Consider the following 72,089-nt stretch of genomic DNA (forward strand, 5'->3'; position numbering starts at 1 on the left):
TATCACTATATATATATATCACTATATTGATAGGACAGCGGGCTGAGAGTCAGAAAGACCTGAGTTCAAATTAGCCTTCAATATTTATTAGCTGAGTGATTTTAGCTAAATCACTATTTTCCTCAGACCACAAAATGGGGTTATTAATAGCACTTACCTTCCCCAGCTGACATAAGATGAAATAATGTTTGCAAAAGAGTTTAGCAAACTTCCTAAAACATAGTAAAAGCTATATAGATGCTGGCCGTTGGCTATTATTAAATAAAAAGACTTAATTTTGCTCTTTGCCAAAAGTTTACCCCTTTTAGTTCTTCTCTCAAAATAAAAATATTGAGGAGAAGGGTACAGTTGAAAAGAGGGAGACCTCCAAAGATGGGACCATAGCAAGTGTATTGTTTTAACTTTAAAGCAATGTGTTTGGTTATGAGCTAGGAAAGTTTGAATGAACTAAAGAAATGTGATATAAGCAGAGACAAGTGTATAATTTATACATTAATAATGGTATCATAAAGGCAAACAATTTTGTAAAACACAAAAATTCTTAATGCAATGACTAACTACAATCCCAGAGCACCAAAGGTGAGCAATGTTACCTACCTCTTGGTAGGAAAATGATGGTTTCAAGAAACAAAATGAGGCATACATTTTAAACATGTGAGAATTTATTTTGCTTGACTAGACATTTGCTATAAAGGCAATTTTTCTTTTATTTTTTTTCTCAATGGAGTTGGGAGGGCAAAAAAGGGGAGATAATGGAAGAAAAAATATTTATTAATTGAAAAAATAAAATTTTTAAAATAAATTAAATGAGGGATTAGACAAGATGATGTCTAAATTATCTTCTAGTGCTGAAATCTGTAATCCCTTTTAACTATAACTGCTTTTGTGTTTTCTCAGAAGAAATAATTCAATTTTGAGTTCAAATTATACCACTTCCTTAGCCATGTAACCTTAAGCAATTGTTATAATATCTACCTTTATATGGTTTCTGTGAAGATCAAATAAGGTAACATATGTAAAATACTTTGTAAGTTTTAAACAGTTCTCTAAAAGCTAGATTCCATTATCAACATGATAACTGCTATGGTTTGCTCCAGGCACTAGAAGCTAGGAAACAGAATGAAACATCTGAGAATACCCTACAAACCGATTGATTTCACATGATAAATTTTTGCTCTTTCCTACATTAGTATTTGGAGAAAACAGGTAATAGCAGATAATATGTATTTGCACTAATTCTGTAAATCATTATAACAAATATAACAGGGTCCTAGCCAATGGAACCCCTTCCTCGGGGCATATATAGCTTATTTCTATCTGCCGATAGCCCTTCTGAGAAAGGCTAGATAGTGTGTTTTTCACTTAATCCCCATTTCAATCCACATACCAGATGAAAGAACCCTTATCCACAATTTACAGCAAACACCAATATTATAGTTCCAGTCACCTTACTATATTAGCACCTACCTCCCAGGTTGGTTGAAAGGATGAAATAAGATAATATTTATAAAGTGATTATTAACACAGTATATATAGATAGATAAGATGATAGATAGATAGATAGATATTCCTAATAAATGCTTGTGTCTTTCTCTTTGAAGAAAAAGAACCTTTGGATGGATTGCTGAGCTAGAACTGAGAATGCTTACAAAAAGCACTAAGTGACCAGAGTATTTCTTGGTCAGCTTCTGCGTGGCTGCATTTAGGTGAAGAGGCAAAGACTGCTAAGGACAGAATGAGAAGGAGAAAGCTTCCAGTCTTTATATCTCCAATGGGATTGCTACCATGTAGCCTATAGATTGTTTCTCTTTCTGCTGTAAATAAGTCAAACTTCATTTGTTATGCTTCACTTTATTGTGTTTTGCAAATATTGTTTCTTTTTTTTTCACAAATTGGTTTGTAACAATCCTGTCTAAGCAAGTCTAGTAACACCATTTCTCCAACTACATGTGTTTATATCATGTCTCTTTCATGTTTCATTCATTCTCATGATTTCAAGCTTTTCCATGATCATTATTTCTGTTTTGGTGATCTGTGACCAGTGGTCACTGATGTTACTGTAGTGGTTGTTTTGGAGCTCTACAACCCACATCTATATAAGGTAGCAAACTTAATCAATAAATGCGTGTTGAGATTATTCTACCAACTACCCTTCCTCATTTTTCTCCCTGTCCTCCAGCATTCCTGTTCCCTGAGGCACAGCAATATTGGAATTAGGCCAGTTAATAACCCAACAATGGCCTTTAAGTAAGTGTTCAAGTAAAAGGAAGAGCTAACTTCCTTTGCAACAATGTAGCAAACTTTATTGTTGCCTTATTTTAGGAAACTGCCACAGCCACCACCCCCTTCAGCAATCCTCACTTTGATTAGTCAGCAACCATCAACACTGAGGCAAAACCCTCCACCGGCAAAAAGATTACAAGGCTCATATCATACTTAGAATTTTTAGCAGTAAAGTTTTTAATTAAGGTATGACGTTGTTTTTTGACATAATAGTCTTATACACTTAATAGACTGTAGGATAATATAACTTTTAAATGTATTGGGAAACCAAAAAAATCATGTAACATTTATTATAATATTCACTTTATTGCATTGCACTAAAACCAAACCTACAATGTTTCCAAAATATTCCTGTAGTCTCCCTGCTTGTAGATGAAAAAGCATTGAAAATGATGATAGCCTGGTGAGCCTCAAAAGGTCAGAAGAGTAAGTGCCAGAAGTCTAAAAAGCTGGAATCCATCCTGGGATTTGCAGAAGGCAGAGCATGAGTGGGGAAACATCCTCCATCTCTGAAGGACGCCCTGTTTGATCCATCCCTGTAGTAAAAGAGATGCAAACTCATCCATAGTCTATGACACATTTATACTGGGTCAAATGCATTGAAGCAAGTGCTATAGAAGCCTATTCTTCCCAGGAACTGAGGTGATAAATGGGGGATAGAAGCACTTCTCCCCTTACTACTACTATCATCCAGCTTAGATGAAAATATTGTACAACTTATTTTCTTACTATATCTTCAAAGTAAATATTCTTTTGTAAAAGATAAGTGATATTAAGTGGTTAAATGAAACTGGGACCCTAGTCACTGGAGGTTCCTAGTGGGGAGAACAAACCAAAAGGGAGGCTTGAACAGATGGCCTAAGAGAAAGATACTCCAACTCCTCGGGAGTACCATTAGAAACCAAAGTGGGAGATGTAGCCTTGTTTGTGAACAGTATTCATCTGTAAGAGTGAGGGCTGGATAAGGAAGTCTAAAACTACATGCATATTAATTTTCTTGAGCTTCACAACACTCCTATAAAATAGTGCCTTATGTATAATTGTCTCCATCCCACAGAAAAGGAAATTGAGTTTTAGAGCGATTAAGAGACTTGTTCATGGTCGCACATAAGACTTGACTTGATAAGACTTGACTCCATATCTAACCCTCCTATCTGCTACAGCATACTCCAAAAAATAAATAAATAAAGAGTTCTTTTTTATAAAGATCTTCAAACATTTCACCTCACACTTATACACATTCTGCCAATCAAAGCTGGAAAAAATCATGATTGGTCTGCTACAAATGCTACATAAATTCAAATGGGCTCTCACTGTTGCAAAGCAATTCCTTTACATCTCCCTAATTAAGTCACTATTTCACTTACCTCAACAATTTTTCCAAAACTTTTCATCCCTCCTTAAATCTTTAAATATTTTCCCCTCTCCCATTCCTCTCAGCTTAGAGCTTTACCTTACATTTTACTGAAATTTTTCAGCAAAAAGTAATGGAAATTCATTGTAAACTCCTTCTACTCATCTTTCATCACCCAAATGTCTTCTGCCCCATTTCTTCTTTTATCCCTGACAAGAGGTGACCCTTCTTGTTAATGTAAACTCCTCTATATGCATAAGTAATCCATTTCTATCCCATCTTCTCTAAGAGATTGATACACTTTTATTCACACCCATAAACTTATCTTCATTTTCTCTTTTCCTTACCTCCTATCTAAGAATATGGCCATATCTCCACCAAAAAATAGAACCCAAAAATATAACAAAAATCATTCTCATGATTCCTTTGCTTTCATGCTCTTAACTCTATAGTTGCTTTCATGCTCTTAACTCTATAGTTGCTTTCATGCTCTTAACTCTATAGTTGCTTTCATACTCAACTCTATAGTCTGGCTTCCAGTCTCATTTTTCAACTAAACTATTCTCTTCAAAGTTATAAATGATCTATTTGCCAAATCTAAGGGCTTTTGTTCATTTCTCATCTTTCTGGCCTCTTACATATACTTCTGAAACAAAAATTATGCACCTTCTTCTTCTACCTGACTGCTCTAAATTTCCTTTACTAGATATCATCCACATCACAACCAATAAATGAGGGTTTCCCATGGACCTTTACTCTGAATTTTCTTCCTTTTTTTCTACCCTCTATCTCACTTGAAAATTTCAGCAGCTCCCATGGTTTTAATTATCATCTCTATACTGATGATTCTCAAGTCTATTTATTTTTTCCCTTGCCTACAGACTTTTGCACCTCCAATTGTCCAATTTAAAATATCTCAAACTGGAGATGCCCGTAGACATCCAAAACTTAACATGCCCAAAACTGAACTTATTATCTTTCTCCAAAAACTCCCCCTCCCACTCCAAAATTCCCAATACCATCAAGGATACCACTTTCCTAGGGTCAGATAGGTGGTGCAGTGGACTATTACCAGAAGTCAGGAAAGAACTGAGTTCAAATCTGACCTCAGATACTAATAATCTGTTTGATTCTGGGTAAGTCACTTCATCCTGTTTACCTCAATTTCCTCATCTATAAAATGAGTTGGAGAAGGAAATTGCAAACCACTCCAGTATCTTTGTCAGGAAAAATTCCAAATAGGGTCATGAAGAATTGGGTACAACTGAATAATAACAAACTACTATCCTCCTCCAAGTCACCCAGACTTTCAATCCAAGGATCATCCTCAAATTCTCTACTCTCTTTCACCCCTATATCCAAACTCTGAGTTTTGTCAATTTTAGCTTTATAACATCTCTTATGTATGCCCTCTTCTCTCTCTCTAATACCATCACAACTCTAGTTTAGAACTTCACACCTGAACTATTACAATAGGCTGATGAGTGTTCCTCCCACTTCAAGTCTCTCTTCCATTCATTTGTTAAATTAAGTTTCCTAAAGCACAAGCTGACCATATTACATACATACTTCATTCTCTCTACTGTACAATGACTCTGGTCTTGTTTTTTCCCACATAAGATCCTCCATTTCCACACTCAAGGCACTTTCACTGGCTATTTCCAAGGCCTGAATATTCTCCCTCCTCATCTCTATCTCTGGATTTTTTGATTTCCTTCAAATCACAACTAAAATCTCATCTTCCCCTGTTTCCCCTTAATGTTAGTGCCTTTCCTCTATTGATTATCTCCAATTTATCCTGTTTATATCTTCTCTATACTTAATTGTATGCATGTTTTCTTCTTCATTGGACTACCAGCTCCTTGTGTGTGAGACTTTCTTTTTTATCACCAGGATTTAGCACAATGCCTGGCACATAATAGGTGTTTAATAAATAGTTATTTATTAATGCATATACCCACAAATTTCCTCTCTGACAAAGTAATCTTAATTGGCAGGTCAGCTAAGAGCTGGCTAACAATGCCTCGGGGTATCAACACATTTCCACAGCTCGAAATCAGAAAGCATATTTGAAGCAACCTCTCTATAATTTAGGGGAGGATGAGGTTCAAGACTGATGAATAATAAATTTTATGGTCTATCTAACAGACTAGGCCCCATCCTCTTTACTATGAATGAATGTTGGGAGAGTTTTTGTTGTTTTTGTACCAAGGAATTTCTTTTTTCTTGGAACTAAGTATGATTTGAAGGTACCTCAATTGGTATTTTCACTGATTTCTGTGTCATTTTCACCTTCTCCCCCCTCACTGGCTAAGTACCACTCCCAAAGGGCCATCGAGCAGAACTTTTTATTCTTTATTCAGGCTCAGGGAATTTTACACAAAGGATCTCTTTTACAACAGCTATCCTCTAGTTCTGTTTGTCTGTATTTGGGCTGATTCTGTGGTGGAGAGTGTTAGGGAATTTGTTTGGGAATGAGTTTCTTATTTTAAAAATTCAAAGTAGTAACCACATAGGAATGATAGAATGGAGCTTAATGATTGGGAGGAAAAACCACATGGCTCCTCCATCTCTTGGTTGGCCATGTTAAAGAAACCACAGAAATAGTGGACTGCAACACCCTTCATTTTCTAAACTATCAACACATATTTATTAAGTTCCTGTTATGTGCAAAGTACCATGAGTTAGAAGGGGGAAGGGAGACCATATACACAAAAGTAAAAACACTGTCTCTGTCCTCAACTTTACAGTAGAAGTAAGGAGATGATGCATGTACATATAAAAATGTGTGTATGTGTATATATACACCATTATGTGCATAGATGTGCTGAATGTAGAGATTGCATATATGGGTGTGGGTAGATATATGTGTACACACACATGTAAATACACATACACATATATACACACAGAGAGAGAAACCAATATAGTGAATCATACATAGTATCCCACATTTAAAAGGCATTAGTCTCTGTCTCCCTCTCAGCAGTCATGGCTATGTCCCAATCCCTAGGAGTCACAGATTAATTGAATGCTTTGTGAGGTTAATGTTTGGCCAAGCTTGCATTTATCAATCCATCCTACCCATATATCAATAGCAAACATTCATACAAGAACTACCTGAATTCTTCCTTCTAAATATGGATCTCTATCCTTGCACTCTATTTTTTTCCCTTTCTGTGTTTGCCTATCATTATATTATATATATATATATATATATATATATATATATATATATATATGTGTGTGTGTCCATCTTTAAGTGTGGAAATCTCTGGATTAGTTCTTTTTATTTCCCTTTACTACTGTACTGTAGCTGAAAAGTAGATCCTTCCCCTCCCTACTTCCCCAGTTCCTTTTGTCCCACTTAGCATCTATCTAGCTTTAACTAATATTGATCTTCCTCAAAAGTACATGCTTTTCTAGGCAGCTAAATGGTGTGGTACATAAAGGGTCAAGTCTAGAGTCAAGAATTCTTGCATTCAAAGTCAGCCTCATTTATTTACTAGCTATGTGATTTTGGTTTCCTCAATTGTAAAATAGGAGGCAATAATAATACCTTCCTCCCAAGGTTATTGTGAGAATCAAATGTGATAAAACTTGCAAAAATACTTTGCATGGCGCCTGGTACATCGTAGACAATATAAATGTTAGTTAGTAGTAGTAATAATAATAGTAATAGTAGCAGTGGTGATAGTGATAGTGGTGGTGGTAGTAGTAATAGTTGTTGTTATCTAGTATATTTTATATACTTCCCACTGAAATAGCAATCTTGTTTCTGGTAGACCCTTAACTATATCCCTAGTAACAACTTCAGAGATCATCTAGTTTAGCCTTTTTTGTATCAAGGAACTCATTGACAGTCTGATGAAACTTATGAGTCCCTTCTTGGAGGAATATTTTAGATACAAAGGATTATAAAATATATATCAACTGAAATAATTACAATTTTTAAGTTAACAAATTCCAGTATAAGAACCCCTTCCTTTCTACTACAATATATAGCTGGACAGGAATTCTATATTAACTGTCAAAATATGATGGAACAAATGTTTGCAACAAATAGTATCTAATCATACCTGAATTATAGGAATTGAATGAAAAAAAAAACCAACCGCTAATTGGAATCATGAAAGATCTCCCAGGAAGAATGGGATTGGAACTAAGATTTGAAAAATGGTTAAAAATGAGATGGCAGTATCAATTGGGGAATGGCTGAACAAATTGTGGTATGTGATTATTATGATAGAATACTATTTATACAATAAGAAGTGATGAACAGGATGTTCTCAGAAAAACCTCAGAAAGACTTACATGAACTGATGCTAAGTAAAATATACTATTTACAAAGTAACAGCAATATTATATGATGATCATCTGTGAATGACTTTTCTCAGCAATTCAATGATCCAAGACAACTCTGAAGGACTTAACAATGAAAAATACTATCTATCCCTAGAGAAAGAACTAATGGTTTCTGAATACATGTTGAAACATCCTTTTTTTCTATTTTATTGAAGTATACTTTTTAAATTTTATTTTTCTTAAGGTGTTTTTTATCTGTGCTTTCATTTACAACATGACTGTTATGGAAATATTTTGCATCATTATACATATGTAACATATATTGAATTGCATGCCTTTTCAATGAAAGGTAGTAGGAAGGGAGAAAATTTGGAACTCAAAGTTTCAAAAACGAATGTTAAAAAAATATATTTTTACATATAACTGGGGAAAAATAAAATTCTAAATATTTAAATTAGATTAAAAATTAGATAGGTGATTCAGTGGATAATGTCAGGACTACATTCAAGAAAATTCATCTTCCTGAGTTCACATCTTGCCTCAGATGTTACCAGCTATATGACCCTGAGCAAGTCATTTAGCCCTATTTGCTTCTGTTTTCTCATCTGGAGAATGAGTTAAAGAAGGAAATGGCAAACTACTTCAATACCCTTGCCAAGAAAGCCCCAAACGGGATTATTAAGAGTTAAAAAAAAAAACAACTGAACAGAATAGAACCTATCCCTGCTGAGAATGATAGTCAATGATAATCAAACATTTACTGAACACCCATTATGTACTGAGTGAGCACTCTACTCAATACTGAAGATAGAAAGAGAGATAATACATGGTTCTTGTTCTCCCAGAGGAAATGTTTTTTTATTTTCTTTTAGAATAAAGTGAAGATGAGGATTCAAAACCATTTCACTCGAGGAATGGTTGAGAAAAGTGAGAATGTTCATGCTGATGAAGAGAAAGCATGGGAAATGTGATTACTTTCTTTCTATATCTGAAAAGCGCTTTTGGGGGAAAAAAGAATTAGATTTATTTTGCATAACTTCAGAGGGCATAATTAGAAAATGGATTTCAGCTCAATAAAAAGACTATTGTAACAATCAGAACAGACCTTGAAAAGTAGTAAAGTCTGAGTCACTTGAAATATTCTAATAGAGACTGACTGAATGACTGATTGACTGGAGGATCAAACAAAATAGGGTAGAGATTCCTGCCTTAAGCAAAAAGTTGGACTAAGTAGATGCAGCACAGCACAGAAAGGGCATGCATCTGGCATCAGAGAACTTTGGTTCAAATCTTTGTTCTAACTATTCACTTGTGTGATCTTGAGAAAATCACTTACCATGCTGGGGTCTCTCATCTAGGCAGCTCCTTTGCAGTTCTAAACCTATGAACCAATGATGTGCTTGCTGCTGGAGTTACTGCTTAGATTCTCAGGTATACAGCTAGGGAGGAGATTGAGAAGAAATTAAAGAAAAAAAGCATCTAAGACTGCTATACTCCACAGTTAGGAATCTTTAGAAATATACCCATGTAGATACACATGGCTAACTCCAGAAGCAAGCAAGATACATAGATATGGTCTCTAACTCCCAGAAACAAAGAGTCTCCCACAGTAGAAAATTTTAATATGTTAACAACTATTAAACTAAGATAACACAAATAAAATGTAAAGAAGATGGACAGGAAAAAAAGACCAAAAGTTTCTTTCTTTTATATATATATATATAAATATGCAAGTAGAGAGGAGCTTGGCTGTCAGGTTTACCTAAATTATTCACCACAAGTGGAAAACACTTTTATCTTTCAGAAAAGCAAATAATAAAAGCAAAGAAACCCAGAGATGGACAACAAAGGGAAAAGAGTAATGTTGCTTGTATCTCTACAGAGAGATACAAAACCCAGGGCTTCTACTCTTTTTGGCTTAGGGTGAGCTGATCAGCATTCCATACCCATTCTGTTGAGATACAAAAAGCACCTATTTTAAAAATCTGCAACTGCTGGCCAGGGGAAGATAAAATTACTCACCTTGAGTATGTTATTTATTTCATCTTGTTATTTGTAACCTTTCACAATTTACAGAGCTGTAGATCCTTCCCCTCCCACCAGTAAGGAATTATAAGATCATTAGTAAGTCATAGAAATAAGGCATCCTAAGATGCCTTTCTTGATGGTGCAGGTCAGGCCAATTCATTCATTAAATAGGAAATCCATATGTTTTGTGAGGAGTAGCATGAGACAGAAGGGAATCATAAGGGCACCATATTAAATATCAGCTGCTAAGCTTTGAGGCTATCAAAAAAAAAAAAAAAAAAACAGAAGCTGAGGCTCAATGAAATAGTTCAGTGCCCAGCAAGGCCAGAGACAGAGATAAGGGAGGGACAATGGTGGTCCTTAGGAACAGAATAGCCGTGGTCTTGAATGGACTCTAACACTTTCCATTTCCTCCCCATGTCTACTCCCATATCTCCAATTGCATTTTCAGGATTCACACTTGATATTCTACTATCCCCTCTGCACAGACAAAATCAACCTAGGGAAATAATTTAAAATCCTATCAAACAAGGGGGAAATTACAATGAAAAGCACTAACAATTTTCAAGGAGGAAGGAAAGAAGGAGAGGAGAGGAAGAGACAGGAAAAGAGGGAAGGAGTAGGGAGAGAGAGAAGGGGAAGGATGGAGAAGGGAAGAGAGGGGAGGAGAAAGGAGGAAAGGGAAGTACTTGCAGAAGCAACCACACCTTCCCTAGAAGCCCTGGAAGCAGGGTTCTACTTCTGGGTTCAGGGTCCTAGCTATTTCCATCAGAGTCTGAGGGGAAATGGATGTCAAGGACATGGTTCAGGTTTGACTCCCTTGACACATGCTGCTTCAAATCTTTCCTTCCTGTGCCCTGCTGCTTCAACTGGTATGGCTTACTTCCTCATTCAGTGGCAGGCTGTAAGAATTTCATATAACAAAATAAATACTTGCAGATAGTTTCATATATGCACTACAAAATATGTCTCATGTAATGTATAACATATGAAACTTATAATAACATTGTATATAGTAATATAGGTTACAAGTAGAAACCCAACACATACAAATATCACAATGCATACTTAATAAGGAACATGTAATAAATTTCAAAAAATTATTCATCAACAGTACATTCAAAAATTGCTGACTAGCAACTCAACTTTGAGTTCATATCAATGCAATGTAATATTGTAATTGTCTGTTGACTAGGTACTAATCCCTGTTATTCTTGAACTTCTAAAGGATTGTTCAGTATTATCAGCAGCTATAATTTCCATGCCCGAAGGCAAAGTTTCACTTTCCCCACCCCAGTTCCGGCTCGGCTTGTAAAACTTTGTTATGTAAGTCTGTATAATATGTCATCACAACCACCTGTGTTAACATTCTTCCCTTTCCCACTAGACAGCATACTCCATGAAAACAAAGTTTTCATATCTCCTTCTCTACTCAGCAAATGGTCTATACCAAGTACTTTATAAATATTTAATTAGATGTCCACACACCACAGCTCTGTCTCTAATCCTGGTCAGCTGCTTCATATCTAGATGCATATTCTAGGCATCTTTATGCAAAAGTATAGTAAAATCTGCATACATTCATCACTGTTATCAGAGAAACAACTAAAAACCCTGGGCTAGCAACTTTGATGTACAAAAGACTGCAAGAATATTATTATTGATAATGTAATTGAATGATCAATTAACTACATGGTTTTTTTCCATACACACAAAACCAGATACTAATAATCCTCTTTGGTTTTGAACAAAACCCAAAACTATGTCACTATATCCTGGTTTCTCTACTCATAAAACGAAGATAATTATAAATGAAAAGCTGACAAGATCCTTGCAATAATTATAAAACTGAAATAATGGAAAATATCCAAATGTAAATGTTAACATGAATTATTACATTTTCTCTAAAGTCTAAGTCTGTTTATCTTTTTGCTCCTTCAGTTACAATTACAATTAATAAACAAAAATGTATTATATATTTACAAAGTGCCAGGCATTATGCTAACTGCAGAGAAACAAAATAAGGTAAAAAACAATCCCTACCCTCAACAATCTCATTTTCTAATAGAAGAAAAGGATTCTGAGCCCCTAATTTTTTTCAAATTATGGACCCATGAGCTTTCAGCATCCTGATATATAAGTATATATAAGATATATAAGTATATATAAGTATAAGTATATATAAGTATATATATATAAGTATATATAAGATATATAAGTAAAATTTTGACTTTTCCTTGGATAATATAAAAAATTTAATACCTGTAAAATCATAAAATATTAAATCATTTATCCTATTTCCCATCCAGCATCTGAATCTCTTTCACCTCATACTTAGAGGATGACAAGTGGTCATTCAATCTTTACTGGAACAAGACTAATGACAGGGATCCCATTCTTGCCTGAAGAAGCCTGACCCATACTTGAATTAGCATTCAAAATTAATAATAACTTTCTTGTTTATAATTAGCCAAAATCTGCTTCCCATCTGACACTTACTAGCTATATAATCAAAGTCGAATCACATAACCTCTCTGAAGCTGTTTCCTCATCCACAAAATTAGGCTAATAATGTCACCTACTCTGCAGAATTATTTCGAAGATCAAAGGAGGTGATGTGAAGAAAGTACTTTGCAAACCTCAAATGAACCATGTCAATATCAGCTATGGTCATTATCTAGAAGAAATCACATTGCTGAGCAGTAATCAATACACTTTCAAATATTTAAAAAATAATAATCATGTTTTTCTTCTCCAGTTCAGGTTTAGCTTTTCCCAAGTGTCCTCAAGAGTTCTCCACAGGATGGGCTTTGATACCTTTCATTATTTTCTTTGGTTTCCCATTTATCAAGCACTGGACCTCTTACACTGACTGTGAAGTCCAAAACTGATCATAATTGTTTACTACTGTTACAATTTTGCTATTGTATGTTCTCCATTATGTTAATAAATTGAACTAATACTCAGAATGCTTTTGATGTAAATAGGAGAGAGAAAATAAACAGGAAATCAAGTAATGTGGGAGGCAGCAGTTAAATAGAAATGGAGCAGTCAATGATGGAACTAATCAAACTCAGTCTTCAGTTATAAAGTTCTAAGATAAACAGTGGTTCACAAGTTAATTGTCTACCATAATCTTATTTGCTTGGGCTAATCTTTCCAAAGACATTTCTGGCTCTTGCTCTAAAGGAACACTACAGTGACTGGCTCACAAGCAGACACGTCATTTGGTCATTTCTATAAGCCACCTGCTGAACCTTAAACTGTATAATTCATTGAACTGGAAGTCCTTGGACAAGCTCTGGGCTTCCTCATTGCTCTATGCTATTTACAGATAGGCGTGGGATAGAAACAAATGACTAGAGTTTATTCACTCAGTTTCCCATTTCATTCTTGAGGAGGTGAGGAGTTTTGCTTTTCATGCCTGAGTTCTCTTCACAGGCAACACACACAGCAGAGGAAAGGCCTGTGAACTTTGGCTCATGAAATAGCATGTCAGGAAATGCCAATATATTAATGGACTTTTACACTTCCCTGAAAATATTTATTAACGGGCTCCTTAGACTTTCCCATCCTGATTTCAAGACAGTGGACACACTGTTCAAAATGGACAGTCCAGCTTTCATCTAGCTTCTCACAGAGACAAGAGTGCCTCTGGTAAGTTTTTTTTTTTTTAATAGTCTGTTTGCTTATTTTATCACAGCTTCCCCTCCCTTCTCCCCTATTCCCTGTATTACTAATCCCCCTTTTGTTGTTTTTTTACCTTATACAATACTTCTAGTGTCCAAGAAGTTATAATGCTTTTATTTCTCTTTGGGGAGGGCCGTGGGGTATAGAGAAGGAGGGAGATCCAGTTCTGTGAGAGAGCTGGATATGGTAAGGAAACAGAAATTTCCACTCCGATATAAAAAGAAAAAATCCACATACTTTGCTTTCCCTCTAAGTCTTAATGTAATTTTTAAACTTTCGGTTTGCTTAGGCAGTAGAAAGGAAAAGGGAGGAAAAACTTTTCTTCAGTTAGCCAGCAGGAACTTTTAAAAATTAGGCACTATTTACTTGAGGAAAGGACCTTATTAATTATTTGATTCAAAATCCTTATAGCAGTGTGGGATGATTGTGTTTTGTGTAAGAGGTGGGAATCAAATGATATTTTCTATACTTACGTTTAATTTTTATTTTAGCTTCACTTTACCAAAAAATATAAAAATAACCCCTTACCCCCCCCCAAAAAAAAAAACCTCCACGTAGCTATATAATAGTTTTAAACAAACAAAACAAAACAAGCAGGTTTTGGCTGGAAATAAAATTTACTTAACTGAAAAAAAATTGGGGTAGGAGAGAAAGAGTGGATAAGGATAGTTCTGTTCTTCCTTTAACTTTAAAAATGTGGTATTTTATTTTCTTATTTTGGTGGCAGCTAGATATAAATGTTGAAAAAGAGTCTTTAAATGATGAATCATTTTTTTCTGCCACTAAGAATAAAAGTCAAGAGTATTTTTTTCAAAAAGAAATTGCAAAAATATTATATGCTGAGACCATGATGGAAATATTTATTAATAGTTAGTTTGCATTTATATAATGCTATAAGATTTATCAAGTGTTTTACATATGTTATCTCCTTTGAATCTATGAATAAATACCCATCTGAAATGAGTAGTTCTGGAGTTATGATCCCATCTTCCAAAGAGAAAATTGGGACTTTAATAGATGAAATACTTGGTCTAATCAAACCATTTATAAATGACAGGTCTAGGTTTCAGAATCATAGACTCAAAGAATTTTAAAGTTTAAACTATTTTTCAAATGTCATGTAGTCTAAAATGCCCCCTGAAAAAAGGATTTACTCTATGACATAAGCCATCAAGTAGCCATTCACCCTTTGTTTGAATAACTCAAAATGAGATCAAGCCTGACAGTGCTCACATCACTTTGGGGCAGCTCTCATTATTTAGGAATCTTTTCTTTATATTAAGCTTAAAAATGCCACTTTATAGCTTCTATCCATTATTTCCCTATTCTGTCCTCTGGAACTAAGCAGAAAAAGATACAATCTAATCACTCTCCTACCGAGTAACCTTTCTGATGCTTGAAAACAGTTATGACATCCCTCCAAAGCCTTCTTTTCCTTAAGCAACAAATCTCAGGTTTCTTCAAATGATCTTCCCAGGACATGATCACACCAAGGCCCTTTGCCATTCTGGTTGTTCTTCTCTGAAGGATTTCCCATTTACCATGGTCCTTCCTAATATCACTGCCTTGTCCTGGAGGGTTCTATGTAGCCCAACAAAACCATGAGCTATACTGTGGAGGGTTACCCAAGAGAGGAAGATAATAGTTCTGATAAAATGTGATCCACTATAGAGGCAAATACCAAATCACTCCAGTATCTTTATGAAGAAAACTCCCCCAAGGTATTATGGTCCATGGGATAACAGCTGAATAACAACACTAAAATGTGTCCAGAACTGAACACAATAATTTATATATGTGATCTGACCAGAACAGAATATAAAAGGGTTATCATCTCATTCTTTCTGGACCCAAATTAAACTTAATTTAACTCTCATGACAACCATGCCAACCCATTGGCTCAAAATAAAGATAATTCAAACCCAGGTCTAAAAATCTAGTGGCCTTTCCACATGAGCATTGCCTTGCAATAGACATAGTTTATTCATTCAATTTTATAAGTCTTCACAGGATCCCAGCATGAGTTGGAAAGGACCACAAGGGCTATCTAATATAATCAGTACCTTACCAAAATTCCCCTCTATAATATTCCCCAACAAGGGACAAGTTCACCAACATGAGAAAAACATTAAAACTATGTAATCTTATCTCTAGATGCAAAAAAAATCTTTCCATAAAACATAACACTCAATTATGCATTTATTCATCATGAGGAAATTCCTATAAAATCAAAAATAATTATAGCGCACACCTCACTCCTAGAGTTGCTGTGGGTATAAAATGTGATAATATTTGAAAAGTACTTTACAAACCTTATAAAGAGCTATATAAATTCTGTTATCGGGTTTAAACTACATTTAAAATATATTAGAATAGCTTTTTCCATAACATAAGAAGATTATATTTGAAACTGAGCTAAGATTGTATATAACACAAAAAAGCTAGAAATATCACATTAAAAATATCTATTAAACACGAATGTCCACTCTCATAACTCCTATCAAGCAGTTCTGAAAATCTAAGCAATAACAGTAAGAGAAAAATAAGAAATTAAAGGAATATTCACTAACAATGAATCTTAATTTAAATGCCAGAGGCCGCTCTTTGGAAACTCAGAATGGATTATAGAATCATAAAAACACAGTTGGAAAAACAAAGTTAGAAAGCTTCAGTCTAATCAAAACCCCTCGTTTCATAGGTGGGAAGCTGAAGCCAAAGAGGGTGACTTTTACAAGATTTGAACTCTAACTCTGTGACTTCAAATTCAATGCTCTTTCTACCATACCCTAATTAGGTTCAGTGAATAAGGAATTCTCTACTGTAATATATATGTATGTATGTTTGGGTATATATGTGTGGGCTTTGAAATAACATGTGTTACACACACACACACACACACACACACATACTTACACATCCCCAAATTACTCAAAATCATATAGAAATTCTGCCTGATAAATCAAAAGACAAAAATTTGTGATTTTCCTTAACTTGGAAACCACCTCCACCAAAACAAATTCAACTCCTCTATACTTAATAGAAAAATCCATGGTGTTGTTTGAAGCCCACATAGTTCAAGAGAGGATCACACAGCTATTAGATGTCAACAGCAGGATTTAAATCCAGGTTTTCCTGACTCCAAGCCCAGTACTTTAATTACTAGTCATGTCACCTCTATTAAATAAATAATACTCTTTAAAATGACATTTCTAATGAATCTAAATTAAATAATTCATATTTCCTTGTTCAACAGAACCTCAAAGCCCAGAAAGTCATCTTTTAGAGTTTAATAGCAAAACCTTATTATAGGAACTATATCTATCTCCTTTCCAAATAATTGCCATTAATAGTTGCTCTTTCAATTCATATACTTCCCCAAACACAAAGTGCTAATCCAGTGAGAACTGCCCCAATCTTCTGGTAGAAATGGAGAAAATATTTTTCACTGACGAGATGATGAATGCCCACTGATGAGAAAATTTTTCCATCATAACACATACCAGTGACACAACAAACTATCTAGCTAGTTACAGGATTAATAACATTTTTACCCACCCAATGGTCTTTGGAACATAGCACCAATCATATTCTCTTAAAACATCCCTTTTCTAGGTCAAATTTCTGGCAGACAAATAATTATTCCATTATGAACAGAAAGAGTTTGGAGATATCTTTCTACATATTATAGGAGTGAAAACACTTTCAGAAGTAATATTTTGATCTCTTAAACTAATAAAAATCACAGGGCATAAAAACAGCTAAGTCTTGACAAAATGCTATAATACATATCCTTACATAATGTATGGTTTCTTAATCCTACTAGTGTGGATTAGGTATACCAAACATATCCCTCTATTTTTTAATAGACCATTCTTATAATTTGCAATAAGGGGGGAAAAAATCTAACAGGTAGTGGCCAACCCTCTGATATGAATCTTTCTAAACTTCAAAAACAGCCTAAGTTTTAGAAGACAGTATAATCCATTACCAGGTCTTTTACTCAAAGTCTTTCCTAGCTTGGTAAGGTCCACAGAGCCTACATCCTACTAGTAACACCTTTTTAAAATCTCAGAGCAGGAGTTAACACTTTTTGTGTGATGGACCTCTTTCACAGCCTAATGAAGCCTATGAATCTCTTCTCAAATTCATAGTGGAAGGAGATGATGTTTCAGTTAGTGCAATTAAAGATGTCATTTCTTTCTATCCAAATTCACAAAATCCCTGTAATCTATCCACAAGAACTTTTAGAGGTCTGAAGACCCCAGACTAAAAATTCCTAATCCACCTCCATATCACAGTGAAATAGTGCAATTCAATTCTTGACTTCTATAAAACCAGCTTAAATATTCTTTTGAAAAAAAGATGCACTTAATTTAAAAGTCAATTAATAATCTATATTTTAAGCAAGTTCTATGTAATAGTTAAGTGGGTATTTACTCAGAATTCATTTATATTCTGTGCATAATCAGTTTTCTGTTATATGGACACAATCAAATATTACTTACAAATTATCCCCTTCCAGTACCATCCTAGTGACCATGCCAAAATAGTTAATATATCTTTGGAACATAATTATGTAATGCAAGGAAATTAAAAACAAACAAAACTAAAAAATCCTGCCAAAAAATAATATAAACAAACATCAAATTGAGTCATTAATGAAGTTCATCTTCCTCCTTATTGTTTCATGACCTGATAATCCAGCTCCAGTTAAACAAGGAATGAGACAGTAGACTTGACCAGGAATAATCACCCTAGGGAGAACCAAGAGTAAACTGTATAAAGTTATATCAATATTGTTTTAAGAACAAATTTTGACTATTATAAATACACAAATTAAAAATAAAAGACATATGAAGAGAAATACTATTTGCACCCAGAAAAAGAACTACTACACAGAAGTACATATATAATAACATGTATGATAGACACATATATACATATTATATATATACTTACACACACATATACATACATACCTATTTTTATCAATAGTAATCATCTTTGGGGGAAAGAAGAAAAAAAAAGAAATTTACATGATAACTTTGTTGTATATTTGGAAGGAATAGCAAGTTATACATTTGGTTTCATGTGCAATCATCTTTTTCTGTATTGTTATAGAAATTGAAAATAAAATCATTTTAATTTTTTAAAAAAGGATTGAATATTCAACCAAACTGAATGGCCATAAAAAAAAAAAAAAACAAAGCCAGCATTTAGTGGTTCTTCTATTGATAAAAAGTTCTTGGCATCTGAATAGGCCCTATGTCTAACTGTTAATATCCCTCTACCATGCATACAAAGCTGCACTTAATAGGGTTTCACTAATGTCCAGCTGGGTGACCAAAAACCTAATTTGCCAACTGTAGAGAAATAATCTACTATGTTTCATTAAAGGTCAGGTTCTATATTCTTTGCATTTACACAGTGTCTTCCACATTGTGAACATGAGACAAATGAAATTGAATTAAATTATTGAAATGAATAATTGGGAAATGTGTGTCAAATGGAACCATATGTATCCCTATTCACAAGTCCTGGGAACCTAAAGGTTTACAACTTTTAGAGCTAAAAGAGTCCCTGGATATGATCTAGCCTAAATTCTGATTTGACATATGAAAAAAATTAAACCTTGATGAAGTTAGATGACTTGTCCGTGGTCATATAGTAAGCAGAGCTGAGATGCAAACACAAATTCTACAAATTCTGTGTTCTTTCCATTTCATCGTGGATAAATGGACTTTAAGAGATCAATCTACCAATCAAAAACATCCTTTAATTCCTCAGAGTTTAAATGAATCAGCCCTAAGTCTCAATGAAACACTTCATTTACATGAAATTCCTATCTCAAGCAAGTCTCTAAAATTATAGAAATTTTGTACTTTTTGAGCACTGGTGACTTAGCAAATTAAAGAGGAATTTATGTGGTTTTGACCTGAGAGGAAAAAACACAAGAAGTCAACTAAAATTCAAAGATAAACAACTGGTACCTGGAGAGAGAGAGACAGACACAAAAAACAGAGACAGAGACTTAGAAAAAGAAAGACACGACAGGAAAAAAAACATAGAGACAAAGGCAGAGCCAGAAAGACAGAAACAGTAATAGGCAAAGAGAAATAGACACAGAAAGATAGACAGAGACACAGATGGAAAGAGACAGAGAGACAGACAGAGAGAGAGAGAGAGAGAAAAGAGAGAAAGAGAAAGAAGAGAGAGATGGGGAACAGAAAAGGGGGAAGGAAAAAAGAAAAAGAGAGATAAGAAGGGGAGAGGAGAGAGAAAAAAAGAGGGGGAGAGATTGGGGAGAAAAAGAAACGATGGGAGGGAGAGATGGGAAAGAGAGGTGTTGAGAGGAGTGTTAGAGTCACAGAGACAGAGAAAGAAAATGTTTGTGTGTATGGGAAATCAAGGTTACAAAGTTAAATATCCATAATGTAGTAGGGATCTATTAAACAAAATAGAAAATAGTGGATCTGGAGATGATCTGGATTCAAATCCCAACCCAATATTTATCACCTATGTGACAAGAAATAAGCCATTGGACCACTTGGGGCCTTGACCCTCTTATGTAAAAGATTAGCCTCTAAGATCCTTTCTACTCCAAATCTATAATTCTATTAACCTTTAGGAAAAGACTTGGGAAATAGATTTTTTTTTTTAATTTTGTAAATAATTCTTCTGATAGCAATGATTCCCAAAGGTCTTTGCCTTAAATAACTTGTAAAGGATATCAAACAGATTTAAAAAAAAAAAAAAAGAAGAAGAAGACAAGATATACAGTAACCTAAATAGAACTTTAAATGAGCAAACAGTTCCAGACACCAATAGGGAAGAAGACAAACACTTTCGTGTCAAGCATCTCACTAAAACTTAGAATTTGTTTTTTAAACTGTTTATTCTGATAGAAATAGATTGACTTAAAAACCTTGGAAATCCATAAGGATTTATCCTCTTTCCTCATGAATCTAACCTCAAAGACTTTGTCTCTGCATTTTCTGGTTGAGTATAGTTTTTGTATGACTTTATATCAATATTTTATAACACAATTCACATGTTTTTTACTTTTAATATGTGATTCTTCAAAAGGCTGCAACATTCTTATGAGTTTTTATGGCATTTTGAGATCTTTAAAAAAAATTTTCTTTGGAAACCACCCATCTTCAACTATAAACTGCAAGTCAATGGGAAAATGTGATTTGGCTTACAGGAACTTGCTTTAAGTCCAAACTAACTCCAAAGCATTTATTTTTGTAAAGTTAGAAATGTTTTTGCAGCAGGTTATTTTTATCACCCAATACAATAAATGTAAAAAAGTAATGTTTGAATTTGTATTCCCTATGCTTAGAAAAATGTATGATACATAGTAAATACTCTAAAAATGCATGTTAAATTTACTCAGTCAGTAAGCATTTTATTAAGTCTTCAATAAGTGTCAGGTACTATGCTAAGTGGTACATTTAACTTAGTATAATATGGAGATACTAAGAAAAAGAAAAACAGTCTCAAGGAGACTCAATGAGATTAAATGCTACTGGGTGAGTTGCATTATCAGGAGGAAGGCCTAACTTGTATCATGGTATTTGTTTACTGTGGGCCATGAACAAGATAGGACTGCAGAAGATACCTGGAGGAGGTGAGAACATGAGGTGAGGATATATTCCAAAGGAAAAAAACCCACATCTTCTTACTCAAGCACTGAACATGGTGATACATCCTTGTAACTACTGGGTGCTAGTAGGGAGGCTGAAGCTGGTGGATCATGAGGTTTGGAGCTCTGATCTCAATGAGCTAGGTCAATACAATTAGATATCCCTATTAAGTCCCATAGCAATATGGTGAGCCTCTAGGAATGAAGTGGTCAGGTCTCAGATACCTTCACGTACCAGGCTATCTAAGATAAACTGGCCCAGCTAGAATTGGAGAAGGTCAAAGATGAGTGTAGTTCAGTCAGTAGTGGGACTAGGCCCATAAGTAGCCAATACATTTTCAGCCTGGCTGAAATTTCAGAAAATAGCAGGAAAAGAAAAAAGAAAAAAAGAGAGGAGAAAGGGAAAGGGAAGGAGAAGGAGAAGAGCAAAGAAAGGGAAAGGACAAAGAAAGAGAAGAAAAGATGTAGGAAGGGTGTAAGAAAACAAGAGAGATAATGAGGGAGTTGGGTTCGATGATAACTATTATGTCTGAAAGATCCCACTGTTACTATTCAGTTTAGATGATCTGAAAAAGAATGACAAAATCAAGATGAATATACTTTAGCAATTGGAAATGGCATATTACTTTACAATTAATTATATTTGATTCATTAGCAAAGTGTCTATTTAATAAACTTTAGAGAAAAGATTACACTGAACAAACAAAAAAAAAAAAGGTATCAGTGTGGATGCTGCTAAGCAACAGGGCAGCCAATCCAAATCAGGGATAAGTATTTCATTCCAAGCACTATGCAAACTGAGGAGTATATAAGTATCATAAACAATAAGAGGTTATGAAAACTGTGGGCATCATAGTTTATATCCCAAAATCAACTACAAATCCAGTTCAAAGCACTTGAAAATGCAAATAATTCATCAGGTGGATAAATGGTTGTTTTTTTGAAGAAAGAGAGAAGGAGGAAAGGAGGGAGAGAGGTCTGGAGGGAAGGAAGGAGAAAGGAAGGGAGGGAGAGAGGGAAAGGGAAAGAGAGGAATGGAGAGGAAGAGAGAAAGGGAGAGGGAGAGAACGGAAGGGAGAGGAAGAGAGATAGGGAGAAGGAGAAACAAGGAGAGAGAGAAAGAGGGAGAGAAAGAGAGAGGGGGAAGAGAGGAAGGGAGGAACAGAGAGAGGGAGAGAGACAGGGCGGGAAAGGGACGGGGAGGAAGAGAGGGGGAGAGAGAAGGAAGGAGAGAAAGAAAAAGAGGGAGGGAGAGGGAAAGAAAGAGAGGGAGAGAGAAGGGAGAAGAGAGAAGAAAAGGGAGGGGGAAGAGGGAGGAGAGAGAGAGAAAGAGAGAGAGAAGAAAGAAAAGGACAAGGGAGGAGAGGGAGGGACAGAGACAGAGAGAGGAGAGAGACAGAGGAAAAGAAGGAGGGAGAGAAGGCAGGAGGGAGGGAAGGAGAAAGAAAGGGCGGAAGAGGGAGAGAGAGATAAAGAAAGAGAGAGAAGAATGAGGAGAAGAAGATGATGAAGATGAAGAAGATGAAGAAGAAAATCTTCAGAAGGAACATTTTGAATGTGAAGAATATCTTAGCAGTTGGTGAAGATCATTAGGTGATTAAGCATCATTTCTCTGGCAAGTTTAAAAACTGGGTCATAAATATTCTTTCTAGAATTTATCTAAATAAACTGAACTACTAGTCATTTCCAACTGAGCTGCTTAAATAATGCCAATTTTTCCCTCACCTCTCACCCTCTTTTTTTAAAAGCACTAATTCAATCAAAACTACTCTTGTTTCTAGAAAGGGAGACTCAATTGACTGTGCTAGAGTTCCAATGGCCATTCCCACGACTGCAAAGGCCCAAACTCCAAGCTTTGGCCACTACTCCCCTCCCATTAGAATATAAGTCTCGAGGGCAGGACCATCTTACTTTAGAGTTTGCACTAGTAGAACCTACTTCCTTGCCTGGTACACAGTAGGCCCTTAATAAATGCTTGTTGATTATTAATTTTATTTCCTGCCTCTTTGCATTTATTCAAACTAGTCCCCATACCTTGAATGCACTGCTTCCTTACCTGTGCCTTTCAGAATCTGTCTTCAAAGTTCAACATCATTTTCAAGAGTGATTCCCACATAAATGAACTCACAGAGGCTCTCAAATTACCCCTTGCATTTTAATTGGATAAACTCAATGAACATATATTTAGTACCTATCATGTACATGGCATTATGCGCTCTGTTCTTGGGACATAAAAAGGAAAACAAATGAGTCTCTGAACTCAAGAAGATTACATATATAACAAGCATATATTAAACATCTATTATGAACTATATAATTATCATTTCATTTGATTTTCACAACATCCCTGAGACATTGTGCTACTATTGTCTCCATTTTGCAGTTGAGAAAACTAAGGCATTCAGAGGTTAAATAATTTTGCCCAGAATCATATAGCTGGGAAATATTTCTGGAAGTCCAGAAAACTAAGGTTTAAAAGTAACTCCAGGCCCAAAAATTTGCCCAATGGTTAAATCAAAGACCAAGGTATTAGAACATTTTTATTAGTAATCAGTAGTACTAAATATAATCAAATTAACATCCAAAAAAGGATAGACCTTGACAGCATAGATCCAAATTAACATATAAGAAAGAAAGAAATGCTTTTGTTTTGCCTCCTTTTCAGATCTTCCAGAAATTCACCACCTTTTGGCTCTGCTTTCCTATTTTTTTTCCTTTATTTTACTTCTTTCTCTTGTGAATGTTTTAATATAGTTGTAGTTAGTGACTATTTTATTCTGGTCATACTAATATCACTCTGCACCACTTTGGCTTTCCATTTCCCCTCATATGCTTCATTTGTCTTTTTATGGGACAATTATATCCCATTAATACTTGATTGAATAAAATATTTTTTCAGTCATTCTCTAAGTACAGGAAAACAGATTGGTTTCTATTTTTTTGATGTCAGAAATGAAGCTGCTACTTCATATTTTCTAATAAATAGGTCATTTTTTTCTCATTTTATTGTTTTTAAAATAGAGTTCCAGCAATATAGCTGTTGAATGGTATAATGTTTGTGACTCAATTCATAATATTTTCCAAAATGTCTGATAGCCCCCAAGTATATTGTCTAAATAGGATTTTTCTATTTTTGCCAGTCTAATAAGCAGAACCTGATATTTTAATGCTGTTTTGATTTTCGTTCTCTGATTACTGAGGAAATTGAGTATATGTTTATTAATAGTTTTTTATTTCCTCTTGTATGTCATTTCCTTTCAACACTGCTCCATTGCTCAGTATTAGAGTATGTGTGTACGTATGTATGTCCGTGTGCCTCTGTGTGTGTAGGGAAGGAGAAGGGGAGACAGAGGAAAGGGACAGGAATCCTTATAGATTCTAGATTTCAAGTGTTTCTCTTACATTTTTGCAAATATTTTCCCCATTACTTTTTTAGAAATATTTCTGTTAGTTATGTGAAATCCTTTTATCATTATAGACTTAAATTCATTAAATTTGTCTCCAACAATTTCTTTCATATGATTGATAAAATGTGCATCCTCTTCATGGAAGAGGAAATTAAATTATTCATTTTTCTTCCAATTGTGATATGATTTATTTTTAAAAATTAAATCACTGATCTAATTAGAGTTTATTGTGGTATTCATTTTCTGCTTCCCAATCTCACCAGAAGTTTTGATTGAATACATATTCCATTCTTCAGTGTTTTTTAAATATGGGTTAATCAAACACTAGTATTTAACTTGCCTTGAATTCTGTTTCTGAGTTCTCAGTTTTGTTCCACTAATCTCTATTTTTTTTTCCTTATTCTAGTTCCAGTTTTTATAATTATTGCTTTATAATACCTTTCTATATGTGGTAGTACTAATCTTCTACTTGATTATTTTTTTTCAATTTTTTAATTCTGTTATCCATTTTTCCATATGAATTTTGTATGCCTCCATCAAATACTTTAACACCCTGTTGGTTAATAAATTCTATAGTCACAAATATTATGATATATCAACAATAATATAAGCTATAGGTTAGATAATGCCAGTTTTACTGTAACCTTCCAATGCACCCATGATCAAGAGTAGCTCTCAATTTGTCAATTCTTCCTTGAATGCTTTCAAAATCATTTTGAAGTTGTCCTTATAAAGATCCCTTGTGTGAACTCTCAAGCTAATTCTAAAATAGCTAATCTAGCTTATCATTACATTATCAGTTTCTCTTGGTTTGAAGGGTTAGGTGGAAATGCAAATCATTTTCTCCATTTAGTTTGAATTTCGTGTTATCTCCATTAATTTTTTGTTGGTTCTCTTGGGTTTCTAGGTATAGAGTTATTCCATCTGCAAATAGAAATGCTTCAATTTCTTCACCGAAAATTTTTATTCCTTTAACTGCTTTTTCATATTTTATTGCTAAGATTTTTCAGATCTTATCATAAAAATTTCAAAAGTTTGGTGAATATACATATGAAGAATGGTTGCTGATTTAATGTCTCTTTTTAATGGGAATATTTATAGTATTTGTTCATTGTATATAATATTAACTTATCTCAAATAAATAAGTTTTATCATATCATGGAAATATACTTCTATTTTTATGGTTTAAAATTTTAACACAAATTAATTGGGTAGCTAAGCAGCATTGTGGGCAGAGTTCTAGGCCTAGGGTCAGGAAAATTCATAGTTACAAATATTTTATTTAATCTTAAGTCAAAGACCAAACTGGGGGGAGGGAGGGAGAGAGAATGAGTTCCTTCTACTTTGCCTGTTCACATTTTTCTAAAAGAAAGAACTAAAAAATGACAGCTATTAGTATAAGTACCTTTAATCTTGGAGTGGAGAAGGGGATAGTGCCTCTGACTTCACATCAGCTCTCCTCTCTGACCTAGAATCACAAATCAAGACCTACCCCCACTCCTGCAAGTGCTACAGATAGCAGGGTCCCTGCTCCACTGCTTCTGCGTTCCCTGTGTGCTGGTTCTGTTTTGCCCAGAGCCCAGTCTCTATAGCACAATTGGGCCTGCCATTCCTAATCAGCAGAGATCCCCTCAACGTTCCCCAACTCAGACCCCCAGTTCTGCAAACTGTCAGGGAGGTGAAAAGTCCCTGTGGTTCAAGCTGAGGTTTCTTTCAAACCCAATTCCTGGAATCATTTACACTTCATACTGGTTAGTCCCCAGCCTGGGGACTTTCTTCAGTTCTTCTCAGGTTCTTCCCAAGACTCCTGTTCTGCCCCAGGTCTTCTTTGTTTTTCACCAGTCTATGTTCACCCTTGGGACACAAAATTGTTCTGTATGTGGGAGAATTTGGAATTTTCTGACTTATTCTATCATCTTCCCAAAATCCTCCTTCTTGATTTTTCTTTTGCTTTCTGTTTCTTTGCTCCTTTATTATATCATCTAGAAACAGAATTAATTTACTAATTTTCTCTTTTTCTGTCCTGAAGGTATTCAGGGATATGAATTTGCTTCTAAGTAGTGCTTTCATTGTATCTTACACATAATCTACTATTGTTTTTAGAATTTTCAATGTCACCTAATCTTTATTTAATAAGAACTTTTACTCACCACACCTTTTATTCATTGTGTCATTGTTTTTATAGTTTTATTGCACTATGATCCATAAATGTAATGAATGAATCTCTCGGGTTTTTTTGCCAATGTATAATCAATTTTTGTATAGACATCATAAATACAGTGGGGGAAAAGAAGAAAATTATTTACCACTGAGTTCTTTTGAATCATCTATTATGTCCTGTTTAATGCTCTGTGCATTGCTGCAATTTCTCATTTTTCCTTTGCTTGGATTTATCATATACTAAACTTCCCCAAGCTCTTTCCTTCTTTCTCTTTACAGTCTCCAGTAACCCAATCAATTCCCACAGATTCAATTACCTAGAGGTAACAATTAGACATTTCAACCTGTATATCCCATGGCCAACAGGGAGCCCAACAGGTTCAAGCAAAACTCATTACTTTCTTCCTAAACTTCTCTATTTCTGACAAGCGTACTAGACATCCAAGCTTGTGACTCTTCACTCTTCACTCTCCTACTTAATAAACTCTAGTGGCTCCCTATCACCTCTAGAACTAAATATAAAATCCTGTGTTTAGCATTCAAAAACCTTTATAGTTTGCCCTATCCCACACCTTTTTGTTCTTCTTAAACCTTACACCCGTCCTCATCCTCAGCAATTCATCCACTGATAACTGGTCTCCTTGTTGTTCCTCAAACAAGGGACTCCCTCTCCCACCTCCAGGCATTTTTACCAGCTGTTCCCCATGCCAATAATAACCTCTGGTCTACCTTTGCTTCTTTCAAGTCTCAGCTGAAACCCCACTTTCTAAGGGAAGCTTCTCCTAATCCTTCTTAATTCTATAACCTTCCCTCTGTTGGATATTTCCATTTTCTCCTGTGTAGAGTTTTTTTTTTTAATATAATTATTTACCTATTTCCTCCCTCATTAAATTATGAGCTCCTCAAGAGCAGGAACTGATTTTTACCTTTCATTGTACTTAACACTGTGCCTGGTGGTACTAAATGTTTTATGACTATTGACTGACTGATTCAATCTACATGTACAAACAGTACAGATTACCTTCACAACATCTATTTCTTTTCATTTACACAGACACTGCCCTCAGTCAGTCCCTCATCAATCACACCAATGGCCTTCTAAATGATCTCCCTATGTCAAGTTTCTTTCCATTCCAAATCTCCATCTTCCACACAACTATCAAAGGGATGTTACTAAATCACAGGTTATATCTCCTATTCAGTGTATTCCAGTGATTCAAGAATCAAATAAGATCAACTTTGGGGGAATTTTTTGTCAGTCTCCATCAATTGTTCCTTCACAAACAGGAGAGTCAAACTAATTTATCTAACTACTATCCTTTATACACAATGTTCCAGCTTCTTCATTTGTGCCTTTGTACTGGCTCCAGTCCCTAATACTGAGTCCAACTTCCTGATAACCTCCACCTCATAAAAGATCAAATTTCTATCGGGTCTCAGCCTGCCTCCCTCTCTCAAGTTGCTCTCTCAAATTTCCCCCAAAATTGCCATGTATCTGTTATATCTCTATCTTTATATATATATGTATGTTTGATACATAGATGATAGATGATAGATAGGCATACAGACAGACAGACAGGCAGATAGATAGATAGATAGATAGATGACAGATAGATGTGTATGTGTCGCCAAAGTGCCTGGCACACGGTAAGTGCTTAATAAGATTGACAGGTTGATATTAACAGAGACAGCTATAGATGTACAATGGTTAGAGCAATAGATTTGGAATTAAAAAGTGCTTACAAATTTTACCTTAGATATTTATTAGCTGCATGATCCTGGAAAATTTACTTAACCTTTATTTAATTTATTTTTCTCTCATTTGTAAAATTGCAATAATAATAATAACACTTAACTTCCTGGATAGTTGTAAGGAAAAAGTGAAATATTTGTAAAGCACTTTGAAAATCCTAAATTACTATGTGAATGCTATTATTATACTAAAGTGTCGACCTCTTTCCTTTTTTCTTGCAAGTTTTACTTTATGAATCTTGCTGCATATACAGATGATTTACTCTCATTCTGCATAAAACATTTTAGTATAATATAATGTTCTTATCTCTTTTAGTATTTTCTGGTTTGAATTCAGCTTTAGCTGATGTTAATAGTTTCTGCTTTTATGATTTGGTAATAGCACTATAAATTTTAGACTAGGTTTCATTTTTAAATTTATTTAGATTTTAACAAATCAAATGCTTTTTTTTTCCTTTTCAGCAACACTTTTTTGTGTTGTGAGGTTTTTTTCTTCCTCTGATTTTTTTTCCCACATTTTATTGCCACTGGCATTTAGTTTTCTCTTTTTTTAATTCGATTTCACGAACTTTAAGAACCTATTGGGAGGGGGGCAACTAGGTGATACAGTGGATAGAGCACCAGCCCTGAAGTCAGGAGGACCTGAGTTCACAACTGGCCTAGCTTAATACTTCCTAGCTATGTGACCTTGAGCAAGTCACTTAACCCCAATTACCTCAACAAAAACATAAAATAAAATAAAAATAACCTATTAGGGAAAGACTGTACTTGTTAGTAGAGATTCTAAGAACACAAAGACAAAATACCTTTTGTCCTCACACTTATTTATATCCTACTTCTCTGCAGCATAAACACAGATAAGTAAATATAAGGGAATTACAAGGGGAAGAAATTGCCAAATAAATGGGGGAAATGGGGAAAGGTTTCATTTAAGAAGTAGAACATAAATCCAGTTTCAAAGAAAGCTTGGAAATTCCAAAAGGCAGAAGAGTATACTAGGTTTGGGACATATACAAAAGCAAAATGTTGAGTCTAGAAAATCAGCTCACTTCACCAGGGTGATTTCCATTCCAAATCTCCATCTTCCACACAACTATCAAAGGGATGTTACTAAACATGTTAGACTTTAGGAATATTTTCTACATGTAGTTTGCCCTTTGGTTTACTTTGTGTTTGTGCATTGGGGTGGGGAGGAGGTAAGTGAATTTTGAGTACTTTTCTTTGATAATTTTCTGAAATGTAGTATCAGAATGCTTTCATTTTTCTAAATTTTCAATGATTTTCAATTTCAGTAATTGTAAGGCTGCTATGGATCTTTTGTATTAAAGGTTTTTCAATATTGTGGATAATTCTCTAATTTCTTTTTTGAGTTTTTATTTTCAGCTATTCTGTGTACTATTCCACTTTCTACTTTTATAACTATGTTGTTAATTGTTTTTGTTAATTTTTGAGGCCTTCACATTTCCCATATTGATCATTTTCTTCATTATTTCTTCTTGCTCTTTTCTGCATTTTTTCCCAAATTTTTTAATCTTTAAAATTTTTTCAACTTTCTATTTGGTCTTATGATTTCCATAACATGGACATTTGTTGCTCTGTTTCTTAGAATGTCATATTTATTCATTTAAGGATGTCTCTCAAGATAGTTTGTACAGTTTCTTTTTCCATTTCCATCCAGTTTTTTGACGTTTTTAAAATGCATTGGCTCGTTGCTTTGTTCATTTTAAAAATTGTAGTTGGTTTTTTCTTTGTGTTTTTTCTTTGCGATTCTTTCAATCATTTCTCCTGCCTTTAGTGTTTTCTGTTGTTTTGTGGGATATGAAAGAAACCTGATTATCATGATTAAATTAAATTATTATTCATTAAGCATCAACTTTGTTCAGAGAGTGAGATGGGTAAAATATCATATTGTGAACACAGATAAATAAATATGTGAAGAGCTATGCTCACAATATCAGTAAATCTGATTTATTTTCCCTCCCATTTTAACCTCTTGCACACTGATAACACTAGATGGCTCTGTTTAGCATTCATCTTTTTTTTAAACTAAGCAAGTATATACTCAAAATTGGAGATAAAACTGAACTCTGTTTCCCCAGCTTTGATAACCATCCAACTTAAACACTTTCTTATATGCAGAAGGGAATCTTGGTTCCACATTTACCAATGGGACACAAGTTCTGTCAGGTCATACTTACCTGAATGGGTTCCATTTGGGACCTGGTCATAGACTTCATCCTGAGCATGATTAGTACTTCTTCTTCATGTCAAAGAACAATGTGAGTAATTTATAGGGAAACAAATTTTTATTCAATATAAGGAAAATCAATTTAAGGAAACTGAACACAGCTGTTTCAGTCAAGTCCGACTATCTATAATGCCTTTTGGGATTTTTTTTTTTTTTTTTTTTTGCCATTTTCCTCTCCAACTCCAGTTCATTTTACAATGAGGAAACTGAAGTAAACAGAGTAAGTCATTTGTCCAGAGTCACATAGTAAGTGTCTGAGACCAGATTTGATCGCAGGAAGAGTCTTCCTGATTCCAGACCTGTCACTTTATCCATCACATCAGAGTTGTCCAAAAGTAGAATGACTTGGCTTGGGAGCTTTCCATCAGTCACCAAGTGTTTATTAAGCAGTTAGTACATTCCAGGTACTGTGATAAATGCTAGGGATACAAAGGAAGGCAGCTTCAGCCCAGTAAAAAAACACTGGATCTGGAGTCATGTTTTTTTTCACAAAGCATTTCTATCATTTCCCTCTCATCACAGATCATTCTCTACAAGGACACACACACACCCTTAGAAACAATGAAATACAATTAAGCAAAGCAAACCAATATATTAACCAAGTCTGGCAATCCACACCTCATTTGTGGGCCAGTATATTTCACCACCAGGTCGCTACAGTCAAGACTGGTCTTTACAATAATCTGAATTCTGATACCTTATAAGTATTGCATATATTATTCTCCTATTTTCCTCTTCATCCATTCATATAAATTTCCCCACATTTCCCTAAATTCTTATTTCTTGTTTCTTATAGTTTAAAAAATTTCCATTATATTCATATATCACAATTTGTCCAACCACTCCCCAATTTATTTCCAGTTTCTTCCTGTTGTTTTTGTTCAGTCACTGTAATTTATGACTCTTTGTGACTCCATAGATCATAGTACACTAGGTTTCTATTCTCCACTACCCCCGAAATCTGTTCATTGCTTCCATGACACTATGTTCATCTTATCTTCTACCATTCTCTTTTCTTTTTGCCTTCAATATTTCCAAACACCAGGGCCTTTTCCAATGAGATAGGTCTTCTTATTATGTGATCAAAATATTTAAGTTTCATCTTCTGTATTTGTCCTTTCAACAAGTAGCCTTAATGAATTTCCTTAAGTAGCATCTGATCCCCTTGCTGTCCAAACTCTCTCAAAAATCTTCTCTAGCACCACAACTTGAAAGTGTTGATTCAAGCACTCAGTTCACAGCCATATATTATTACAAGAAAAAGCATAGCTTTGACTATATTGAACTTTTGTTGGCAAGGTGATGCTTTTTAGTATGCTATCCAGATTTCCATATATTTCCTTCCAAAGAGCAAGCATCTTTTAATTTCATAGCTGCAGCTGGGTTTGCAATGATCTTTGAGCCCAAGAATATAAAATCTGACACTACTTCTTTTTCTTGTCCCTCTTTTTGTCAGGAAATGATAGGACCAATAGTCATGATCTTAATGTCTTTTAATATCAAGCTTCAATTTAGTTTTCACACTCTTTTCATTCACCCTCATCAATACACTTCTTAGAAAATAAAACAAAATTCATCTGGAAAAACAAAAATACAAGAATATCAAGGGAGTTAATAGAAAAAAACAAGGGATGGTAGCCTAGCCGTATCAAACGTAAAATTATATTATAAAGTGGCAGTCATCAAAACCATTCGGTACTGGCTAAGAAATAAAGTGGTGAATCAGTGGAATAGGTTAGATACACATGACACAAGAATCGACTCCAATTTCTGAGATAAAAAAATCACCATTTTACAAAGATTGCTGGGAAAACTGGAAAATAATGTGTCAGAAACTCAGCATAGACCTACATCTCACACTCCATACCCAATAAGGTCAAAATACATAAGATACATGATTTGAGGATAAAGGGTGAAACCATAAGCAAATTGGGAGAACAAGGGATAACATCTCTCAGATCTTTGCAGAAGAGAGGAATTTATGACCAAAGAAGAACTAGAGAACATTATAAAATGCAAAATGGACAACTTTGATTACATTAAATTTAAAAGTTTTTACACAAACAAAACCAGCACACACAACATTAAAAGAAAAATACAAAGCAGGGGGGAAAAAATTAGTCAGTGTTTCTGGGGAAAAAAAATGCTCTAAATCGTTATTGATTAGAGAGATGCAAATTAAAACAATTCTGAGGTACCACCTCACACTTTTCAAAGTAGCTAAGATTACAGGAAAAGATAATGATAAATGTTGGAGGAGATGTGCATAGGGACACTAATGCATTGTTGGTGGAGTTATGAAATGGTCCAAACATTCTGGAGAGCTTTTTGAAACTATGCCTAAAGGGCTATAAAACCGTGCATACCCTTTAATCCAGCAGTGCTATCTACTAGGTCTGTATCCCAAGGAAATCATAAAGGAGAGAAAAGGGCCCACATGTACAAAAAGGTTCATAGTACATCTTTTTGTGGTGGTAAAGAATTGGAAAATGAGTAAATGCCCATCAATGGGGGAGTGGCTGAATAAGTTATGATATATGAAAGTAATGGAATATTATTGTTCCATAAAAAATTATGTACAAGTTGATTTTAGAAAGGTCTGAAAAGATTTACATGAACTGATGAAGAGCAAAAAAAGTAGAATCAAGAATACATTGCACACAATAACAGCAAGATTGTACAATTTAACTATGAAAGATTTGTTTCTTCTCAGCAGTTCAATGATCCAAGACAAATCCAATAAACTTTGGATAGAAAATGCCATTTACAGCCAGAGAATTATAGAGACTGAATGTAAATAAACACATGCTATGTTCATTTTTTTCTTTTTCTTCTATTTTTTCTCTTGTAATTTTTCCCTTTTGTTCTTATTTTTCCTCTTCCAATATGATTCATAAAGAAATGTGTATTAAAAATTAATGTACATAATAACCAGAAAAAATAAAACAATAAAAAAGGGAAAAAAATTGATAGACTTTTTAATTCTTCACTTTCTGCCATCAGAATGATATCACCTTATTGTTGAGATTGTTATTAATTCTCCTGGCAATTTTAATTCCAGAATTTTTTTTTGTTCAACCTGGCATTTCACAAGATAACTAAATAAGGTGGCAATACACAACCTCGTTATACTCTACTTCCAATCTTAAACCAATTAGTTGTTCCATGATCAGATATGTTGTTTTTTAACCCACATAGAGGTTCCTCCAGAGACAAGCAAGATAATCTGGCACTCCCATTTCTTTGAGGATTTACCACATTTTGTTGTAATCCACACAGTCAAAGACTTTAGGATAGTCAATAAAGCAGAAATAAATGCTTTTTTTGGAATTCCCTTGCTTTCTCCATAATCCAGCAAATGTTGACAATTTGATCTCTAGATCCTTTGCCTCTTCAAAATCAAGCCTGCTCCTCTGGTAATTCTCAGTTCATATATTGCTGAAACCTAGCTTTCAGAATCTTAAGCATAACTTTGCTGGCATGTGGATGAGCACAATTGTTCAGTAATCTGAATGTTCTTTGCCATTACCCTTCTTTAGTATTAGGAGATAAGCTGATCTTTTCCAATTCAATGACCATTGCTGAACTTTCCAAATTTGTTGCCATATTGAATGTAAGGCTTTTAACAGCATTATCTTTTAGGATCCTAAATAGCTCAGCTAGAATTATGTTTTCTCCAACAGCCTTATTTTTAGCAATGATTCCGAAGGTCCATTTGACTTCACTCTTCAGGATGTCTGGCTCTAGGTCAATAACCACACCATTATGGTTAGCAGTGATAAAATCTTTCTTACATAGTTTTTCGGTATATTTTTGCCATCTTTTCTACTTCTCCTAAATCCTTATTATTTTTGCCTTTTACCATGCCCATTTTTGCATGAAACTTTCTCTAATTTTTTGAAGAGATATCATTTTTCCATTCATTTTTTACATTGCTCACATACGAAAACTTTTCTTATCTTTCCCTTACTATTCCCTAAAATTCTGCATTCAATTTGGTATATTTTTCCTTTCTTTTTTACCCTTCACTTTTCTTTCCTTGCCTATTTCCAAAGCCTCCTCAGATAGCCATTTTGCTTTCTTGCTTTTTTTTTTCTTTGAAATGTCTTTTTTTTCTGCCTCCCATACAAAATTGTGAACCTTGACCATAGTTCTTAATCTCTAACAGATCTTAATTACTTAATTTATCACTTCTACTTAGTAGTCATACAGAATATTATTTAGGCCATACCTATACAGTATGATGGCTTCCCCTATTTTTTTCAATATAAATTTAAATTTTGTAATAAAAAGCTCATATGCAGGTCTTATTTTATAACTGACTGTTAGAGAGCTCCTTTACCTTTGATTGTAAAATATCTAATCAAACTGATTTCAATATTGATCATTCAAGTATGTCTTTACATAAGATTACTTTTTGAGTTGTTGGGGGGGAAATGTTTTCTATGACCATTGAGTTATTATGATAAAACTATTAGTCCCTGCCCTGCTCCATTTTGTATTCCCAGGACAAACAGTCTCTTATGCCAATTATCTTTTAATTTCTTGCTTCAAAATTCCAGTCCCCTATGATGATATAATATCTTCTTTTGGTATTATTCCTAGAAGATAACTATAAGTCTCCATAAAAGTGAGAAACTTTAGTCTTTTTATTCTCTTTGGTAACAAGAGTTGAAGCATAGGCAAATTATTGTGTGGAGTTTGTTTGTCTTCAAACAGATATCATTCTGTTATTTTTGAGATTATATCCCAGTACAGATTTTCTCAGTCTTTTAATTTATTATAATAGCTACTCCATTTCTTCCAAGGAATTCTTGCCCACAATAATATATGTAAGGCTCACCTAAACTCACTCATTCCCATCCATTTAAGTTCACTGATTCCCACAAGGTCAGTGTTTAATCTTTCCGTTTACTGTGTGACCACATGCAACTTATTTCATAGACCTTACATTCCAGGTTCTTATATATTATTCGTTTTTAAGCATTAGACTTTCTTTCTATCACCAGACATACCCATAGGGGTTTCCACTGGCTCTGGTGCAGTCACTTCCTTAGTACTGGAGCTACTTGTAGTTGTCCTCTGCATTTTCCCCAGTAATATGTTGGATACTTTTTGACCTGAAGGGTTCATCTTTCAGTTTCATATCTTCTATCATTTTAATACTACCCTTGGAATTTTCTTAACAAAATTACTGGAATTATTTGCCTTTTCTTTCTCCAGTAAATTACTTTTTATCTAAACTGTCCACTTTGATCTGTCCACTTGGATAATCCTGAATGGCATAAGCTTATTAGGTTCATTTGAACTACAGAAACCAGTTTCTCACTACCCTAAAAATTACTCCTATAAATATTTTTAAATATATGGGAATTTAATTCTGTCCTTGATCTCCTTATACTATATACCTATTAGTGGTATCATTGGATGAAAAGGCACAGCCATTTAAAGGCAGCTAGATAGCACAGAATATAGAGAGGAGGACCTGGAGCCAGGAAGAAGTGAGTTCAAAGCTGATCTCAGATAGATGGAGGCTATAGGCAAGTCATTCAACCTCTGTTTGTCTCAGTTTTCCCACCTATAAAATCAGAATAATAATAACATCTAACTCCCAGGGTTGGTGTGAGGATCAAATGAGACAATAATTGTAAAGTACCTTAGTACAGTACTTGGCACAGAGGAGGATCATAAAAATGTTACTATTTCCTCTCAAATTTCCATTTTTTCCTAATCATCAAGCCCATTCATAATTCCACAAATAGTCTATTAGTATTGGCTTCCCACAGTCTCTGCATTTTTTAGTAAGAGGGTAAAATCTCAATCTTATTCCCATTTGCATTCATGATATGGAGTTTTTCATATGGTTATTGATCATTTATATTTTATTTTCTAAAAACTGTTTATGTTACTTGATGACATTTACTGAGATGTAACTCTTTGTCCCATATATTTATACCAATTTACTATATCTCAGATATCAATCAGTAATTTATTTATAAAGCATATAATCTGCATGAAGCACTATGCTTAGTAATGGGGATACAAAATAAATTCAAAAACTATCCCAGCCCTCAAAGAGCTTAATTCTAATGGAGAAGAGAATATGTACATGCATAGTAAGACCCATACAAAGCATCTCTAAATAAAGTTAGAGAGGAAGGAACTAGTAGCTAATTTCTAGAGAAAGTAGCATGTGAGCTAAGGCTTGCAGGATGCAAGGGATTCCAGAGAATAGAGGTAAAGAAGGTAAGGGCAAGAGTCAATGCAAATACATGAAGTTTTGAGAAGAGGTTTCATGTGTATAAGTAGCAAATAGTATATTATCACTAAGCCACAGAATGTGTGAAGAAGGATAATGTGTAAGAAGACTAGAAAGACAAGAAAAGGCCAAGATGTAAAGAGCTTTAAATTCTAAAAAGAAGAGTTTTACAATATCTAATATGAGGAACAATAGGAAGCTACTGAAATTTGTTGAGGGAAGAAAGATGTGCTTTAGGGAGATCATTTTGCTAGTTGAATTATAGTGGGGAAAGACTTGAAACAGGGGAATTAATTAAACTGGTATCACAATAATCCAAGCAAGAGATGAAAAAGGCCTGAATTAGAACAGATGAAAGAAGGAGATATAGAAAAGATGTCATGAAGATTAAAGAGCTAACAATCGATTAGATATGTAAAAGTAATAGTAAAAAATTAAGTATGATATGGTTGTGAATCTGTGTAAATAAAAATATGGTGGTACCTTTGATTGATAGAAAAGTTCAAAAGATATCAGATCTTAATGAGTGAAGACTTTCTCCTAATCAAGACACCATTGTTTTCTCATTCCAACCTGAGCCTGCTTAGTTAGATGGCATAGGAAATATGAGATAATACTCTGTAGTGAAAACAGATTGAATCTTAAATGTGTATCTAGACCATTCATTCGTCTCATCACTTTGCAGATCCTTCTTTCTAATGACTTTGATTATATTCCTTCTCTCCTTGATACATTTAACCAATATCCAGGTGTCATTTTGACATATCCAATCAATCACCAAGCTGTGCACTTTTCCTTCAAAATGTTTTAGAGTTTCATCTCTTCCTATCTATCCCAACTGTCAATATATAAGTCTAGTACCTCATTACTTCACTTTTGAATTATGTTATAGCTTCTTTCTTGGTCTCTCTCCTTCTAATATCTATTTTCCACTTCCATGACCACTCTTCAATTCACACAGAAACACCGTCAGTCTTTCTAAAACATGGCTTTCACCAGGCTTACTAAAAGATTATGTGATTAACTCCTATTGCCTTTTGGATGTAATCCAAACACAACTTGGAAGTCAAGGCTCTTTATTAGCTTCAATTTACTTTTTCAATTTTACCTCTCCCTGTCCTTTAACAAAAAACTGTTTTCTAGTCAGTACTTGGATGAGTCATTTCTCTGAGTTTGCCTCAGGAGTAGTTGTAAGGGGATTGCTTTGAAACTTTAAAGCATATGCAAATGTGAATTATTAATATTAGACTGAGAGATCTACCTGTACCTAATATATTCTAGTTTTAAAATTAAAGCCCAGCAACATGAAAGATGGTTTAAGAATTACAAAGGAAAATTAAGTAATAGCCTCTATCCTCCAGTATTTTATCATTGAAAAATTAAGATATTTACACATAAAATGTTTTATACACACTAAGTGTACTAACATTAATGTAATATGTTACATTACATTATGTTATGTTACATTAACATATTTAATCATGTCAGTAATGTCAGAATGTAACCTTTACTAAAAGAGATTCAAACTCTATTTTGAGATCTTGGTTCCAAAATAAAAAGATGCAACAGCACACTTTCCCCCTCTCAGTAGAGGTGAAAAGCTATGGGGATAGAATTAGGAACACAATTTCACATGTGTGATCACTTTTAACAATTTACTTGGCTTAATTATTTTTCCTACTGTCGCAAGGAAAGATTTAATACAGAGGAATGGGATGGGATAAATGAGTGTGGTACAAAAACAGAAGGCATTAATAGCACATTTAATAAAAGCTATAGAAATTAACTGGAAGATCAGTGTCATCTGTTATGGTCAAGGGAGGTAAATACAATTTGAACAAGAACTTGAAAGACAGTGAGCCTGTGAAATGACATGCTCCTTATGAAAACTAAACAAAAGCAGATTAGGAAAGTGTAAAGTATTGAATTTTGCCAAGCCTATAGCTAATTTTTATGATCTTTTGCCTGATTTTCCTTTCAGCCTGAGGCACTTGGGGCCAGTACTGATTTTCATGGTTGCCTTAAGCCTCCACCAGCAAAGCACTGCAGGGATGCTCCCCAAAGAGTAGGAGAGACATTTCTGATTAAAGACAACTCCCAGCCTGCTGTAAAATCTCACACTCACCCTTAAAGAAATTTAATTTGGGCAAAGCTATAAAGACAATAAGAAGCACATTGAAGCCATGGTAAAATAACCTACAACAAAATATGCTTCTATTAAAAAAATCATATATATGGAGATTTATGCATCTATATAGTGTGTATATACATGCATGCATGTATGCATACATACATACATACCCTACAAGGTATCTGAGCAACAGCCAATGCCAAGTTGACTTACTCTCAAAAACAAAAGATTCTTTTATCAAATCCTTTTCCCATTTCAATGTACTCATGCATTTGAACAAGGTGCTAAATCCCACTTATTTATGCCAAGGTGATTTAAATATCAGCTAACTTCCAATATTACTGCCAGAATGATTTTAAATACCAATCCACCCAGGCCATTAGTGCCAGGATGATTTAACAGATCCTGCCTCTGATCACAGACTCATAACTTGGGTTTCAGAAACACGACACCAGGGGGAAAAAATCAGTATCTGTCCAGGCTTTGAGAAATAAACGAGCCTTGTCCAGTCTTATAGCTGCTGAGAAAACCACCAGAATACATTTTCCTTACACTGCTTCCTCTAAATTATCCAAAAAAAAATCCATTCCCTTTTGTCTTTAGATTCAGCTTCCTTTGATTTCTCTTTCACTGGAGTAGCTTTTTGCATGCATTCTGAGGTTGTAGGCAATGATGAATGGATATGAGGGGCACCAATTTTAGGACTATCAAAAGACATTAATAAGTTAAAAACCATCACAAGGCCATTAGACCTCCAACAGGGAAGTTAGGAGACTATATGCTTTCTACTTCTGTGGAAAATCTGAAATAAATTTTAATTCAATTGCTGATTGGCACTTGCCAACATTACAAACAAAATATAGAAGATAGGAAGAAAATTAAATTCAGTCATGTGATTTAACGATTATTTATTAATCCATTAGGTGTGAGCTTTTCAAGGGCAGGGATTTCTGTCTTTCTTTGTATCCCTAGTGTTTAGCATAGTGTCTAGCACATAGCAGGTACTTAATAAATGGTGACTAATTTATTAAGTAGCTACTCTATACCAAATATTGTAGCAAATGCTTGGAGTATAAAAACTGAATTGAGAACCCCTGACATTTTGTTTGGAAAAACAACATACAAAGAAGATACCGAAGTGAGGAGAGAAAGCACACTAGGTACAGATCATAGCTTGTGCACAAGTAGAGAAATGAGAAATAGAATGTAATATACAGAAAACATCAAATCAGCTAATTTTTCTTGATCAGAGCACGTGAGAGGTTGTAATGGGAAATCAGCTTAGACAGATAGACAGGAGATTTTATAAAGCATAGTATAGGCCAAAGAATGGATCCAACAGAAGTACACTGGAAATCCCAGATAAATGATCCGAAATTTTCATTTAAATGCTTTCTAAATTCCTGATGATAGTTCTTTAGAGGAGCTGTTCTGTTAGATCCAGACATGGAAATTTTCAGAGTTGAATTGCTAACATAATATTTATCTTTGGTCCAGATTTGGCTTTCCCATTCAGGGGTCTGAGGTTTTTGTCTAACATATGTTTCACTATAAATTTACCACCCTGCTAGCAAGAGATGTTATATACTTTCTAGTATATGAGCCAAAAGAACTCTGTTTTTCCTCATCCCAGCTCTTAAAATAGATTATTTTTAATCAATCTGTATTATTTATAGATTTTGATGATTCTAGTTTTTTTCTTCTTGAAGTATATCATCTGAAGGGATTTAAACACAATCCTTATTTTCAAAGACCTTATATTCTTTCAGGAGGATATTACATGTATACAAATAATCTATCAAGTATTAAGTGCCTACCATGTGCCAGGAACTATATTAAGTATTAGGGAATACAAAAATAAAAATGTTTGTGCCCTCAAAGTCTGTGCCCTCAAAGAGCTTATATTCTATAGGGGAAGTCTTTATGACAAAACATATGTGCAGATTAAATGCTAATTAAGTAAAAGTTAGTTAAATACAAGATAAATCTGGCCAGAGGCCAATAGCAATTGAGGGGATTGACAAGAGGGAGGAAAGGGAAAGTTTCATATAAAAGCTTTCAGGATTCAGCTGAATCAGGAAGAAAGTAAAAGAAATGCAAAGTACCTGCTAATTAATACAAGGTAATTTCAAAAAGGAAAAAAAAAAAAAAAAAAAAGGTGTTAACTGGGGAAACCAGAAAAGACAACTTTCACATAATAAGATTGTAGTTCTAAAGCTGGAAGGGAACTTAAGACTCCAATTTATGCCATCTTTTTCAGATGAAGGAAATTGAGGCACAGAGAGGAAATGGTCTCAAGCTGTGCTTTAAAGGACACTAGAGATTCTAAGAGGCAGAAGGAAAAATATATCCAGACATGGAGGAACATTTTTGAAAAGAATAAAATAGCACTTGAAAAACTTCCTTAAAATGGCTATAAATATATGGTCTCAGTTATATCATTTCAGTATTAAATTTTACAATATCTTAGCTTATGAGTTAGCCAGCGGCACATATATCCCAATCACTCAGAGTAAAATGGTAGAGAACATGAATGATGTATTCACCTGGACATACATGTGTACTTAGTAATTAATAAATAAAAAGAGAGTATTCTTTGCTCAATTCCAGATGCAAAATCAGGGAATTCTAGTGATGTCTGAGGAAAATACTTAACTGGAATCCTGAAGAGATATCATACTGCAACTGCTGCTGAAGAAATGATAACTAATATGACCAAATTAAAGCATAAATTGACTCTCTGAAAGAAAATAGATGCAGTTAATACTTTACATTGCCCTGAATTTTATTTCATCTTAAAGACAATGTGATCACCAAGAATACCTTCAAGCTCTTGAATAGAATTTGAGGCAGGTGGATGGTACAGTAGAGAGAGCATTGGGTCTAGAGTTAGGAAGATCTGAATTCAAATGTGGCTTCAGACTCCTACTAGCTTTGTGACCCAGAAGAAGTAACTTCATCTCTTTTTGCCTCAGTTTCCTCATGTGTTTTCACACATTAAGGGGGGAATAATAATAGCACCTACCGTCTAAGGTAGGATCAAATGAGATAATTGTAAAGCACTTAGCATAGCACCTGACATGTTAGTAAGCACTATATAAATGTTAGTTATCATTACTATTAATACAATCAAAAAGGATATCAAAAATTACCTTCCCCATCAAGTCTCTGTACCCTTGCTCATAAAACAGGGAGATGATTTTTTTATCATTAGTTACAGAAACAAATACTAGACAAGTACCTCATTGAGTAAGGCTTCTGTCACAAATCAGTCTGGACTAGCTTTCTGACCATTCACTTAATGATTGGGTAAAAAAATAGAATCAAGAGTGATCCTTAGCCAGAAGATTTTGTCCTTTGCTAAAATAACTTGCAGTGGATGAGTTTGGAAAGGAGAGTAAAGTAGCATTAAACATTTGGTCCTGACTATAGGTAGCCTCCTGTTGACTATCCATAAAAATCCCAACAAAAATGGAAAACTAATGGAGTTAATTTTCTTATTCCTGTGATTACTGGATAATAATCCCCTAATACCAGAAGAAATGGAGAGGAAATTACAATAAAGTACTTGCTCACTATTTTAAACAATGGTTAGTCTAAAAATCTGATCAGGGTGGTTTATTCAATCACCTTTTTGGATTGGATCTCCATTTTTTTTTTAATGAAGGAGGGATCCTTTACCCAGTTTGCAGATTTGTACTTTCTTCACAGAGTCAGACTGGGACCATCATTGAATGAGAAGAGATTTGATCCTGAAGGTAAATGTTGTAGGAACTATAAGGCATCAAGCAAAGCACTTCCACATGTCCTAACTGAATAGGACTATCATTATTACATTGATTAAAACCACCTAAAGTGCCAGAAATACCTGAAGTTCAAATAAATTTGACAATTCTAGACCTTAGGTGGCTTTACTCCAAATTTACTAATTTTAAACAAACAAAAAAAAAAAAACCTAGAGTAATACTATCATAGATGTTACTTTGTAAGGAAAGAGGTACAGAACCAAGATGGCAGAGTAGACTCAGCAACCCAACTAGTCTCTCAAAACATTCCCCTTGAAACAGCTTTAAGATCACATATCAAATCCAATACTGGAGGAGCAAAGCTAACAAAGGGTTAGAATGAGAGATTTTTCCAGATCAAGACAACTTAGGACTTCAGCAAAAGAAAAAGTCCTAAACCTCAGGGCAGAGACTAGATCAGGGGACATAGGAAAATAACACAAGTTTGTGGGAGTTGGAAGTAGTTGGGAGAAAATCAGCTACAGCTTCAAAAGTTCTTAGCCCAGGAGACCATAAGGGGGGTCAAGGCAGCAGATCAGAAAGAAACCACAACAGACCCTATATCTGACACTAAGTGTAGGACCAGAAACTGTTTTGGCAATTCCACTATCCATAGAGTTATGGATTGCAGTTCCAAGGTAAATAGGACCATATCAGGTCAGGCAGAAGAAAGCAGGAGCCCTGGTCATAATTCTGGAGAAGAAAGGAGCACCAACACTTAAACAGCTTCTGGATAACAAGGGACTTGATCATGGTTCATGGGCAGAGAGAAGTAGCAGTTGTTTCAGAGGAGCAGGAGCCCTTCCTGGATAAAGACTAGAGCACAGAGCAGGAAAGCAATGATCAAGCATATCCTATAATAATCTTGGAAAAACCAAAAACTTGTAGACCTCCAGAACTAACTTTGAAAATAATAGCACAAAAAAACTTGAAGTATGAGATGATTCTACCACAACCACCTACACAGCCAGGTAAATAAAGTCCAATTTTAATATAAAGTTCAAAGTCAAAAAAAAAAAAAAAAAGCTGAAAAAAATGAGCTAACAAAAAAGGAAACTGTGAAGAGCTATTATAGTGATAGGGAAAATCAAGACACAAACTCAAAACAAGACAATGTGAAAATATCTACAAGCAAGTTCTAAAAAGGGAAAGTGACAATTCAGCACCAGTCCAATGGGAATTCTTGGAAGAGTTAAAGAATGAGAGTGATAGAAAAAAATCAGGGAAATTAATGAATGATGCAAAAAAATTGTGAAAAGAGAACTAACAGCTTGGTTTTTTTAAGGGCACAAAAAGTACTGAAGAAAATAACAATTTAAAAAGCAGAAATAGCAAAATGGAAAGGAGAGTACAAAAACTCACTGAAGAAAATAATTTCTTAAAAATTAGAATTGGACAAGCTAATAAGATATAAGATATCAAAAATGAAAAATAAGAAGAAACTGTGAATCATCTTATGGGAAAATTAACTGATCTATAAAATAGATTAATGAGAGAGAATTTAAGAATTTTTGGACTATTTTAAAAGCACGATCAAAGAAGAACCTTAGACTTCATTTTTCAAAAAATAATAAAAGAAAATTTTTCAGATGTCTCAGAACTAAAGGGCAAAAAAGAAACTGAAAGAATTTACCAATTCCCTTTGGGAAAAGATGCTAAAATGAAAACTTCCAGAAATATTACAGCCAAATTGCAAAGCTCCCAGGTCAAGGAGAAAATAGTGCAAGCAGCCAGAAAGAAATCATTCAAATATCTAGGAACCACAGTGAGAATTATACAAGATTTAGCAGCTTTCATGTTAAAGGAGATAAGGGCTTGGAATATGATATTCTGGAAGGCAAAGAAGCCAAGATTACAACCAAGAATAAATAACCAGCTTAACCAGGAGCATCAAGTGTAATTATTTGGGGAGGAGGGGAGGGAAGAAAAGAGAGGAGAAAGAACCGTCATTTAATGAAATAAAGGAACTTGAAGCATTTTAGATGAAAAGATGAGGGTTGATTAGAAAATCTGACATTCAAACACAAGAGTCAAGAGAAATATTAAAAGTCAAACATGAAAAAGAAATCATAAAGGATTCAAAAAAGTTAAACTGTTTTCATTCCTATTTGCGAAGCAATACATTCAAGTCCTAAAAACATTTTCATTATTTGGGAAGTCAGAAGAACTCTACCTAGATACAGGACACAGATGTGAGTTGATTAGGTTGGGATGAATAGAGAGGTGAGAAAGAGGGATGTGCTGACAGAAGGAAAAAGAAAGAAAAAGAATGGGGAAAATTATCTCACATAAAAAAGCATATAAGGAAGAGCTTTTTCAGTGTAGGAGGATGAGCAACACTTGAACCTCACTGTCATCATTGGTTCAGAGAAAAGAATATATGTGTGTACATATATGTATATATATATATGTACATACACACACATATATGTGTGTGTGTGTGTATGTACACACTCATTCAGATAAATATAGAACTCTATCTTACTCAACAAAAAAGTAGAAGGGGAAAAGGATAAAAAGAAAGGACATAGGGAATGATAAAAGGGTAGATGGATTAAGGGAGCCAAAGGTTAGAAGTAAAATAGACTTTTGAGAAAGGACAGGATAAAAAGAGAGAGAAAAGGACAAAAAAAAAAAGAGATGGAAGGGAAAATACAGTAATCATAACTATTAATGTGAATGAGATGAACTCATCCATAAAATGGAAGCAGATAACAGAATGGATAAGAGACTAGAATCCAACAACGTATTGTTTACAAGAAACACACTTGAAAAAGAGAGGCATATCCAAAGTTAAAATAAGTGACTGGAACAGAATTTATTAAGCTTCAGCTAAGAAAAACAAACAAATCTGGGGGAGCCATCATGATCTTAGACAAAGATATAAAGGGGGATATCATAAGCAAATTAGGAAAACATGGAAAATTTATCTGTCAGGTCTATAATTAATGGAAAAATTTATGGCTAAATGAGAGAAAAGATCACAGGAAAAATAATGGGTAATTTTGATTACATGAAATTAAAAAGGTTTTACACAAATAAAATCAATGCAGTCAAAATTAAAAGGAAAGCAGGAAACTAGACAAGAACCTCATTTATCAAATGCAGAAGGAACCGAATCAAATTTATTTTTAAAAGAAAGCTGTTTGTCAATTGATCGATAAATGGCCAGAAAGAGAAAAGAATATGTTCAGAAGGAGAAATCAAATATACCTATAGGTAGAAATATACATATATATAAATATATTTCTACCTATAATTACATGAAAAAATGCTGTAAATCACTATTGATCAAAGAAATCCAAATTAAAACAATTCTGAGGTACTACCATCTCAAATCTATCAAACTGATTAATATGACAAAAAAAGAAAATGACAAATGTTGGAGAGGATGTGGAAAATAGGGACATTAATGCAATGTTAATGGAATTGTGAACTGGTCCAACCATTCTGAAGAAGAATTTGAAACTATGCTATAATATAAATGTATATAAATAAGTAAATATAATGTTTAGGTACATACCCTTTGACTCAGCCCAATACCATTACTAGGTCTGTATCCCAAAGAAATCAAAGAAAAAGGAAAAAGGCTATATATTCAAAAATATTTATAGCTTCTCTTTTTGTGGTGGCAAAGAATTAGAAACTCAGGGAATGTCCTTCAATTAAGTATTTGTTGAAGAAGTTATGGTATATGATTATGATAGAATACTATTGTGCTATAAGAAATAATGAGAAGGGATGCAATTTCAGAAAAATTTGGGAAAACGTGAATGTAAGCAAAATAAGCATAACTAGATCATTGTACACAAGAACCACAAAATCATAAAAATGATCAACTGAAAGATTTAGCTACTTTGATCAATAAAATGACCTAAGACAATTCCAAAGGACTCATAATAAAACATACTTGTCTCCTCCGGATAGAGAACTGATGAATTTTGAGTACAAACTGAAATTTAACTTTTTCATTTTCTTTATTTTTCTTGTTTTTTTATTTTTGCAGCATGGTTAAAATGTGATTGTCTTGCATAACTTCACATGTGTGTTGATATCATATTGCTTACCTGCTCAGTGGGTGGAAAGATCCTACAGGGAAAGGGAGAATTTGGAATTCAGAATTTGTTAAAAAATGAACAACAAAGAAGAAAATAGATACTTCTGCCTTTTAATTATCCAAAGCTGGCAAAATTTGAAAATATCAGCATTTGGCTTAAGAAGGCTATAGAATAATACCAAGAACTCTGGGAAGTTGGGATCCAGTGAATGACATGGTATTGTTAAAACTAAAAGTGAATTCTAAATATGCAGAATGAAGAAACTTATGGTAAAAAGGACTCTAATCAGATAAATCAAAGTAAGGCAGTTCTATAGTTTCATTCATGTCCTACTCTTCATGGCACCATTTGAGATTTTCTTGGCAAAGATATTGGAATGGTTTGCTATTTCCTTCTCCGACTTGTTTTACAAATGAGGAAACTGAGATTAAACAGAATTAAGTGACTTGCTATGGGTCACACAACCAGTAAGAACCTAGTTAAATTAAATTTGAACCCAGGAAGATGAGTCTTTCTAACTCTGACTTCCTTGGTTCTGTCTATTGCATCTCCTAGCTGCCCATGCAGCTGAGCAAACACTGAATTTTTAGAAAGGGAGATTTATAGAGAATTGATGACAATATTTACTTATAATAGGATGTTAACATTCAATGTTTTGTTTTCTCTTGATTATTTATTTATTTATTTAATATACTATATAAGTGTAATCCAAGTCCCAAAAAGTAGGGGACTTTCTCATCATTGGTGGAGATCAATGCTCCCTACTACATAAGGAATAGGATAGAATAGGAGAATAGGAGAGAGGAAAGTCTTTACAATCTTTTAAGGACTCTTCAAGCTTTGAGGGTTCTACTGTGACTTTGGCAGCTTCTTGCAGCCTCAAGAGAGAAAATAGATAGTACCAGCCCTATTTCAAGTTATTAAAGGGAGAACATGACTCTAAAAAGAATATGATATGAAAAGAGTTAACAATCTCTTTAATGTCTCTATCCCCAGCTTGCTACACAAGAAACTTTAGCATATTTCCTCTTGGATGAGATCTAGGACTCTCTCTTGGTTCAATTGAATTACTGAGCTCCTAACTGGACAGTTCTTTCATTTTATACTGTCTGGGGGGTGAGGGGGAGATGTTTATATATGTATATATATATATGTATGTTTTAAGAGAGAAAAGCGGGAAGAGGTTATATAGATATATGTATATGCATATATAATATGCAAATTCCTTTTTTATTTTTTCATAGCAACTGAAAGTTTATTGGAAGGATGAGACATTTACATATAACTTATAGCATTTAAACATTTAATTTGATATTTTCATAGTTCTCAAGATTTTCCTATGTATACTTCTGATTTCTGCTTTGCTATCCAAGTGGTTAAATTGGTTTCTTTTCAAATTGATACATGTACACAATGTAATACATTGTGAAACTGGTATTAGTGAACAAGAATCAAATCTTGAATTTAAAGCTTAGTGTCTTCCTTTCTTAACTAACTCAACTAAGAGAGTAAATAACAAATAGTGATCAGAAGGTTAGCTTGAATCTGAAACCCATACCCCCTAGACTAATAATATTCAAGAGAACAGCTAGATATAATTCTAGCCTGGTAATCCTCTCTCTGAGGTTCACAGAATGGCCAAGCTTCTGGCCCCAATCTCCTGCTTCTCCTCTTGGCAGAAAATAAAGTCTCTCTTAGTGAAAGGTTGGGAAAGAACAGATTAACAATGCCTTTTTTGTCTTTCTTCAATCTATATAATAGCACCCCATTACACATGGGGGACAACCCACCTATATGTATTTTTATTTTTATATTTATTCACGTCTTAACATTACCAGGTATTTGACTGTTAACTGTGTAGAACTATTCATTATAGGGCAAAAATATCTGTTGTGCATTTGAAGCATTAACTGAATAAAAATATAATATCTAACCGTATAGAATTGGTATAAATACTGAATTTCCAGAAGTGAGGATACCCTCTATTTCTGTTTACACCCACAGATTGTTTCCTAATATACATAAGTCATTTGACAAGTCAGATCTGGATCTTATATCCCACTATGCACCAAAATAAACAATTGTTTGCAAACTCACTCTAGATGATCATATGTCAAGCCAATGTTTACTTCTTCCAGTGCTTAGCACAGTGCTGGCACATCATAAGTGCTCAATGACTGCTTTTTAGTTGATGAATTGCTTTCCATTGTAGGCAAAGTAATTATTGTGGTTCATGGAGTTGCCATTCACCAACCTGGAATTGGCCTTCATCTTGCTGGCTTTTGTTGTCTTCTCCCTATTCACTCTGGCTTCCATCTACAGTGATCCTGAGGAGAGAAATGCAGGTAAATGGGACAATGGTGAAGTAAAAATCGAACTACATAATACCTCTCCTTATCCCTCCTTATTCACCTTTTCAATCACTTTTCTTTGCTGAGGAGCTCATCTGTAATAGTTCATAAACTTTGACTGCACCAGGCACAGTGCTAAATGCTGAGGATTCAAAGAAAATTAAAAAGAAAAAAGAAAAAGAAAAAGAAACTCAGTTAGACATCTATAGCAGCAATGAAAAAGAGGCTAAGCAAGAAGATACTAGCAGTGCATGACAATGAGAACTGGGGAGGAAATAGTAATAAGAAAAGTCTTCCTACAGAAGGTAGGACTTTAGCTGAATTTTGAAGGAAGACAAGAATCATAAGTCAGTGCAGAAAGCATTCCAAGCATGGCCAGTGCAGTGGTATAGAATCAGAAGAGAGTGTGCTGTTCAAGGAATATTAAGGAACCCAATGTCACTAGATCACAAAATATATGGAGGGGAGTAATGTCTAAGACAGGAAAAATAGGAAAAAAGAATCAGGTTGTGAAGGGGTGATTAAAAGCCAATTAGAAGATATTATATTTGATGCCGGAAGTAATAGGGAGACCCTGTAATTTATTGATTAGGGAAGGAAGGAAGGAAGGAAAGGAGGGAGGGAAAGAGAGGAAGGGAGAAAAGGAGAAAAAATTTTGCCAAATTAATGCAAATAGATTTTTAAAAATTCATCAAGTTTACGTAACATTCACAAAAAAAGAAGGAAGGTTGGACTAAATCAATTTTGGATTGGGTAAAAATCAAACTATTTGAAAAATATTTAGAGCTGTTTTATCAACCTGTATACAACTAGTTTTTCTTGATATCAATGAAAGAAATTTGTTAGCAATATAAAAGTGTCATTTTTACATAATTCATTCTATATACCTTCATATAATTTAGGGTTCAGAAACTTTTATAAAAAATTTTGAGATCCTTTTCAGGAAGTGATTGGTGGATTATTTCAATTTCTATTTTACCCTCTGGTTCTAGAATATCAGGACAGGAATTTCCCTGAAAATGTCTTGAAAGATAATATATAGGCTCTCTTTTTGATCATGACTTTTAGGTAGACCAATGATTTTTAAATTATCTCTCCTGGATCTGTTTTCCAGGTCAGTTGCTTTTCCAATGAGATATTTCACTTTTTTTTCCACTTTTTTTTTTGGTTTTGCTTTTTTATTGTACCTTGATTACTCATAAAGTCATTAGCTTCCATTTGTTCAATTCTATTTTTTAAGGAATTATTTTCCTCAGTGAGCTTTTGTACCTTCTTTCCCAATCATTCTATTTTGTTAAGACATTCTTTTCCTCATTTCTCATTTCCTCATTTTTTTTTTTGTTTTTCCTTTTGCACCTATCTCAATTCTTTCCCTAATTTTTTTTTTCTGTCTCTTGATTTTCAAAGTCCCTTTTAAGCTCTTTCATGACTTGAGCCCAATTCTTATTTTTCTTAGAGGCTTTGATTTTGTTTTCTTTTAAGGGTGTGTTTTGATCTTCCTTGTTCCTATAATAACTTTCAGTGGTCTGAAACTTTTTTTTTTGTTTTCTGCTTATTTTCCTAGCCTATTACTCTGCTTTTAACTCTTTGTTAAAGTAGGCCTCTGTTTCCAAGATAGAAAATGCATTGTCCCAAGCTTTAGGGGTTTTGTACAGTATTTTCAGAAATCCTTCTAGGAATCTGACCACAAGCACTCTTTTCTACTTTGGAGCTGTTAGGTATGCCCTCCCTCCACTGTAGCTGTAAGATCTAGTGTCCTAGTCAGGGTTGAGGGTCCACAGACTCCCACCCTGTTGCCACAAACCCTATGCACTGACTTTCCAAATCCTCTCTGGTATCTCTGGGGTCCAGGTCAGAGTTGGGACTGGGTCTGAGGCCCAGGTTCCCACTCTGGTTCACAGACCTTTTCTGCTGAGTTTCTAAGTTGCCTTTGGCTGGAAAATGTTCTACTCTGTCTTTTTGAGTGTTCTGATGTTCTAAATTTTATTTAGAATCATTATTTAAAGAAATTTGGAGCAGTTTGGGGGAGACATTGGGCAAGTTCCTGTCTTTACTATGCCATCTTGACTCCCAACTTTTAAAAAATGTTGATAATACATCAGGGGGAAAATATAAGTACAATGAGTACAAATCAAAAGCTGTTTGAAGGCAAGTGGTTATCATAGAAATTAGCCATATTTGTACATATAAAATTTTTATTCTCTTTGTTCTCCTTTGGATATGAGTTAAAATATGGAATTACTGCATTAAAGAGTATAGATTAGTTTAGCATCTTTGGAGACATTACTTCAAATTGTTTTTCAGAATGGCTGAACTAATTCCCAGCTCATATGATCCTGAAACCCATAAACTACTTTTCTATAGGGAAAAAAAAGTCACTTTGCCTTAATGAGACCCAGTTTCTTCATCTGCAAAATGAGGATTTTGGACTAAATCATACCTAGGGTAACTTCCATTTTTAAATCCTATAATCTTATGATTCAACGCCAAGACTCAGTCCTTCAGAAAGGGCCCTCGTTTTTCTCCCTGACCAAAAGAGAACTGCCCTCTTGAGACAGATATTACAATCCTAAAAGGTCCCAGAAACAAAACAAAAAGCACCAGTAAACCATAAATTTTGCTTTAACCTTGGTATAGCAGACAAATGGTGAGAGAGAGAGAGAGACAGAGACAGAGACAGAGAGAGAGAGAGAGAGAGAGAGAGAGAGAGAGAAAGTCTTGTAGATAGGTCCACATAATCTAAGATCAGAAAACTTGTTTTTATTGACCCAAGAAAGTTTGACATTTCTTTTAAGATTGCATTAATCAGAGATAATAGTCATAATATTATGAATTTTTAGAACTAATTAGTTCCTTAAGAGATCATCTAGTCAGCCCTTTCATTCATAAATGAAGAATCTCAGTCCTACAAAAGTGAAATTACTGGCTAAGGATCAGATAGGTAAGTGATTAGCTAAAGGTCAGATAGGGATTACAACTCAATCTCCTAACTCTTCTTTCCTTCTATTACCCCACTGCTTCTCTAATTGTAAAATAGAATGACAAGCACCAAAACCTAGAAAGCCATGCTTTTCAGTCTTATTCAACTTACCTTATTTATACCTAGGTTTCTTGTTTTGTTTGGAGGTTTTTTCAAGCTGTGTTCTATAGATTTTGATAATTTTCCGTGTTAAAACCTGACTTTCTAGATAGATAATTCAATTCAATAATTCACCAGACATTCATTAAGTACTTATTATGTACTAGGTGCTGTTAGGTACAGCACTAATTTTATGAATTTTATATTTCTAGTTATGAATTTTTTTAAAAGCAGTACTTGTCTGCAAAGAACTTATATTCTATCTTGGCTTAGACACATATTTGTATAATACAAAAGGCATTCAAGTGTAGTTTGGGAGATTAATCAAGGAAGGAAGATGGACAGAGATGGAAGAAGAAAGATAATGATCAAACCCTTCTGAGTATGAAATTGCTTTCTAAATAGGTAATTTTGTGGTAAATCAGTAACCGTAGCAGGAAACAAATGATGGCCCATACATTAACCTTATAACTCAGAAGACAAATTTATTAGAAAAGTATTACAGTCAGTTGCTCTCACAGAAGTATAGAAAACTTAACTGCTAAAGCTCCTGGGAACTTTCAATGTGGAGCATGTTCCTCCAAGCATGAAGCAGTTCTTGGTCCTGCTGCTAATCACACTAACATAAGCATAAATAGTTGGTAAGAAGCCCAGGAAGAAAGCAGCAGTCCAAAAGTGAAAGCTTTTAAACCTTTATCATATATAGTAGTCTTGACTTCTTTTTTTTTTTTTAATTTTATTTTTTTTATTTAATAGCCTTTTATTTACAGGATTTATACATGGGTAACTTTACAGCATTAACAATTGCCAAACCTCTTGTTCCAATTTCACCTCTTACCCCCCCACACCCCCTCCCCTAGATGGCAGGATGACCAGTAGATGTTAAATATATTAAAATATAACTTAGATACACAATAAGTATACATGACCAAAACATTATTTTGCTGTACAAAAAGAATCAGACTCTGAATTATTGTACAATTAGCTTGTGAAGGATCAAAAATGCAGGTGTGCATAAATATAGGGATTGGGAATTCAATGTAATGGTTTTTAGTCATCTCCCAGAGTTCTTTTTCTGGGTATAGCTAGTTCAGTTCATTACTGCTCCATTAGAAATGATTTGGTTGATCTCGTTGCTGAGGATGGCCTGGTCCATCAGAACTGGTCATCATATAGTATTGTTGTTGAAGTATATAATGATCCCCTGGTCCTGCTCATTTCACTCAGCATCAGTTCGTGTAAGTCTCTCCAGGCCTTTCTGAAATCATCCTGTTGGTCATTTCTTACAGAACAGTAATATTCCATAATTTTCATATACCACAATTTATTCAGCCATTCTCCAACTGATGGACATCCATTCAGTTTCCAGTTTCTAACCAAGTAGTCTTGACTTCTTATGTGGATTATAACATTCTTAGCAGTTTTCCCCATTTCCAAGATCTGTCCTATGTGGGACTCAGCTGTCAGAGGTCAGGATTAAATTTAATTTTAAAATAATTCTTTGTTTTTATCAACATTGGAATTCTCTTCAAAAAGGTTTTTTCACCTTCCCACTAGCCTAAGACAATGTAGATTAAAAAGCCACCATAAAGATTCATTTCTTTGGAAAATAAGCAGAATTCCTGTTCTATTTTAAGAATGAAAGGTTGGGGTAGCTAGGTGGTACAGTGGATGGAGCACCAGCCTTGAAGTCAGGAGGATCTGATTTCAAAGCTGACCTCAGACATTTAACACTTCCTAGCTGTGTGATCCTGGGCAAGTCATTTAACCCCAATTGCCTCAGGGAAAAAAAATGCAAGGTCAGTGATTAATAAAAAATGTAGATATTTAATCATTCAATCATTCTGACTCTTTGTGACCTCGTGGACCATATCATCTCAGGTTCTTCTATCCTCCACTATCTCCTGAAGTCTGTCTGAGTTCATATTTGTTGATCTCATTCTCCACCATCCCCTTTTCCTTTTGCTTTCAATCTTTTCCAACATCAGGTTCTTTTCCAATGAATTCTGTCTTCTTATCATGTGTCCAAAGTATTTAAAGCTTTAGTTTCAGTATTTGGCCTTTCAGTGAATATCCTCAATGAAGTTCTTTTAAGTATTGATTGATTTGTGTTCAAAGCTCTCTTTTGAGAGAGTCTTCACAATTTGAAAGTGTCAGTTTTGTGGCATTCGACTTTATAATCCAACGCTTACACTCATATATTGCCACTGGAAAAACCATTGATTTGACTAAACAGAGTTTTGTTGGCAGGGTAATTTCTCTGCTTTTTAGTGTGCTATCCATATTTCCCAAAGCTTTCTTTCCAAAGAACAAATGTCTTTTAATTTCAGGATTGCAGTTACCATCTGCAGTGATCTTTGAGCCCAAGAATATAAACTGCCTTGACTTCTTTTTTTTTTTTTGGCCAGGAAGTAATGGGACCAGTTGCCAAGATTTTAGGGTTTGTGTATATATATATATATATATATATATATATATATATATATATACATGCATATATATGTGTATATAGCTGTATAAATATATATATATATATTTATATATGTAAAGCATCAATCCAATTTTTATTTTATTTCTTTTATTCTGAACTTAAGAAATAAAACAAGTATTTCCAAAACATAGTTGAAAAGAAAAAAATGATGATTGTACATGAAACTGTAAATTTTTATGGACTACTTGCTATTCCTTTTAAATATATAATAAAGTTATATTGTAAGTTATTTTTTTTTCTTTTCTTTCCTTTTTATTCTTTCCCTTCTCCCCCCACCACTCACCCATTAAACACAAATACACATTCCCACACACACACATATGTAAAACCATTCTAGACATATTTCTATTTATCATTTCTTTTGATAGTTAATTTGGACATTTATAGTATTGTGACTTAGTCAAAGTCATTTTTAAAACAATATTGCTATTACTGTGTACAGTGTTCTCTTGGTTCTGTTCATTTTACTTTTCCTCATTTTGTGCAAGTCTATCCATATTTTTCTAAGATTATCAAGTTCAGCATTTCTTATTGCATAATAGTATTTTATCACAGTCACATACCACACCTTGTTCAGTCATTCCCCTAATTAACAAGTATTCCTGCAATTTCCTTGTCTTTGACAACCACAAAGAGAGCTATTATAAATATTTTAAAATATAAATGTTCTTTCCCTTTTTCCCTAATCATCTTAGAAAACAGACTTGGGTATTGCTGAGTCAAAGACAGTTTAATAGTTCTTTGGGCATAATTCCAGATAGCTCTCCAAAATGGTGGAATCAGTTCACAATGAATTAATGTCCCAATTTTTCCATCCCCTCCAACATTTGCTGTTTTCTTCTTCAGTCATTTTAGCCAATACAACAGGTACAAAATGATGTCTCAACGTTATTTTAATTTGAATTTTTCTAATCAATAATGATTAAGAGCATTTTTTCATGACTCTAAATTATTTTAATTTCTTCCTCAGAAAACTGCTTGTACATATCCTTTGACAATTTATCAATTGGGGAATGGCTTGTCTTCTTATAGATTTGTCAGAATTCTTTATATATTTGATATATGAGACTTTATCTGAGAATCTATCTATAACAATTTCCCCCAAATTTTTGGCTTTCATTTTATTATTAGCTACATTTATTTTTATTTGTATAAAACCTTTTTAATTTAATGTAATTGAAATCATCTGTTTTATACCTCACACTGTGTCTCTTATTTATTCAAAAATTATTCACTTATCCATAAGTCTAATAGATAGTATAGCCCATGTTCTTCAACGTTTCTTGTAATATGTCTCTTTATATCTACATATCTTTATATGTAATATGTCTCTTTTATACCATATATATGGTCATGTGTCCATTTTGATCTAATCTAGATGTATTCTGTAAGATATTAGTCTATGTCCAATTTCTGTCAAATTTTTACAAATAAGCTTTAATATTCTTCTCTTTCACCCTCATTACAAAGTTTCTTAATTCTTCTTCACTTTCTGCCTTCCAAATGGTATCATCTGCGTATTTGAGATGCCTGATATTTCTCCCAGCAACTTTAATTCTAGCTGTTGATTCATTCAGACTCTGCATATAAATTTAATAAAGTGACAACACATAGCCTCATATTCTTTTTCAGATCTAAAGTAATTAGTTGTTCCATGTTCAGATCTAACTGCTACTTCTTAGCCCACATACAGTTTCCTCAGGAGGCAAGTGAGATGATGTATTCCCATTTCTTTAAAGACTTGGCACTTTTTATTGTGATCTACATAGTCAAAGGTTTTATTTAGTATGTAGTCAGTGAAGCAGAAGTAGATGTTTTAGTTTCATTTTTTGTTTTTTCTGGAATTCTCTTGCTTTCCTCATAATCCAGCAAATGTTGGCAATTTAATCTGCCTCTTCAAAAGCCAACCTGCTCTTCTGATAATTCTTGCTTCACACATTGCTGAAGCCTAGCTTGTAGAATATTAAGCATAAACTTGTTGGCATGTTAAATGAGCACAATTGCTCCATAATTTGAACAATTTTGGCATTGTTATTCTTTAAAATTAGGACATAAACCGATCTTTTTCCAATTCAACAGCTACTGTTTTCTAAATTTGCTGGCATCCTGAGGAGAGCACTTTTACAGAATCATTTTTTAAGATTTTAAAAAGATCATCAGGGATTTCATCCCCTCCACTAGCCTTATTGTTTATTAGCAATGCTTCCTAAAGCCCACTTGATTTCTCTCTCCAGGAGAGAGAGGCTCTAGGTCAACAACCACACCATTGTGATTCTTGTAAAGTTCTTCTGTATATTCTTACCACGTGTTCTTAATCTTTTACTTCTCTTTAGTTCCTACCTTTTTTGTTTTTTATCATGACCATTTTTTTGCAGAAACTTTCCCTTGATTTCTTTAATTTTCTTGAAGAGACCTCTTGTTTTTCCTATTCTATTATTTTCTTGTATTTTTTGCATAGCTCATTTAAGAAAAACCTTATCTCTCCTTGATACTTTCTGAAATTCGACATCCAGTTGAATATATCTTCCCCTTTCTCCTTTACCTTTCACTTTCCTTCTTTCTTCACCTATTTCTAAAATTTCATCAGACAGTTATTTTGCTTCCTTGCTCTTTTTTTTCCCTTTGGAATGTTTTTTGTTGCCATCACAATATTGTGAACCTCTTTATATTTCTTTAGGTACTCTACTTACCAAATCTTAATCCTTTAAATCTATTTCTTATTTCTACTTTACATTCATAAGGAGTGTGAATTAATTCATATCTATACAGTCTGATGATCTCCCCTACTTCTTTAATTTAAATATGTATTTTGTAATAAGAAGCTTATGATCTGAAGCACAGTTAGCTCCAGGTCTTATTTTAACTAACTGCAAAGAACTTCTCTAGTTTGGATTGCAAAGTATCTAATCAATCTGATTTCAATATTGATGACCTGGTGATGTCCACACATAAACTTGCCTTTTGCATCGCTGAAAAAGAGTGTTTTCTATGACCAGTGAATTATTACAATTAACAATAATTAATAAGACTGCATTAGTTTCTGCTCTGCTTAATTTTGTACTCCAAGAGCAAACATGTCTGTTATTTCAATTATTTTTGGATTTCCTAATTTAGCATTCCAATTCTCTATGATGAATATGACATTTTTTGGGGGTGTTACTTCAAGAAGATGTAAGTTTTCATAGAACTGAGCAACTGTGGTCTCTTTGGCGTCAGTAGTTAAAGCATAGACTTGTACTAATGTGATGTTTAACAGTTTGTCTTAGATTTAAGCAGATATCATTCTGTCATGTTTGAGAATTTACCCCAGTATTGCTTTTCTCACCTTTTTTAATTTACTATAAGGACTACTCCATTTCTTCAAAGGGTTTCTTGCCCATGGTAGTATATATAATGACTGCTTGAATAAAATTCACCTATTCCTATCCATTTTACTTCACTGATACCTTCAATGTCAATGTTTAATTTTTCCATCTCCAGTATGACCACGTGCAGCTTACCTTGGTTTATAGATGTTATACTCCAGGTTCTTATACAATATTGATTTTTACAGTTCTGAACTTTTCCTTCCATCATCAGACACATCAATAACTGATCTTCCTTTTCTTTTGATCCATCTGCTTCATTAGTACTGAAACTACTTATACTTGTCCCCTACTCTCCCCAATAGTGTGTTGGACATCTTCCGACCTGAGGGGCTCATCCACCAGTATCATATCTTTGATCATTTTAATGCCGTCCAGTAATTTTCTTGGCAAAAATACTGGAGAGGTTTGCCATTTCCTTCTGCAGTGGATTCCATTTTGCCAGACCTCTCTCCACAATCCTTCACAGTATTGCATAAAGTTTCATTTAGCTATGCAAGCCCTTCTGTCACAATAAGGCAATGATCCCGGTGGGGAATAAAAAAGGACTGGAATGCTTTGATAGAAGCAGAGTATAACAACATTCATTTGTTCATTTTTGGTTCAAGTGATGATTTCACTGGTAAAGGGATACTCAGTGTAGAAACATCTTCTGCCAAGATAGTTTGATGACTCTCTGGCAACTTATCATCTTAGAGTGTTGCCTGAAGTCACTGAGAAATTAATGACTTGACCAGAATCACACAGTTTGCATAAGAGACAGGAATTGGTACCACATCATATTTATAATAATAGATTTGGGGCTGGAAGAGTACTTAGAATTTATCCAGTTTACACATACATATACATACAACATATATAGTATACATATGTGTGTATGAATATGTGTGTTGCAACATGACAGAGTGAATTAAACTTCAGTTTTAGAGTCAGATAATCTAGATTCAAATGCCATTTCATATATACTGTGTGCCATGAACTTTCTACCTCAGCCTCAGTTTCCCCATGTGTAAAATGGGGATCATAATAACACCTTGTTATAATTATATTATTATAATAGCAATAACAGCATTATTATAAAAATCTAATGAGATCATATGCATGTATTTTAGTGTATTAAACACAAAATCAGGAATTCTATCAATTCAATAATGAAGAATAAGCAAGAAAGAAGCAAGGAAATGGGAGAAGTGAGAGGACAAAATGTTATGATCAGAGAGGAAAATCTCATAATTCAATACTTTGGAACTAGAATAGTTTGAGTGATGGTGGGATCTATGCATAAACACTCTTTCTGGTAGCTGAGGTGGAGTGGGGATGGAGGTGAAGAGGGTCAAAGAAGGTGAATAAGCCTGGAGACCAAAATAATAAATGTTGTCAACCTCAGTATTTAAGTCTTCAGTATTTAAGAGTTATAGTAAAAAAGAAGTTGTGGCCCAGAGGAAGTTGTGAACTGAACTTGAGAAGAGAGAGGGAACAATCTGGATATTAGTAATAAGAAAAATGATGGTTATATGAATGTAGCATTTTACATTTTTAAAGTATTTAACATGCATTATCTCACTTAGCCTCACAATAGCCCTATGAGATTGCTATTATAGACTAAGAAAATATTAGAAAATGGCACCACCATTATGTAGATAAGAAAATTGAGGCACATAGTAGGCATGCAATAAATTAGTGGAATAGAAACAATTTATTTCTTTTTCTCCACCATTGGTTGTGAATCAGAGCAGGGAATCAGGGAATTAGATAGTGAATTAAATGCCAAAATGATTCAGACCACTGCAGCTATAATTTTGAAATATACAGAAACCGAGGAAGAATTATCCCTTGCTCTAAATGCCACCCCCTCCCCATATCTCATTCCAGAGGCCAAGGAAAAAGAACAGAGATCCATCAATTTAAAAATGCTTTAAGGACTATATAATATTGTCTTTGTGTGTATCTGTGTGTGTGTCTTTCTCTCTGACGACTTTCTCACTGTCTCTGTCTCTCTGTGTGTCTCTGTTTCTGTGTCTTTATGTGTGTGTATTTATCTTTGTATCTGTGTCTCTTTGTCTCTGCTTTTATCTGCCTTTATTTCTGTCTCTGTGTCTCGGTCTCTGTGTCTATAAGCATGTCTCTGTCTCTCTGTGTGTCTCTATATGTTTCTGTCTTTCTCTGTTTTTATCTCTGTATGTCACTCTATTTCTTTCTTTCTCTGTATGTTTTTGAATCTCTGTCATTATCTTTACCTGTTTTTCTGTCTGTGTCTCTTTCACTGAGTTCCTGATATTCCTTCTTTTTGCCCCTTCCACCCCCTTCCTCTCCCTTTACTTCTCCCTCTCCCTCTCCCTCTCCTTCTGCCTCTGCTTCTCTCTCTCTCTCTCTTTCTGTCTTTCCCTCTGCCTCTTCCTTTCTCTCTCCCTCTCCCTCTTCTTCTCTCTTCCCCTCTCTTTCCTTCTCTCTTGCCCTCTCCTTCACACTCTTCTTCCCTCCTTCCCTCACCCTCTCTCTCTCTCTTTCTCTCTCTCTCTCTTTCTCTCTTTCTCTTTCTCTCTTTCTCTCTCTTTATCTCTCCTTCCTTTCCTTCTGCCTTTCCTTCTCCCTTTCTCTCTCCCTCTCCCTCTTCTTCTCTTTTCCCCTCTCTTTTCTTCTCTCTTGCCCTCTCCTTCACACTCTCCTTCTCTCCTTCCCTCTCCCTCTCTCTCCCTTTCCTTCTCTCTCTCTTTTTCTCTCTCTCTTTCTCCTTCTCTTTCTCTTTTTCTCTCTTTCTCCTTCTCCCTCTCCTCTTTCTCTCCAATAATAGCTGAGAACACAGATATTAGCATTGTCTTCCATAGAGTCCTTCCTGCTTTTTGAAGTGAGTTATAATGTCTAACTTCACACAGCAGCACTGTTACTATAGCATTCATTTGAGACAATTTCACGAGTTTTGGACATGTAAAGTACTTTAGAGATCACGTAATTCAACCCCTTCATTTTATAGATGGGAAAATTGAGACCCAGAGACATGAAGTTACTTAACCTGTCCAAATTCTCCAAATTGAAGTTACAAAGTTATAAGCCAAGAAGTCTCCTCACAGCTAGTACAAGGTTCATTCCACCACCCCTTACTGCTTCCATTATTTTTAAAATCAGAAAGTTAAAAGGTTTATAATAGCTCTAGAAACCATAGGCTGGAAAGCACATTTTCAAAGAACATTTTCCCCAAGCCTTGATGTTAAATTTGAGATGATGACAAAACAAATGCCTACTTTCTTATAGGAACAAAGAGAAAGGCCCAGGAGTTGGGGCAGGATTAAATGACTTATTCGGAAAGTGATGCACAATGAACATTTTTGCTCATTGCCACATAAGGAACCACTAAGGAAGATGCCTTTTCAAAGAGAGCTCACGTAAATGAAGTCTTCCACTGGAGGGAGTCCTTTCACCATCAGGATACAGGATGCTATCACCATAGAAGTCATCGCATAATCAGCACAAATGGTCCTTTGATTTGTTCTACACTATAAACCATGTTGTAAAAGGACCAGTTAAGCACTAAAGTCTATTTTTTATAAAGAAATTGAAGTAGCAGTATAGACCAACCTTGACCCTTATAATAAAAATGTTTTATAAAAAAATAACATAAGGCCAGAGGGGCCCTAATACCAGCTTCTAAAAATGCTGCCCACGTGCCCAATATTTATTACTACAGTAAAACCTGTCCACCTCCTTTTTTATCCAATTGTACAATCAGAATTACAGAAATAAATTGCAGTACACTATAAGGAATAAATTGCAGCACTGCACAATTACCTAAAATTAATCACCAGAACAACATTGTTTCCCTCTGGGATATGTGTTTACCTACTTTGTTGTTTTTTTTGTCTTCCTCGTGGACTTGAACCATAGCCTCATAATCTATTTAACATACATTCCAGCTCAGCACCATACACAGATGGGTGATTTGGCTGATTAATTTAGATGGCACTTTTTCAAACAAGGTCCTAAAAATTTACATGCATATGCTAGTGAAGGAAGAAAAGGATAGCTCTTTCATTTATTCATATATTTACATATGGGTTAAACAAGCCAGTCTGCCTGAAGCAGCAGGATACCCTGCCAAGAAGATAACTGGCCACATGTACCAGGCAAGTCAAACTGCCACCATCACCTTGGCAACTATCTCCTCTCAGACCCTCATGGAGACAGTCCAGGACCTTGAACTCAAAAAATTTGGAAATAGCAATGTCTCCTAAGTCACCAGTCCCTAAAGCCATCAACGGATGAAGAAATCATTGTAGAGAAGGAGTCCACTTTTGTCATTATCACCAATGACAATTGTGACCAACAGGCAATATAGAATAAGAGCCCTAGGACTGATAACAGAGTCTGCATCCTGCTTCCAGCTTAAGTCTCATAACCCAAGTATGAGAAGCTATCAGTTACAGGAAGGGTCAGACATCTCCATCAAATGCTAAGCAAATGCCACTTACAGCCTAGATGAAGCAGTAGAGAGCCTGGGGAGAGAGACAGGAGACAGACAGCCAGGCAAGTCAAACCATCCCCATAGTATCTCCCATCAGACCCTGATGGAGGTCCCCCAGGATTCCTTGAACCCAAGAACCTGAAAAAGTCAGCCATTATCCTGGGAAGCCATCCTTACAAATATGGCCTGGCAAGTATTCTTGTGAGCAAATTTTCTTGGGAGAACAAGAAAACAGTCTTGCCACCAAAGTCCTTGGCAACATCAAAAACTGACATAATTTTATCAGTGGAAATGCCATTTTAAAAAAGGCATTTATATCTTCTTTGCTGGTACCCCTAGCACAAAGCTTCTTAAATGTTTGATGTATATACCTATTTTATATATCTATGTACCCGGAGTCAAATAAAAACTTTTCAGGCAAAAATGGATCATGAGTGGAAAAATTTTAAGAAGCCCTGCCCTAGGGAATCACAGGCTCTTTCCATATACCTTGCAAGTAAAACTTTCCATAGGTGTTTCTTCCATTAAAAGATGAGCTCCTTGAGAAGAGAAGTCTTGATTTTCTATTTGTTATCTGGTACTTAGCACAGAGCTTTGTATGTAGTAAGGGCTTAATAAATGCTTTATTCAACAAATAATTGAGTTGGCAGCCTCAAATTAAGACAAAATCCTCTGAAGGACTTCTGAAGGCAGAACCACAATGAAGAATGCTCAACCAATCTCTCTCAACATTGCCCTCCAAACAATTTTATTTTTTTACTTTAAATCTAATATATGTATACATATTTATACAATTATCTTGGTGCATAAGAAAAATCAGATCAAAAAGAAAAAAAATGAGAAAGAGAGCAAAATATAAGAAAACAACAAAAAGAGTGAAATACCATGCTGTGATCCCACTCAGTTACCACAGTCCTCTCTCTGAATGTAGATGGCTCTCTTCATCACAAGATCATTGGAACTGGCCTGGATCATCTCATTGTTGGAAAAAGTCACACCCATCACAATTGATCCAAACACCTTTAAAATACTGCCTCAAATCAAATTCTGGAACAGCAGAACTGACAAAATGTCAAAAAGCAATATTCTTCCAGCACAACTTAAGAGACTGGAAAGAGAGATATGTGATCCTGTGGGGCTCATGTAAAATGCAACACCATTAGTGAGATTTGATGGTGGCAACAGCAGCAAAAGCTTTGGGACTCTTAAGGCTATAAGAGAATCAGACAACTGTTCAGAGTAAGATTACAGGGGACCCCTGTGCTAGCAGATTATAGTTCAAAGGTAGAGAGGAGCAGGAGCAGTATCACTTTCTATCTAAGGAATCAGGGATGGTAAGGAGCTTTCTCAGTTGCAATCCCAAGGGAGTGGGACCCTGAGCAATATCATTTCCAGTTCCAAAAGATCAGGGACTTGAAAAGCATTCTTAATTATGAACCCAAGGAATCACAGACCCTTCTTGAGTATGGCCCAGAGCATAAACCAGAATATCAATGGCCTTCCCTCTTCCCAGATTATACCCCCTTAAAAGCACCAAAAACTTCCAAACCCCAGAAATAGCTCTGAAAACATGACTGCAAAAAAAAGTCTAAAGCTTGAGATAATACTCTACCCCAGGAACCCAGCTTCAATAACAATTTCAAAGTCAAGAAATAGACTGTGAAAAAGAGCAAACAATATAAAATTATTTTTTTAAAAAGAATCTAAAAATAAACTACTATGATGACAAGAAAGATCAAGAACATATATGTTATTTATTCATTAATTCATTCATATGTATCAAAACATAAAAAGTTTATATCATCTGAACAGTGAAACTGAGAAAGAAAAAACCATCTTCTTCCCAAACTTTTGTGTGATACAACATAGTGAAGAATTTATTTGTCACTGTTAGTACATAAACTCAGAGACAAGTTTGGATTAGTGGGTATTGTGAAACGGAAGCCAAAAAGGTTAGGCCATCTTTTTTGTTGTTCTCCCTTTCCCTAGACCTGTGATTTATTCCATAAAGGAAGATCTTAGGGAAAAACTAGTTCTACTAGTCCAAAGCAGCATGTTTATGCATGCTTTAGTCTGAGAGGGTAATGGGAGAAAAAGTGACTTGCCAAGAGTTGAACTGTTAATATGCATCAGAGATAGTAATTGAACTCAGGTCTTCTTGGCTCAACTCATTGTACCTCACTCATCATTTGGGACTATGTTCATTAATTCAATCAACAATCACTTATTAAGCAACTTCTATGAGCTTAAGTACTGGAAATACAAAGATAATCAATCTTTGTTTTCAAGGAGCTCATATTCCACTGAGGGAGAAGACATGTGTAAATATATACATATAATAGCTCATCTTCAGAGACTATAAATGTTGTGAGTGTATCTTTAAGAACCAAATGGAATGTTGTAGAAATTGTAGTTTGGTCTTCATTTTAGAAGGTTTGGAAGATCTCCTAACTGAGGTCAGTTAGGAAAGACTGAAAGCTTAAGAGCAGTTAAAGCTACTGTTCTGTTGTGGCAAGAAAAGACAGAGATAAAGAAGATGAAAAGGAATCTTTTTCTTGATGATACTGTTTTAACCTATACCTTGGCAAGAGAGTAAAGAGAATTCTTAAGAGACTTTTGTTTGATAACTTGAACAAAATCAATGATACAATTTTATTTTCAGAAATAAGGAAACGTCACCCACTAATGATGATTCATAGTGACTTTGGTTTTGATCTTTCTCACAACTAAAATTCATAAATAATTAGCTATATTTCTGTTTTATTAATGATTTCATTGTTGATAAATAAATTACATCTTCAGTAACTTTAATAGTTAATCTATTAAACTAACCTATAGACTCTCATACTTAATATAGAAAGAAATACAAGTACTATTATGAAAGATTTTTAATTAATTAATTAACTCTGAGCTCATGAGAACTATACTGCAATTTATTAATTAATGACAAAAATATCCAAGCATATTCCTGGATTATCCTATGTATACATAGAGAGCTGGTCTTAAGAGTCATGGAGACCAAGATTCAAATCCTATTTCTGTAACATACTCACTGTGACCTTCAATAAGGGATTTACCCCCAGTAACCCTGAATCTCAGACTGCAGAGCAGATGCTGTTCTATATAGTTAAATTTCCTTGCCAAGAGTTCCCTGTACCTCAAAAGGGTTTTTGTGAAGATCAAATAATATATTACAATTATTATAAAATTACTAAATCACTCGTTACCTTGCCTGAATCTTTAAAAAAAAAAATCTTGCAGATACATTTAATCTTATTTTATTAATAGAAATAATAAGAAATTCCCTCTCTCATTTCCTAATTCCTGCACCTCAGAGGCACCCTAAAAAAAATTCTACAATGGAAATCTCATAAGATTTCTAATTATAATTCCTGTTTAAAAGACATTTGTGCATTTGTCAACAAGTTTAAAAAGCATCACTGTTAACACCTGTATGGGAAACAATGGAAAATCTGTGTTGATTGAGGGAAAGAGTGGGGGGAGAGGGGTGTTATTGTGTTGTTTCCCCTCAAAGCTGAAGTACCAGTTGATAAGCTTACTGAACAGGTTAAGGGTTTCTTTTGTGTCTTGGAGTCTGACACTTTGTGATGCAGAAGGAGCATAGATTTCCATCCAATGTCATTTAAAATAGAGCAAGGCACCAGACCATATCTCTGAAAACTACCTAACCATTAGTAGAAAGTGATAAAATGTAAGAGACTCATCAGTAGATAGTAAGGATGGTATTTCAGACCACCTCTAAGATGCTAGTCCTTCAAGATTCCCATGTTTGGGGTTAGTTGCTTATAATTATTGCAGGAACCACTGCAACCTAGCCCAGGATACACAGTAAGTGAATTTAGATTCACTTTTCATATTTCATAATGTTTCCTAACAGAAATTCACAATAATTTCATAATGGAAATTAAACCCAGCCTCATGAATACACAAGTGGATGTAGGGGGTGTATTAATTTCAGTTTATGAAGTTATACTTGAAGAATGTTATCTGTTAATTTAAGCTCACTAAACACTGTATCTGCTGAATATCACACTTTCAATCTCAATTATATCCCTATATCGTTGTCTTTGTATTGAAAGATGACATCATTCATTAGTTAGTGGGAATGAAATTGCTACTATTTGTAGCCAATGGTCCTCTCTACCCTACCTCCAATGAGGGTGGCCTTTTGCCTGGTTGGGGTCCCACTGGTTGTTGAGGCTGTTCATACATGGTTCATTGACATTGCCTCAAAGAAAAATTATGGCTCTTTAGTATCATTATGACAGATTTGGATAGAGGAAAACACAAGGCTGCTGTTTCATGCCAAGTGGAAGAAAGTATAGGATGCTTTAAGTAGGATGTACTAAATAAAGAGAGACATCATTTGATATTTGCCCAGGGTCACATAGCTACTAAGTATCTTAGGCTGGAATTGAACTTGGGAAATCCAAGGACCAGCCCTAACTATTATACCACCTAATTGTCTCTAGAAGAAGAATTAGGTATACATTTAACTGTTTAACTTCTTAGAAGTTAAACAGAAAAGGGAAGATAGTCCAATGATAGCTTGAAGGGTGTAGTAAGATCAAGAGTTTTTGTTTTGTTTTGTTTTTTCCAGGATAGATGAAATATGAGCGATTTCATAGATAATGAGAAAGGATCCAATACAGAAAAGATCCTTAGGATAAGGTATAGAAAAATACTAAAGAGATGAAATAAATAACAAGAATAATGATATTTGCCTATTTCACATCTTTCCCTGAAACTGGAGAGAAAAAGATAAATGAAGAAAAGGCATTTGGGGCTGGATAGGAAAAGGTGGAAGATCAAAACTAATGCCTTCAACTTTCTTTTTTGTAATGTTTTTATTTTATTTTTCACATTAAGATATCTTTTTTCTTTTCCTCACAACCCAACCCCACTAGAAAAGAAGAAAACAAACAAACAAACAAAAATACATTCTTTCATGATGATAATCAAGTAAAATCCATTCCCTGATTCAAAAATATCTACATTTCATTCTGCCCCTTTTCTCTCAGGAGGTGGGTAATATGGTCATAGCCCTTACAGCTTTCAAATCTATTTGTCCTTACAATGCCGAATTGTTCTACTTCTGCTCATTTCCTTCTTCATCAGTTTACAAAATTCTTCAAAGTATTCATTTTAAATATATTCATCCTATATAGAGGCAGAGCAAAATAGTGGCATAAAGGCAGGGACTTGTCTGAGATCTCCACCAAACCTCTCCAAATATCTTTAAGTAATGACTCTAAACAAATTCTAGTGACAGAACTGCCAAAAAAAGATGGTGTGGAGCAATTCTCCAGCCCAACACAACTTAGAAGGTTGGCAGGAAAGGTCAATCGCACCAGGGTGAGAGCGGAGTGCAGTCCAAGACAGGCCATATCTTCACAGCTGCAGCAAACCAGCAGCAAAGCAGGCCTTGGGAGCCAGAGGTCTTAGTCCACACAATGGTAAGGAGATGGAACAACTGGTCAGAAGGATATTACAGGGATCTCCTTGCTAGCACTGAGGCAGAACTCTATTGTTTTGTCCATACTCAGATCCAAGTCTGGGTGACAATCCCACAGTGAAAAAGAGCATTAGCATACCAGCCCCTAGCAGCCAAAGTAGAGGGGGACCCTTGTCACAGTTCTAGGGAAGAAAAAAAAAAACTGTGATTACTCACAGACGAACGCACAGGCCAGGACAGTAGTAAACATTTCTCCTTAGATCATACCACCTTGGGAGAACTGAAAACTTACAGGTCCCTGGAACTATCTCTGAAAACAGCTGCACAAAACCCCTGAAGCTTGGAACAGTGCACCCTCTACCTGGAGCAGAGTTCTACTTTAACAAAGACTTAAAAGTCAAGAAATAGAGTGGGGAAATTAGCAAACAAAAGAAAAAGATTCTGATTATATAAAGCTACTATGATGATAATGAAAATCAAAAAATACACTCAGAAAATAACAAAGTCAAAGCTCCTATATCGAAAGCCTCCAAGAAAAGTATGAAGTGGCCTCAGGCCATGGAAGAACTCAAAGAATTTTGAAAATCAAGTAAGAGAGGTAGGGGGAAAATTGGGAAGAGAAATGAGTTTGATGCAGAAAAACTATAAAAACAAGTCAAAATCTTGTTAAAGAGACACACAAAAATTACTGAAGAAATTATACCTTAAAAAACAAACTAGGTCAAATGGTAAAGAAGGTTCAAAAACTCCAAGTGGAAAAGAATGTAAAAAAAAACAGAATTGGCTGTATGGAAAGAGAGGCACAAAAATTCAGAAGGAAAAAACTCCTTAAAAAGTATAGTTGACCAAATGGAAAAGGAGGTACAAAAATTCACTGAATAAATAATTCCTTAAAACTTAGTATTGAACAAATAAAAATTAATAACTTTATGAGAAATCAAGAAACAAACAAAACCAAAACAATGAAAAAAAGACAATGTGAAATATCTCACTAGAAAAACTGATCTGAAATCCAGGAGAGAGAATTTTAAAGTTATTGAACTACCTGAAAGCCAATCAAATATATATATATATATTTGCTATAGTATAAATCCTGCTGAATTCTACTCACTTTACTATGATTAGGTCTTTCTATGTCTCTTCAAAATCATTTCATTTCATTTTTCACAGCATAATAATATCTCATCACATATACCACAATTCAGTCATTTCCTAATTTTAGTTTCTAAGTTTTTGCCAACATAAAAAAGAATTACTAAAAATAATTTTGTATGGACAAAATTTGTGCTCTTTTGAATATGTAGTATCCCTGGGCTAAAGGCTATACATAATTTTAGCATATTTGAGGGCATCATTCCCAATTGTTTTTCAGAATGAAAAATACCAAAAGTGCATCAATGTGCCTCTTTTCCTGAAGCCCCCAAAACATTTATCATATTTTTTATCATATTTAACAATGTAATAGGTCCGAAGTAGGAACCTCAGAGTTTCTTTAATTTACATTTTCCTAATTAGTATGGAGCTGGAACATTTTTAATATGGTTATAGATAACCTGGTTTCTTCAGGTGGAATTAGAATACTCATAGATCATTTATCCATTGAACCATTTCCTTTTATGTCTTGGAAATAAAAATTTTTTTATCAAAAACACTTGCTGAAAAGATTGTTTCCCAATCATTTCCCATTTGATTTTTGTTTTAATTGGATGTGTTTGTGCAAAAACTTTTTGATTTTATGTCATCAAAATTATCCATCTAATTATTTGTGGTCTTTTCTACCACTTGTTTGATCATGTCCTTCTCTTCTATTCACAAATATGAAAGGTATGCTTTTCCATGTTTTTTTAATTTGTTTACTGATGTGACCTTTAATACTTGGGTCAAATTTTATTTGAAACTTATCTTGGTTTATGATATAGGTTTTCCTCTAAATTAATTTCTCCCATACTGCTGAGTAAATTTTTAATCAGTTTTATTTTTAGTCAAACAATGTTTTCTTTTCCCAATTGCTAGATTTTTATAGTATTCTCATTTTTAATATATTCACTCACCCTAGATCAGGGCATCTGAACTCACAACCCCTTTTTGCCCAAGAAAATTTTACACAACTCCAGGTATATAAGTATATAAAATAGGTGTACATATCAAACATTTATTGATAATAAATCCTAATTTCATGATGCCCACACTCAGTTATGTGACCCTGTATAGGGTCACAATCCATAATTTAAGAAGCTTTGCCCTAAAAAATTGATTAAATTTTTTGGTTCAATGTTTCATCTTTTTATTTGGAATATCAGTTACTGTATGGAGAGATGTTTTGGTTTTGTTTTTAAAGAACAATAGTGTGGTGTGCTAGAAAGAGCCCTGAACTTGAAAATAAGCAAAACTAGGTTCAAATTCCTGTTTTTTAAATATTTACTCACTATGTGATCAGGGGCTGACAGTCATTGATGCCCACAGTCCCAAGATACCCCTTCAAATATAACCAACTCAGGTCCCATAGCCAAAGCACTTTTGTCTTGAATATCTCTCCCTTTGGTCTATCACACTCTGGGCACAACTGTACCCATGACCTACCCTCCTAAAATATTTTTCCCAGGTGAAAATTTTAGGATTTTGGCGATGGAATCAAAAATAAATCCAAGAAAAGAATTTAACTGGAACATACCTAACATAGACCTATGAAAACTCAATAGGACTGAATCAGAGAGGCCGTACACACTCTATTCTTTGCTCTAAAGCCAATATTTTATTCTTTTTTTAAAGTAAAGGAGCTTCATATTCAGTACCAGAGATCATTCAAAGATCCCAGAAAATCCACATTTGGAGTCTCCTTAGAGGTAACAAAGACTCTGACTTATTCTTTTTTGAGAACAAAATACAGGTTAACTTCAATACTTTTGTGGTCTTGGACATGATCTGTGATTTCTTCAGTGTAGGAAGTCAGTAAAAAAATAAAAAAATAAAAAAAAAGAAAGAAAGAAAAAACTTTCTCTACCAAGGCCCATTAGGGCACAGTTTCTAAGAAATTAAGTGATTTGCTCAAGGGTCACATAACTAGGATGTTTTGGAGGCAGATCTTGAACCCAGATTCCTCAAGGCTAGCTCTCTATCTATTATACCACACTGCTTATTAGTACAAGACTGGTGGACTTAGTTAGTCCAATTAGTACAATGACTGTGGACTTGCTGAGACTGATTTAAAAAACATTATAACTTCTTCTAGCAAGCCAGGGATTGGGAAGAGGTGAGACAGTGTAAAAATAAAATAAATATTAAACAAGGAAAGAGAAAAAAAAAATCAGAGAGAATTCATTCTTATGCCCCTTCCATCCCAAACTTTTTCCAATTCTAATTTCCAAGGTCTAAACCTAGTCACCTTTGAAATAATAACTTGCCCCAGTGAAAACTCTCTGGAGGATAAAAGATTACATGTAACAAATGTCAGTGGGTTTCATGGGAGCAGGAGTTGGTTCTGTACCATAGAGAAAACTCTAAAGTAGACAGTGATGAGAAAGGCTTTGTAAGGAAAAGCCTGTGGGCCCAGTGCTTCATTTTCCTTAAAGGGATTCCTTGAGTTTTCTTCAAAATTTTGCTTTAGTGATTCCATTTGGAAATATAATTTAAATATCTATTTCTTTTTTTAGAAGAATACAGTATCAGAATGTCCATGATTAATCTAGGGTGGCCATAAGCCATGTGAAGAACACGGGCATTCATTTTCCATTCTCCAGTAAAACTTGAATTTCATTTGAGGGCA

General features: G+C 34.5%; 1 protein-coding gene across 1 annotated transcript; it reads left to right on the forward strand.

Annotated features, from left to right (window-relative positions):
- The first annotated feature begins 13,257 nt into the window (after positions 1–13,257).
- Positions 13,258–50,196, forward strand: SMIM31 (small integral membrane protein 31). The gene is made up of 4 exons (XM_031943515.1): positions 13,258–13,627; positions 49,321–49,449; positions 49,790–49,806; positions 50,061–50,196. The coding sequence occupies exons 2-4, from the start codon at positions 49,342–49,344 to the stop codon at positions 50,194–50,196; spliced, it is 261 nt and encodes an 86-aa protein (XP_031799375.1). The 5' UTR covers positions 13,258–13,627; positions 49,321–49,341.
- Positions 50,197–72,089: the final 21,893 nt, after the last annotated feature.

This window comes from Sarcophilus harrisii, chromosome 6, assembly GCF_902635505.1.
Source record: "Sarcophilus harrisii chromosome 6, mSarHar1.11, whole genome shotgun sequence".
Classification (NCBI taxonomy): domain Eukaryota; kingdom Metazoa; phylum Chordata; class Mammalia; order Dasyuromorphia; family Dasyuridae; genus Sarcophilus; species Sarcophilus harrisii.

Bases quoted from the DNA above. Each gene is read 5' to 3' on its own strand.
- SMIM31 (XM_031943515.1), top strand. From the start codon at position 49,342: ATGGAGTTGCCATTCACCAACCTGGAATTGGCCTTCATCTTGCTGGCT.